Below are 72,089 nucleotides of genomic sequence, written 5' to 3' on the forward strand. Positions count from 1 at the left end.
TGTAGTTAAACTTCGTGTCATAAGATGTCACTACCAGTGAAGCGTTAGATTTGGAAATATTCCGGAATCGTCCCTAATGAGCGGCTCCGCGAGAAATGGAATGAGGATACAATGGGAGCCCGAGAAAGGAAGTAGGAGCTTAACGGGCTCCCAGCCCTGGAATGGTAAATGTTGAGTTTAAGCGAGGTTACAAATACGATAAATATACTAGATAGAATAAACATGGTCATTGTATTGGGTTCTAAATTTTTTTTCCATACCTTCCCTTGGCTAACTACGTATCGGTGAGTCTATCTGCCGCGGTAATCAAAGATAACACGGTATTATACGTATATTATTATTTGGAAGACCGAGAAACCTTTCTGCGTTACATGGTAGAAGTATACATTTAATACCAGCCACCTATCTTTGAAATAATGCTTCGATTTAGCAAGAGCGCGCATGGCCTACGACTCAAGTATGGAGGTCGAATTCGACGTCGTGAACAGTTTCATTCTGCGCGACTCCACGGCGGCTTGGAGCCCGCGACACGCTTTCTTCTTTATTTTTTTTCGCACCGCCGAGTGTCCAGCGCACTGGTTAACAGATGATCAGAGATGTGTTCCCGAAAAAAAAATGGACCCGGTAAATGTGTGACTAAACGAGAAACCAAAAGATCGTCTTTCAAAATGGAGCAATGCGTTTCGTTGTTATCTTAGTCACAAAAGTGACGGAATAAGCTAATGAATGCATAACATGCCGAGCAATGTAGGAATGTGTTGTCCTTTTGGTTACTGAAATATAAATAGTTTCCGAAGAATAACATTTTTTTAAATGGCGGTTTTTATTCAAAAGACAAGCCTTGCTTGCATCGCAGCGTGCGATTCAGCGAAGCACCTGACGGGTGGGCAGCTAAAGTGAAGCTAACTGCAGTGGTTACGAGCAGAACGCTGTATGCCAGTGCTTGGAAAATCGACGCACAATGTTGTCTAAAGTTAGCGTCACGTTTGACTTTCAAGCAAAACAGGCCTAATACTAAACCGATAAAAAGCCACGTAAACATGAAGAAGCGAGACATTGATTAGGAAATCATCAATTATTACCGATAATTTTTTCTTCATTGTGGGTTTGAAGAATCGGAAGGAGCGACAGAGATTTTGTTCTACTCTTAGTTTTTCTTTATAAAGAAACTCGGGAGGTGCTTTGAAAAAGGAGACCACATGGATGGATTTCACCACAAATTGGCATGTTTTCCAGGGAGTTTCATTGCAGGGATTACAGGTATTTTTTCAGTAAGCTCCTATATTCTTGACTTCTAAACCATGTAGATGTGTTTGTGGACGCAGTATGAAGAGCAATGCAATGACATCTTCAAGCAAAATAAGCACTTCATAGAAAAGTAAATGACTGGTATAGTAAATTACTCATTTTGTACATCGAGCACTTCATGAAATAGGAAAGTCTACTCCATCTTGTACACGTGTCAATGAAATAAAGTTTCTAATGTCTAGGTCCTGCTCTGACCAAGCAGGTGCTCTACCATCAGAGTGCTCGCGCAATGCTTATTTAGGGCTAATGGCATAGCTTTCTCCGCAGACTGGCAGATAGATGTTTGGCAAATCTGAATTTGTAAAGTACTTCTGTAGAAAAAAAAACGATATTACCGATATTACATGTAACGACGGCTTCGAACAAATCGCAGATCACGATGCTTGTCCTAGAGGGAAAAATTGCATTGCGGCGTCATTAAGACTTCGAAATTATGTGTTTAGTTAGTTTGTGTTTGCGGGGGAGGGGAGGTGAAATGCTAAACAATTACGAGGACGGCGTTTTTTTCCATTGAACTGTGGAAGTGGAATGGATCAGCGAGACCATTCCAGGAGTGACAATGGTGAAACCCTAAAGCAGTCCGAGGAGTTTAAAGGAGTGGAATTACGGGGATAATCTCACTCCACGACAGAGTGGTAATATAACGCGGATACCCACTCCGCAACTTTGCTTCTATGCGCAGCCACGACCACGCCTACTCCTCTCATGTGCTCGGTGTCTGAGACGGCCACACTGGCCATACAGTACCCGGACGACAACCTGTGCGACATCCTCATGTACACCCACGTTCACGCCGTAGACAACCTGGTTGGGGCGGTCGACGACATGGTGAGCTTCGACATGTTCACCTCGGTGTGCGGCTCACGATATTCGAAGACCACCTGTGGCCTTTCGTTCGACTCACGGTGAGTCCTCCAGTTCGGCAAAGCCACAAGCCGCGTGGCGCCGCTAATACCGTGGAGGAAGCGTACACCGTCCAGAAGTGCACCGGGATTTAAAGTTGATGGAAGCACCGACCGGTCGGCAGTTGAGATAAGCGAGACGCGATTACAGAATTGGTGGAAAGAATCAGGAGAGAAATTGGTGGGACCGGTTCCGTTACCTGCCTAGGTAACTGTACAAGGTAGCTATAGAGGTTTTAAATATGGTAGAAAAGGTTAGGGAGACACAGACAAAATGCTAGGCTGGTAAATATCTATGGGTTACTTCATTAACTGCAGCAGGCTAGGTGAGTATATTTCACCCTCTCAGCCCCCTTTCGATGGGGATGTTAATAAATTATCGTCAAAAAAGAAATAAAATGGGGTGGGGGGGGGGCATTACGCCACTCAGCCCGAGCCAACTCTGCGCGAAGCCAATTAATTGCCTTTGCCTTTACTTCCTCAAAAAGTCTGTCCAACAAGTGACCGTGTGCTCGACGGAATAGGCTCACGTGTGCTTGGTTCTTCTCTGTAGGCTTTAATCGGCGCTCACTTGCGTGTGCCAGCCAGACTATCATAGGCGTATCTACAGGGGGGGGGGGGGAAGCAAGGGCGGCACTTGCACCCTCTCCACTGTGAGAACGAGGGGGGGGGCAAGTATTTCATATGCGCCCCCCCGCTTTTGAAAGCGCGCACTGGCACTTTCGCCCGCACGCTGGAAAGTCCATTAAAACTCCAGCTAAATCTACATTTTCTTTTTTGGTAGAGTGACCACATAAGTAATGGTTTTTTTTACTACCCATATCCCTGCTTGGACCACAACGATTGCACGATACAAATAAACCGAACACGATTAGGCCTCTTGTCCTGCCATATGAGGAATGTTGTCGGGATTATGACATTCCTTATGAATTCCCCCAGGTTGCCAAAAAAAACCCACAACCTCGTGCCTCCGTGGTACGATTTCACACAGGTATGTGACGGGACATTAACACATCTAAAGAAAAGAGACACTCCACACGAACAGAGTATACAAGAATTCCGCTCTCTTCAGGACAAATATCAATATTACACGAAATTTTAGACTGATGGCTCTAAAAGAAAACAACACGAGGGTTTGGGGGCCGTAGCGGGAAATTGGGAAACAAGTATTCGATTACAAAAACATGCCTCTGATTTCACTGCAGAAGCTTATGCTATATGGGTTGTAGTTAAAAAGATTATCACTGACAGTCACAGAAATACTGTCATATACACTGATTCCTTAAGTACACTAGTCTCTACATCTAAAATCCGAGTGTGAACCATTGAAAAGGAGGCACTTAAAACATGGTGGCTCTTAAAAAAATTGAGTTCAGTTTGTTTTTGCTGGGTCGCAAGCCATGCTGGGATACCTGGAAATGAAGCAGCTGACAGATGTGCATCGATGGCAGCGTACAGAGGCCTAACAAACACAACACTTCCATATAATGATAGTATCCGTGCCGTTAGGAAGGCCTTAACGTCAAAATGGCAACACGAATGGGACCATTGTTCAGACAAGCTACATATTACTAAACCAGTACTTGGTGACTGGAAGTCATGTAACCACCAGGAGCGGTTTTTCGAAGTACTTTTATGCCAACTACGCCATTGAGCACACACACCTCACAGACAATTATTTACTTACGAAAGAAGACGCAGCAACATGCGAGAAATGCCAAGAATCACCAAACGTTATGCATATATTACTGACACGTATACATATTGAAGTACACAGACGAAACCTTTTGCTCAATTTATACAAACTACACATGCCCTTACACCCTGCGTTTACTTTAGGAGTTGATCCGATAGTCCCATTACCTGACGGCGCAGATTTCTCGATGACACTGGCATTTTACATAAAGTATCGATAAACGCAGCCTTTTTCTTCTTGAATTAGATTTTAACACACCTCGTGTTTGAGCAGCATAGCCTTAGCCGCGTTAGCGCTATTAAACCACATTTAACTAACTAACAACGGCGATTGTCATTTGGGCCTTCTCCGGACGCCCTGTAGCGAACGACGCGTGGGATTCGCCGTACAAGCTCGCGTTGCGGATAACGCCTGGAGCTGGCCATTTCCCGCCCTAACAAACTTGTCAGCTTGCGCAACTTGCATCTTGGCCAGTTTTTCAGTACCGCTATATCCATATTCTAAAACACAATCAGCTTGTTACATTTGATGTGTGGCTGAGGGGGAGGTGCGGACAAAGTGTTATAATCAGCCATGCCCAGAGAATAATCAGAAGAATAAGAATGGGCTGGGGTGCGTTTGGAAGGTATTCTGAGATCATGAACAGCAGGTTGCCATTATCCCGCAAGAGAAAAGTGTATAACAGCTGTGTCTTACCAGCACTCACGTACGGGGCCGAAACCTGGAGGCTTACGAAAAGGGTTCTACTTAAGATGAGGACGACGCAACGAGGTATGGAAAGAAGAATGATAGGTGCAACGTTAAGGGATTAGAAAGGAGCAGATTGGGTGAGGTAACAAACGCTAGGTAATGACATCTTAGCAGAAATCAAGAAAACAAAATGGGCATGGGCAGGACATGTAATGAGGAGGGAAGATAACCGATGATCATTAAGGGTTACTGACTGGATTCCAAGGGACAGGAAGCGTAGCAGGGGGAGGCAGAAGGTTAGGTGGGCGGATGAGATTAAGAAGTTTGAATGGACGACATCGCCACAATTAGTACATGATCGGTGTAGTTGGAGAAGTATGGGAGAGGCCTTTTCCCTGCAGTGGGCGTAATAAGGCTGATGATGATGATGAATTATCCTCGCAGCCTGTGGGGGCAATCTTGCCCCCAGAAATCCTTGCCGCTCACCGTTACGCCGAGAGAGAGAGAGAGAGAGAGAGAGAGAAGGGAAGAAAGAAAGGAAGGCAGGTTAACCAGACTGAGTCCACAGAGAGAGAGAGAGAGAGAGAAGGGAAGAAAGAAAGGAAGGCAGGTTAACCAGACTGAGTCCACTTTGCTACCCTACACGTGGGGAGGGGAAAGCAGAGTGAGAGAGAGAGAAAGAAAACATGAGTGTATACCGCACTTTCACATGTACTAAGTTAGGTGTAGGATGTCTGTAGTCGGGCACTGAAGTCTGTTGCCTTCAGGTAGTGAAGAAGCGCTCGAACTGCTTTCTGGGCTAATGAACTGTGCGGCCAGGCTCCCAAGATCATTGCTTCTGCAAATGGCCTGTCATCCAGTCTTTTCAAGGCACAGTGGAGAGTCTTACGTTGGTTATCAAAGCGAGAACAATGGCACAGAGGATGACTTATGGTCTCTTCACATTTACATTTAGCGCACATTGGTGAGTCCGCCTTTCCAATAGGATAGCTGTAGGAGTTAGTGAATGCTACTCCTACCCATAGGCGACACAGCAGTGTTGCGTCACGTCGTGAAAGGTTTGCTGGTAATTTAAGTTTCAGTGATGGGTCGCAACGACTGGTGTGCCTTACGGCCGGAAATGGTTGGATTGTCAAACGCTGGAACAATCGGATCGGTCCCTTGCAGCGTTGAAGTCTCAGTACCTTACCACCTTCAGAAATATAATCAAACCTCTTACAAGTGTAACTGTCGAATTGCATTGTGTAATCACGACTTATCGTAGATATGCTCGTGTTAATGGCCTTGGTCGGACTCGCAGAGCCATTTCAATATCTATAGAACACTGACGAGTTATTTCTAAAGAGGTGTCACTTCTGGTTGACGATTTCATTTTCAGGCTGCTTATAAATAAGAGCTGCGCTATTAGTTGCTTCCCGGCAGGAGCAAACAGAGCAGATATTTCGTGTTTTGATAAAATTAGGGTCACTTTTGGGTGATATGCACCGAAAATTTCCAATGTGTAGGTTGCTTATATACTCTGAAAACAGTAACTGACTGGTCACTTTATCCGTTATTTATGCGTTATACACAGTGTTCGGCTGCTTTCTCCCGGTATCATCGGTAATATATACGGGGCACGGCGTTTGTGTTTATTCGACGCACAAAATTTTGCGAGTGACGAGCGATCTATGATTATTCTGTGTAGGTTCATTGCAGCCTTTGTAGAACTTTACTAATTTAAGCGTTTTAGGGCGTGATACCGCCGGTAATCTAAGTGTTTTCTAGATTCCTAAAACAACACACGAGATACCGATGTGACATTCTGGGACAATGAAATAGTTTTAAGCGCAATGTGTTGCGAAACTTTCACTTTCCTGCTTTATGTGCAAGTGTCGCAGATAATTACTAAACCCGCGTTTTTTTCGTGGGTTTTTGGTGAAAAACCTTCAGTCTCGAATTACGATCGACTGTCTGTAAGTGCGTGAAACTTAAATAATTTACACCAAGGTGCTCGAGACTCCATATAGAAAGCAAGTCAAGGTGAAATAATGACTGCAATCTATAGTGACCCATCATAATTACATAGTAATTAAATATTCATTTATCGTACAGTCAGTCATGCTACGTTTGTTCATTAAATGTATTCAATCGCCCGCTCAAATAACATGCACAGGTTAATTATTGGGCGCAAGCTTTGCAACAAGGGAACAAATCATCTTTCGCGATTACTACCGAAACGCCCCACTTCAAACGTCTCGTCAAAGACGGTAATGCCTTCATGAAATCGGTCGTGTGAAGCGAAACGTTTCGCTGAGAAGTGAGATGAGCGAACTTTAAGAATGGAGAATGTTCAATTTACTAAAATCTTAATGTTCATTGTCTGTTCCTTGCAACCACTGCACAGTAGCGGCAAAAATAGGTCGCGTTCACAAATGTCTACGCCGTGACTGAAAAGACATTACAAGATTCGTAGTTTGCTTCGCCGGTGTCCTTGGTGAGCTAAACAAGGTACCTTGTTTATATCTAGTCAAAATCAGGGGCTTCCTAGGAATAAAGTGTAGGCAGCGTTTCAAATGGCTGGGTTAAATGCGCATTTTTCAGCATAGAATACGTATGGAAGTCGTCCATGGCGTCATTAGTCTTTATGAGCGGTGTAAGAGTTAGACGGCTAGGCTGGCATAACTACAACTGAGGTCGAATTTTGTGAACATAAGGGCAACGATACGCCAAGTTTATGTGCGATATGGCAAATACGTGTTCATCAAATACAGCGTAAAAATATTGTAAGCGAGTGTTCGAACGTGTCATGCTGCTGCTATTAGCTTGGTTTCCCAGTGTCCCAAGAGAACTCTAGTTTGAGATATGTTATACTTTGAAGAAATAGGCAGCATATTATGTGCAATGTGTCGCGTAGTTTTAACCTTTCTGGTTTATTGAGAAGTGTTACGAATAGTTACTGAACCCTCCTCCTTTTTCTTCATACTTTTTCATGCGTGATATATTAGTTTCGCCTGGTGTCCTCGCTAAACTTCGTTATGTTTGGTGACTGTTAGGAGAAGTTAATGGGGGATGTGTAGGTTAACTTCAATACAGATGGGTAATTTGGGCTTTCGCAATAAATTACGTATGCTAGCACCGCAGAGTGTTTAAGTGTGTCTAAGAAGCAGGGAAGAATTGAGCCCGAAGCCCTGGCAGAACTATAAAAGCCGCCAAGACCAAATGTAGCGAAAATTGGTAGTACACTATGCAAACTTTTGGGGGGAGGTTAAATGCGGTCGGCTCAAACACACTCGCTGTAAAAAAATTTCTTGTTCAAGCGTTAGAGCGTGCGATATGGCCGCTATCAGCTTTGCTTCCCAGGGTCCCAACATAGCCATATGTGGGTACAACAGGTTTATATATTGTGGAAAGGGGAGAGGGGACATGTTAAAGGCAATGTGCGACAATATTTTTACGTTTCTGGTCTTGTTAGAAGTGTTGCAAATAATTAATGAGGCGTCGTTTTTCTTTCCCTATTTTCAGGCGTCATAATAGGCTCGCTCTTAGTTTCAGGGATGTCCTCGGTGAACTAAACAAGACATTTTTCTTATAGTAGGTGAAAATAAAGGGCGCGTTATGGGAAATATGTAGATAGACTTCGAAGATAGAGGACTAATTATGACATATGTAGCAAATTACGCATGTAAGCCATCCCGAGCTTTATGAATGTGTTTTGCGAACAAAGAATTTATCCTGTTGCCCTGGAAGAACTGTGAACTCGACCCATTTCAAATAAAGCGGAAATCGAGTTGGGGGGGGGGGGTCACAAAGCAATAAAGCATTGTGTAACCCCTTCATCAAGTGTAGTTGTGATTTTGATCAGATTCACTGGACATGCACTGTAGAAGCGCCAGGATGGCGATTCGATTTTTTTTGTGGGAATTTTGCAAGTTTTTTACGTTGATTATACGTCGTTGCGCATAGCCTCGACAATACTATTACCTAAACGAGTGATACATTTATGCTACAGACTTACAAGTAGAAAGCTTTGTTGAATTACTAAAATTCTTTGTAGCAAATGCGCATTTGATATGCACTGTACTGCTGCGACTGGGCATGATCCAGGAGCACTCTGAGGCACTCATTTCCTTGTGTGGCTGTATCATTTCGAGACTTTATATAGTTGCAAGAGATAAATGCAAATTCATATAATTGTTGTTGCCCCGTGGTTCACAGAGTGTGATAGACACATAGGTCCCTGTCTGTTAAATTTAACTCACAGAAGCATTTCCAGGCTATTTCACTTACTGAAATAGTAATATGCAATATATATATATATATATATATATATATATATATATATATATATATATATATATATATATATATATATATATATATATATATATATATATATATATATATATATATATATATATATATATTGTGGCCTGTAGATTTTGCATGTTCAGCAAGGGCACTTGAGGCCACGTGTCATTTACGATTACTAAAACATGTCTTAGTTTGCGAGTTTCACTATTTCTAGAGTGAAGGAGGGGGTGGACGATCTGACCCTGCCTCCCTCTCTCTCTTTTCTCTCTCTCAATATATATATATATATATATATATATATATATATATATATATATATATATATATATATATATATATATATATATATATATATATATATATACATATATAAAGCGGTTAAGCAATCAAAGCGGTTCGTTTAGCCGTGGCTGAGCTTCTTATGGCGGCCGACTGCGATGAGAATTCTTGTCGCGGTCAAGGAAACGTTCCCGACTGCGGCTTTCTCCTGCACCGTAGAGAGAAATCTCGTAGCTCTTTTTCACTTCCTCCAACCGTAATGATGTGACTGACTGACGGTTGCGACAACCCAATAGCTTCTGCATTCCAGACGCACTGCCGAAAAGAATCCTTGACAAGGAAAAAAAAATTGTGGAGACATTCTAACCATTCGAACAGCACGCACCCGGGCCACACATACGCCCTCGATACTGTGACAGCACTACGACGGCGGTGGCACCGCCGACGTCGTGAACGCTTCGGGAGTGGCCATGTGATTGGTGTAGTAATTGCGAATGACATATCATATCATATGACTCTTCACAAAATAGCTATAGACCGACTATGGATGCAAAGTACGTGCAGAAAGTTGAATTTTATATAATTGTACTATTGGAACGAATGGCCGACTGCCTAGGTTGCGTTTCTACAGATTCCAGGCCACATGGCCAGGTTGAATGTGTGTGCAGGTACGTAATGAAAGGGCTATCACGGCTGAAATGGCATAGCCTATGTTACCGCATTCAATACATCTCTCCATACAATCGTATCAGGCTCGCTGTTGAGCCGAAATATTCCTTTTTTCCTGAGGTGGCTTACTGCGTAACTCAACTACTATGGGAAATGCCGCTACTGCTTAGAATACATTATTACAGCTTCTAGGTCAGATACAAAAGAAAGTGCACGAGAGCATGCAGAGAGATCCCAATCGAAATTCACACTTCTCCTCATGCGGTGACTTGGAGATATGTGGTGACTTGAGCGCTTTCTCTACTTGCAGCTTCATCACGCCGGCGAAGTTGACGACCCAGCTATGGAGGGACGTTGTCGCCTTACGGAAGTCGAACGTCATGCATTTGGGCATCCTCAATTTGTACGACAAGCCCTACACGGTCCTCGGCTATGCTGCCAACGCGGAAGAAGTTCTCAAGGTATGAAATATCTTTTATTGATGCGTGAACTGTTTGGGTGCCGAAGCGGAGATAAGTGCGTTAAGTGTGGGAAGCCGTTAGCTTTTTAGAGGTCAATATAGCATGAAGGAGCTCAGAACAGCGTGTGTGTGTGTATGTATGTATGTATGTATGTATGTATGTATGTATGTATGTATGTATGTATGTATGTATGTATGTATGTATGTATGTATGTATGTATGTATGTATGTATGTATGTATGTATGTATGTATGTATGTATGTATGTATGTGTGTATGTATGTGTGTGTGCGTGTGTGTGTGTGTGCGTGCTTGTTACAAGGCGATCAATCTTAAGTTGTATGGAGTGTTTAAGGGTAGCACGTTGCAGGTAACGTAATTCTATTCCTTGATCTGGATTATTCAGAGGCGGTTATTTCTTGCACGAGAAATGGAAACACATATTCAACAATTTTGTTTTGCTGCTGAGCACGAGGTCGCGGGATCGACTCCCGGCCACGGCGGCCGCATTTCGGTGGGGACGAAATGCGAAAACACCCGTGTACTTAGATTTAGGTGCACGTTAAGGAAACCCAGGTGGTCGAAATTTCCGGAGTCCTCAACTACGGCGTGCCTCGTAATCAGAAAGGGGTTTTGGCACGTTAAACCCCATAATCTAATTATTTTATTCAACAAATTAACAAAAGGCCACCAATTATTTTTTGTACTCATTACTTTGCGACACATATTGCAACTGACGAATTGTGACGCTGAGAATTCAACGCATATCCACTCGAAATAAATTTCTAGAATTTAAAGGATGACGCCAGTTTGGAGATACGCGCCATCAAACTTGCCCTAAAAACGCTTATTTGTTCCATTTACATTTTTTCTGTAAAGAAAAGTGCCGTTTATGCATTGAAGCACGAAAGTAACTGCAACGCTCATGTATTTCGTTCTACACTATCGGAAATATCTCGAAAGTGTTGTCGTCCTGATAATTCATTTCAAGTGTACACGCCTTACGAGGTAATCGGATAGAATTCATACATTGTAATACGCCGTAATGTTATTACGGAAGACATCAAGTAGTGAATTTTTTGTAATTATTTCAATATGTGTTTCGATTTCGCGTGCTAGTAATGTCGCCCGCTTAATAATGTAGCTCAAGGATAAGAATTATGGCGTATGCCGCAGGTTATGTATAAAAATTACGTAAAGTAATATGATCACTTCGTGTATATATATATATATATGTATACAGTCTAGCCCGGTTATAACAAAACCACTTATAGCGAAATAGCGGTTTTAACGAAGGGATTTCAATTTCCCATTCCCATCTTTGCGTTTTCAATACATTTTGGGTCCGGTTTTAACGAAGTAAATAAGAGCGCGTCAGCGGATATAACGAAGAGATTTAATACAAACCGAAAAATAATCTGTCAATCACCACAGTTTTGCGTCGTTGAGGTGATTTTTTCTGCGAGAATAAGAGCGAAATTCGGCTGACGGCGGCTTTTCATGGCGTCGTCTGCTCTCCCGCGGAGCGAAAGGTTGCTTCACTGCATCGCATGGCAGCATCGATGCAGCATGCAGCATTGGGGATACCGCTAGCGACTTGAACCTTGTGCCTGCGGGTCTAAGCCACATGAACTTCGTTTTCGCCGACGTAGACCTAGTTGCCACCGAGGACTTCACGACTGAAGAAGTTGCCGGGAGTGTCATGGAAGAGACCTTGGCGGACAGCGCCTCCGACAGCGAATGCGACGATGCTAGTTGTGCCCCTGCGCCGGTCACCTCCGCAGCGGCCATCGCAGCTGTTGACACGCTACGGATGTACCTCGGGAGTCCGGAGTTCGACCAGATCTTTGGTTCGAAGTTGGATGGTATGGAAGCCGCAATTCTGAAGTCCGCACTCGCGAAACGTGTTCAGGGGACGCTGGACCATTTCTTTCAGCCGCAATAAATCGGTATGTCCATGTTAGCATTTTTTTTTCATAGTCCGCATATAACGAAATAGCGGATATAGCGAAGTGATTTCCGATTCCCGCCGACTTCGTTATAACCGGGCTAGACTATATATACACTCACATTGGGTGTCCCGAGTAGCTTGAGCCAAACATTAAAAATATGCGTTCTCGGGCCCTGTTGTTGGAATTCTCCATTCTAGCAGAGGATGTCATTCTGCTTTGTTGTTGGAAGTCTTGATCCTAGTAAATGCTGTAGCGGGTGGCAGAGTGACGGAGACGGCCCAAGAGCGACGCACAAGAACCTTTCAGTGACAGCAACTATATATATAGGCTGGTTGCCTATGACGTAACATAAAAGAACGAATCATGTTTGACACGTGTTAACACAGCACTTCATATCCTTCCTTCTCCCTTTCTTTTAAAACTGCAGTCTTTGCCCGGGTCTTCGTTGGCGGGTAGACCTCCGTAAGACCGGCGGACTTGTGGGACAGAGAGCCTGTTCGGCTGAAAGGGGCGTTGGAGGTGTTGTCGAAGGAACAGGCGCGGCGCCAGCTGGTTCTGGAGTGGCCAGGCTGCACCGGCCTTCTGGCGTTGACGTCGGCCGATTCTTGTTGTCCGGGCTGGGTTGAAGCGAGTCGGGAGCCTCCGATTTTGGGGTCACGGGTGACAGAGGCACGCGACGGAAAATTTGCTTGAAGTGACGCCTGGCTAGGCCATCTGGAGTGTGGACCGTTACCAGCCGTGAACCCTCTGTGCTCTTGACGGTGCCTGGACGCCAACGCCTCCCTTGGCCAAAGTTGCGCACGCACACCTGGTCGCTGGATTGGAATCTGGGAGGCTGCGAGTAACTTCGAGGTAGAGAAGGGGCGCAAGTGTCCAAGCGCGAACGAATTTGGTAGTTCAGCAGCATCTGTGAAGGAGACTTGCCACACGGTAGTGGGGTACGTCAATAGCCTAGCAGCACTCGCGCTAGTTTTGTTTCGAGATCGTTCACCATCGAGTGCTTAAGAAGGCCATCCTTTATTGTGCGGACCGCGCGCTCTGCCAGACCATTAGATTGTGGGTGGTACGGCGCACTACGTCGATGAGTTATGCTGTTGACAGTCATGAACTGGGAAAACTGCTGACTTGCAAATTGAGGCCCGTTATCTGATACAACTGCTTGCGGCAAGCCAAAACGAGCAAACAACTCGCGAAGCCGCGCGATTGTGACTTCTGCGGTCGCCGACCTGACGGGAAGTGCCTCAATCCATTTAGTATGCGAGTCAACGACTATCAACAGCATGCGTCCCTGTATTGGTCCGGCATAATCAATGTGAAGCCTTGACCAATTGGTCCCCGTTTCTGGCCAACAGATAGGAACCTGTCGATGAGGCATTGGCTGAGCTTGTACACATGAGATGCTCGAACGTGCAAAGCTTTCGATCTCACCATCCAATCCAGGCCACCAGCGTCCGAGCCAGTCTTTTCATCGCAGATGTACTCTGGTGTGACCGATGTAGCTCAGCGAGCATGGAGACTCGCGCTTTGTGGGGTACGACGATGCGATGAAGCCATTAGAGCAGGCCTTCTACGCTTGACAGCTCCAGTCTTCTGCAAAAATAAGGTTGAAGGTGATTGTGACACGGTGACAAGCGTTTAGGCCATCCATTCAGTACAAAGTGCTGCACAACGCTGAGGTTTTCATCTCCGTTCGTCAGTGCCCGTATCGCATCCGCTAGCACGAACGAGCTGTCAAGGGTCTCTGAAGACAATACGTATTCTGGTAAGGTGCCCGATCGACAAGCATCTGTTATCGGCACGGGTAAGTGGCTGAGTGCGTCCGCGTTGGCGTTTTCCTTGCCGGCCTTGTACTCTATGCGGTAGCTATATTGGCTTAGAAACAGAGCCCATCTCTGAATACGTGCCGACGCCATTGGGGGCACAGGTCGATCTTCTCGTAGAAGTCCCACCAGTGGTTAGTGGTCCGTGAACAATACAAACTCGCGGCCCAGCAGGTAGTCTCGAAACTTTGTTACTCCGAACGCCAGTGCGAGCGCTTCCTTCTCGAGCTGAGAATAATTCTTTTCGGCGTTTGTTGACGTGCGTGAACGGAAGGCAATGGGCTTATCCAATTTCCCAATTCGGTGCAAGATTACGGCACCTAAACCCGAAGGTGACACATCGCATTCCAAGCGCACTGGTTGGTTGGGATCGAAATACGTCAGAACAGACGAACTCAGAAGTGTTTGTTTAGCCTTGAGCTATGAATTTTCCTGCGCCGTTCCCCAGTGCCATTATGCTCTTTTTCAAGCAGAAGATACAACGGGGCCAACATCGTTGACATGTGTGGCAAGAACCGGTGATAACAAGTCAACAGACCCAAAAACGAGCGCAGTTCACTCACGTTCGTAGGCCGTGGCGAGTCGCGTATTGCTGCTAGGTTCTTCTCAAGCGGATGCAAGCCGTCTTTGTCAATGCGATGGCCCAGGTAGACGATTGAGTTTTTGAGAAAATGGCATTTTTCGGCCTTCAGCTTGATACCACTTTCTTGAAGCCTGCCGGAAAACGTCCCGGAGCACTGAGCCATTACCGTCTTGACGTTCCGCTGTCAATACATCGTCCAAGTACACCTGCACGGCTGGAAGATCGGCCAGGACCGTTTCCATGCGCCGCTGAAAAATCGCGAGAGCCGAGGCAACTCCAAATGGAAGACGGTTATAGCAGAACAACCCCTTGTGAGTGTTTATCGCGGCCAACTTCCTCGCCTCCTCATCCAAAGGGAGTTGGTTATATGCATCCTTAAGGTCAAGTGTTGTGAAAAATGATCCCCCACGTAGCGACGCGAAAATGTCTTCAATGTTTGGTAAAGGGTACTGCTCAGTTATGCACGCAGCATTGATTGTGGTTTTGAAATCGCCGCAGATGCGAAGGGGCCCGTCTTTCTTCAGTACTAGTACGATTGGCGCCGCCCACTCAGAATGTGCTATGGGCGATAACATGCCTTGCTCTACTAAACGGTCCAGCTCAGTTTCCACTTTTCACGAAGAGCATAAGGAATTGACCGCGCCTTGTGGAACTTCGGTTGGGCGCCTTCTCGAATGTCAAATTTCACAGGTGGCCCCTGAATGTTTCCAAGTCCTGGCTCAAAAAATGCAGAAAACTCGGTCCTGAGGCTGTCGGAATCTGCTGACGCCGTTTGAACCGTAGCGAGAAAACCGGACGGCAAAAGCGAGAACGCTTGGATTAAGTCCCTTCCGCAAAGGCAGGGACCCGAACAGCCTATAGCTCTCAGTGTGGCAGGTACAGTCTTCCCCGCAAAATGGGCTTCAAGGTGCAGTTCAGCGGCAATGGGTAGCTTGCCCAAGTAACAGCTGAGCGTGTGTTTGCATTTCGATAAGCGTGGCCAACTCAGACGGTGCTTTAGATATACCTCCTGCGGAATGACAGAAAACGGTGATCGCGTGTCAATAATCATGTTCAAGGGCACGCCACCCCAGCGGATGACTCTGCGGAACGCCTGGAGCAAAGATTTCTTTTCCCGTGATTCCTGCAATGTGAACACTTATGAAATATCGCCTTCCTTCGTTTCGGATACAGCGCTCTCATAACGAACTGGGTTAGCAACGCCATCGCGCCTACGACCAGCCCGAAGCCCCGACTGGAAGCGGCATTTTCTTGCGAAATGACCAGTCTTCCGACAGCGAAAACACTGCTCCCTTTTGTGCGGACAGTCGCTTGCTTCGTGATCGTAGTTTCCGCAGCGTACGCACTCAGCATGGCTTTGCTTATCTTTGGTGAAGATCCGATATCGGCGCGATTTACTCGCTACAGTGCACACCGCTGCCTGATTATCAGGTCTAGTCATGGCGCTTACTTCCAGTGCGACTGTCTCTGCCACTGTGGCAATAGTTTCAGCTTGGGCAAGTGTGAGCTCAGTTTTTTCAAGCAGCGTCTGCTGCACCGCACGATTTCGAATGCCACAAACAAGGCGGTCCAAAGTGGTGCCGAAGGGATACTTATCCGCGAACTTGCGTAGCTCAACAACACAGTCCCGGACAGATTCGCTTGTAGCCTGGTCCCTTGTAAAGAACTTGTAACTTGCGGCAACCTCATTAGTCTTCGGCGCATAGTGGTTATTTAGGAAGGTAAGTGCTTCCTTGTAACTCAAGCTATTTACTTTCTGGGCGGCGCAGTGTCCAGCAAGAACGCCTACCGTCTTCGTTGACAGTGTCGAAACCAAGAGCGCCCTTTTCTTATCATCTGTCTTAATACCGTTTGCTTCAAAAAATGCCTCCAGTCGAGTAGGGTAAATATCCCACATATCTTTATTTTCGTCGAAACTTGGGGTACTGAGGTTCGTAGCCAGGGCCATGACCACCGATGCCCCATAGACTCGATTACTTTCAGTACCCAGCAGAAATCCTAGCGCTACCGAGACGCCACTGTTCGTGGCGGGGGCTCCGCGGGGTAGTCACCCTCGTCGCCACTGTTGTAGCGGGTGGCAGAGTGACGGAGACGACCCAAGAGCGACGCACAACCTTTATTTCAGTGACAGCAACTATATATATAGGCTGCTTGCCTATGACGTAACATAAAAGAACGAATCATGTTTGACACGTGTTAACACAGCACTTCATATCAGTAAAGGATGTCGTTGTGTCCTGTTGGAATTCTCCATCCTAGCAGAGGATGTCATTCTGCTTTGTTGTTGGAAGCCCTGGTCCTAGTAAAGGATCTCTTTCTGCCCTGTTGCTGGAATTCTACATCCTAGCAGAGGATGTCATTCTGCTTTGTTGCTGGAAGCCTTCATCCTAGTAAAGGATGTTGTGCTGTCCTGTTGTTGGAATTCTCCATGCTAGCAGTAGTTGTCGTCCTGCTCTGTCGCAGGACTCTCGGTGTCGCTAGCTACGGTGTATTGCAAAGGAGCCTTCAATCGAGAGAATGATTTCATTGGTGCCATAGACGCATCGTTTCTGCTTATATTATGTGCCGTCCTATACCAGACACAGGCTTCGATCCATCACCATCTGTGGCTTAGAATATTTTCGAAGAACGATACTTACCGATGCTAATAACCAGTTACTGCATTTTTGTTTGTTCCAGAAACTACACAAGCTTGCGGCGGGAACAAAGGCAAGGATTATTTTGGGAGTAGGCTTCTTTGACTACCACGTGGACAAGTCCTGGTCGACATTAGAGGATGTGGTGTACACGGCGAATCCGTAAGTTTCACAGCTCAAAGCGTCGGCACTGGTAACAGCTAGTTGTAGAGCCAAGGTCCGGCTTGCTAGGTTCCATTTTGACAGTAAGGGAACCACTCTCATTGGGAGGATACGTTAGCTGAGCTGCATGTAGCGCTTAAAACATTATATATTATAAAGATTACAGGAAACAGCGTTGTGTAAAGATAACCGGTCATGTATGTTGTTGTGCGGGAAATGGTAGGTTACATTACTTGTGCACAATTAGGTATTGAAAAGTACGTTTTGCGTTAGCAGACGGAAAACCGTACATAGTAGATAGAGAAAGATATTTAGTGGAACTAGAGAGACGGAATCGTTTCATTCAGCCACTCCAAAGTCGGAATGGTTCTATTCTCAGCATTCTCAGGAGTTGACAAGAGTTGAATTTCGATGATCTCAACTCCAGTGCTCACTAACTGCAAGGTAGCTCTTACGAGCAAGCCAGTCGCCTTCCGGAGGCTGAGTGCCCACGGATCATTATAGCTCCTATTGCAGGAATTCTCAGGAAGCTCATCAAATTTGTAATCTTTGACTGTGCTGCAGAGTATAACGGTAAAAAAAAAGGACATATGTGTGTTATTCCTTAAATCTACGCAGTTCATTAAGAATACCGTGAGTAGAAGTGCCGGCGTCAGGGTCATTTTTCCTACGTGTAAATACTTGCGAATCTGTGGAGGATAACAAATACGGAAAAGGGGCAAATCCTTAGTCCGTGATGCAGCACTTCGACAGCTTTGTTGGATGTAATGAAAAGGCGGTGCTCTATTTCATCGCAGAAGTTTGGGTTAGTTGGTTATAGCGGAATTGTACACCCATAAGAAACACTAAGGAACGCGAACACAAAGAAGACACATGCGTATATACTGGACGGGCGCTTGACGTCAAATGAAGGTTTAATGACAGAAAAAAAGAAAACAAAACAACAGAAACATACATACTTAAGCAGAAACCTACAAAAAGAAGCAGAAGGCACAGTTCACACTGTGCAAAATTCCAGAGCCGCTTGAGGTACGCCATGTTATTTTGCATACAAGGCCAGCGAAGGTTTACTCACGCATTTATCAGTTTCGTTGCTTACGCACGATGCCTCCAATATTTCTCTAGCTTTCAGGGGACTCGTGTCCTGTGCAGCTTTGCGACGCGGTAAGATAGATAAATATTGGAGGCCTTGTGCGTTAGCAACGAAACTGACCAATGTGTGAGCACACGTTCGCGGGTCTTGCATGCAAAATAAAAGGGCGTATCTCAAGCGGCTCTGGAATTTCGCGGAGTGACAACTTTGCCTTCTGCTTCTTTTTGAAGGTTCCTAAGCAAGTATGTATGTCGCTCTTTTTTTTTCGTCATTAAGCCTTCAGTTCGTGTTTAGCGCCCGTCCAGTCTATATGTGTTTTGCTTGTGTCCGCGTTCGTTAGCGCTTCTGAAGTTCAAATTCCGCTATTTCATTGTCTGCCGGAGCGGCATGTGTTCAAGCAGTGCTGCAACGACTGATTAAAAGAACACGCTCACAATACAGCAACAAAATATCTCTACATCTAGGCACATACTGCAGAAACTTTGGTTGAGCATCTGTGTCGAACAAAAAAAACAAAACAAAACACTAGCATTTTGTGCAAATACGTTCATCGGCTGAAAAGATAAAGTTTGGAAACAGTATAGAATGAAGCGTTGAAGCATACGTGGGTCAGCGTGTGTTCGATTATGTTAACAGCGACGGATATCTTCCGTGTATCAATGCCTCACCTGAACATAATTTAGTTTTGACTTTTTCCTTTATTTGGGATTTTGTGATGGTGATTGCCGTCAATTTATTTCCTGTGAGCCTGCATTTATTCTCCCTGCTCGATAAGTGGGCTTTCTGTTGTTAATAGTTCTTCGTGAGCATCACATTGTCTCCCTGGTTGTCTTTAATGATTCATGGTGCCGTTTGCAATTCCTATCTCTATCGCACGAGCCTCCCCTGCACTGTTGCATGCGTAGTGCGATGCTGGGAATTTTTTTCTTGTTTTGTTCGCGGCAGTTTGAATTGTGCTTGTTGCCTTTTCGCAACTCCGCTCTGCATTCAGGAGGGACATCCTGGTCATCATTACCTGTGTCTTGACCGTGCCCAGCACGCAGGACTGCATCGCAATGCCACCCACGGCCATGAGGAGCACCAGCAAATATCCGCCCACATTCGTGAGTGCACGGTTAGGCGATTTCGCACTAACCATAAATGTTGTCCCAATACGCAATGGAACGCTACAGGTCGTAGTTATAATATGGTGTTAACCAGAATGTTAACCCGTCCAGTTCATTAGAATGTATCTAGATGCGTGAGAGTAGGATCACGTCGCTTAACGGTGAACATGGCCAAATGCAGGTACTTACAATAATTATTGGAGCAGCAATATTACACTACACGTTTTAATTTTGCAAAGATCCACCTATCAAAATGTAGGCCAGCCTTTGTGAGGCGCCTTATCTTTGTTTATGTAACTTTTATAACACGTTGTAATTAGAGTAATGCACCGTTTTTTGATGGTGTTATGCCGTCGGTTAGTTCCAGTTGATGACGCGGTGAGAGTCATGCGATGTCGTTAAAGTGAAAGCATACCTACAGAAAGGATGAGGGGGATACATACACTAATACTCTAGATTAAATGGCAACGTACACAACGTGATTAGGAAGATGCAATTGGAAAGACGTACTCAATCAGGGGACGGGGGCAGGTCAAGTGGATGTTGGCACACGTCTTTTTATGTGACGTGTTCCTGGTACACAGACGGTTTTATCTATGGGGGGAGGGGCCATGCACATGGTGGGCCAGCCCCTCACCGCCTGCCGCTGTATACACACGATCGGAAGTTTGCCACTGGCTGTGGGAAGCAAACCGGTGACAGCTGGTGTTGATCAACACTCTAGCACACAGATCAAACGGAGGAATTCCTTTAAGTTAAGCTGTAATGGAAGGGTACACCCCTGCACCGCCAAATCGACCACACTTGCCTTAAGACGAGGCTCCGTTCTCGAGCAAGGCACATTGGCCAAAGACGGGTACAGAGAGAAGCCTCCCTGAACATTCCCGTGTCACTAAGATGTCACTTCAAAATATTTGACATCGTCTACTAGGGTCTACATAGGTAATCATTCACCTGTAACCACACACAAAAAAGCATTACACCGCTCTCAGAAAGAAAGACACTGGTCATGTCAAGTTAGCAAAACATTACTTACCCCAAACGACCGAAATGGGAGAAGATACACTGAAACTGCGCCTCATCCAGACGTGTCAGCACCCATTCTATGACACGAAATAATAGAAAGAGAGGTTCGACATAATGCTTTCTTTTGTTCTGGGATTAATAAACCTTGTATTCTGCCAAGTGAAATAAAAAAAAATGGCAGACACTTAAGACTGCTTACGTGGGGGGAGTGCGAAAGCATCGCACCATTTGTGGACCTCATGACGTCATCAACGTCATTTCAACGTCATCAACGTCATCAACGCACTCATTTTGTACAGTCGTGACGCGGTTCCCCCTCCTTCGCACCGTCATGCGCGTCGCCCAATGACGCAAGCACTAGCCAGCCGGAGTTCATGGCTCGTCGATGCGAAAAAACACCGTGTCTACAGAACGGAACGCTCGTCGTCCCCCGCGACGACACTTAGAAGTCGTAAAGACTCTTTCATCAGGACCATTCGGGATGTCAGCGTGCTTGTTAAGATGGGCACCGTACCGTTTGTCTCGTAACAATAACACAACTAAAAATGGCTACCTTTGAAAAGCACATGGTTGTGGTGACATTAAACATCAGAGGGCTGGCGTCAAGGAGGAGGCAAAATCAGCGTTACAGGTTAATTACCGAAAAAAGACTCGGACGTTGTAGCAATTCAAGAAACTAATATAGAGGGTCATGAACAGACGGAAAGTATGGTGCGACTCTTTACGAATAGGCGATGTATGTGTCTGTCACGCAGTGGGCAAGTCGGCAGGGTGTGCAAAGATGATACGTAGGACATTGGGTGCAGCTCTAGAAAAAGTCACATGTAATCTCGCCCATTTCATAGTTTGTGAAGTTAAAATATTTAAATGCTATTGGCGCATAATATGTGTTTATGCATATTCAAATGCAGAACAGAGGAAACACATGTTTGAAACTGTCAGTAACTGCTGTGTTAAGGGTATATTTGTAATTCTGATTGGTGTCTTCAACTGCGTATGCATGGCAAACGACAAAACCGGCCCGACTCCTTATAGGGATGTCAGTGTTCTTTCCTTAAATAATCTCATCAGTCAGCATTGTTTGGAAGACGTCGGGGAATGTTGTGGGTTTGGGATTGATATTAGCTTTACCCATTTTCGAGGTCATAGTCACGCACGGTTGGATCGTGCCTATTTATCTGCAGATTTAGTACCGTTGATCGGAGAGTATCGGGTTCAACCAGTGTCATTTAGCGATCACTGTGTCGTAACATTCCGTGTCGAGAAAAGAAAAGGTAAAAAGTGTAGATTTGTTTGGGAAAAAGTTGAAACTAAATGATGACTTTTCAAAGGACGATGTTTTTACAAGCGATGTCATGGACGCAATCGTAAAATTTGACAAAAGGTATCATAAAATGGTAGGGGAACACTGGGAGGTGTTTAAGCAAGTGAAATTCAAAGCCATTGAAAGGTCAGGTGCCATAACGCACAAGAAATTGTAGAAAATGTTCTCTGCGCTAAGAGTGCAGTCAGCCTCGAACTTTTAAACAAGACATACGTTCCATAAAGCAGAAATTAGAAATTATAAATGAGGAGCAATACGAAGGCGCAGTAATCAGAGCTCGGTGCGACCGCTTGATGGGCGGAGAGAATCCTAGCAAGCGCGCACGAGGACTGGAAAAAAGTCGCGCACACCTGAACGAAACCGCAGAAGTAGAGGGGGAAAAACGCTGTGCTCACAGAAAAGGAAGGCATCCAAAGAGCGTTTTATGAATACCACAGTTCCTTATATTCGTGTACTGAAGTCAAAGTAAACGCCTTGAAAATCATTTTATCTTTCTCATGCCACGAGTATGCGATGAGCCCACTGGGCCCTGATTCATTCTATAAGCTTCATTCTATAAGGGTCTAAAGGATAAGGTAGCTGTAGTCTTAGCTTCACTCTTTAACGACGCTTTTGGAATGTTGGTCCTCCCACCATCACTGCTTACGTCACACACTGTTCTTATACCTAAGGCTAAAGATAAGAATATACTCACCTAAGTTACCTTGTGTGGGCCGATATCACTCACAAACATAGACTACAATGTATTCATGAAAATTCTTGCTAAGAGGCGGCAAACTGTAATTCAAGCATTAGTCGGTGAACACCAAACTTATGGCATAAAAGGTCGATCAATAGTTACATATCTACATAAAGCTCGCTCTGTTCTGGATCGTTGTGCTGCTAATTCTGACAGCATGGCAACGCCACAGCTAGATTTCGAAAAGGCGTTTGATAGAGTACCTCACGACATATTGTTGGCTATGCTAGAACACGTGAACTTAGGATGCGTTGTAAGAGAGGGCGTAACCATGGCATACAGAGGCTGCAAGACACGTTCGATAGGAAATAAGGTGGTAGGCGCGCGTATCAAAGTGGAATGATCGGTGCGTTAGGGTTGCCCTCTGTCGCCATCGCTTTTTTTTCCCGGGTGCATTGAATCTTTTTCTTTGAGCATAATCAATAGCACCAGCACACGAGGATTTCGTCTCCATGCAGCGGAAGTACGTCTGCTTGCATAGGCAGACGACATAGCACTTCATTTGTGCTTATCATGAAAGCATCTTCAACGCTGTAAAAATTGTCAAAGATTTTTGTGAGGTTAGTGGCAGTGGAATCAACTGGGGAAAGTATTTGGGATATCGGCGTGGACAGCCCCAAATTCAGCGTCCAGTCAGTGGACAGTCAGCGTCCCCAAACATTTTCTGCAATATAAGGTGGGATACGACTCCGCCAACGTATTCGGGAGCGCCGATGGAAAATTATAAAGATGGCGAGTCTTTCTGGCGGCGCCAAGTCGCTCAAGTGCGTGAGAAAGCAGACAACCTCGAGTGTTTTTATTTCTGACTTCTTTTTGCGAGAGCAACGATGTGTAATTTGTTTTTAATATGAAAATTCTGGTATATAATGCAAGTAATTCATAGTTCACGTGCGAATGTGCAAAAGGTGCATAGAGTTTTCGCAGTTTTCATTTGGGGATCTGCGTGGGAACGCAAATGGCGAACCAACATACTTCGTCTTGTGCGCTACGGGGGATTGCGTTTGTCGCACCTCTACATACGACAGCTAGTGAGCAGATTTATGACTGTTTGTCAAATTAGACTGGGAAGACCATTGCCTAGTTTAGTAGTCACGTGCGAACGTATGCCGGGGGGCCTCGGCGGGTACCTAAAGGAGGTCTACCTTTCGTGTACTTTCCTGCAGGCTCGTTTTTGAATGGCCTACCATTGAACTGTGTCGCGGAAGAAACTGTATAACGATCTGTATGATGTGGTGTTACCTGTTCCTCTGTATAGATCCCACTTTTATGCCGGACCATGGGCAAATGATCTTAAACGAGTTAAAAGTATTATGTACCAGGAGGGGTTAAAACACTTATATGGATGACCTATATGGAGTTATATGGATGAAAAGGGAATTTTCGTACATTCGAGGACCCACTGTTTCTTTTATCGGAAGCCAGAAATGATCGAGCATGTATTTCTGGATTGTTGGGAAGCATTTTTCTTCTGCGATATCTGACAACCTGCCATCAACAAAGACCTACCGGCTGACGCTTTTGGATAACATTTTTGAACATTTGAAAATGAGGATGACGTTCCGTTCGACCTCATTATGCCCTTTAAAGCCTCCACAGCATTTGGCAGTTCTCTTGGACGGCAGTTCGGATCGCTGACATAGACGCGAATCCGATGCGGCTATATTTTAAGGAAAGCATCAGCAGAATTACAGCTGTGTACGACTTTCGAACCGCAGAGCCTGAATTGTAGCATTGTTAAGCATGTGCGAATATTAACGCGTCCGCACAATAACGCCAGTTCTTAGAGACTGGCTCGCCGAATCTTTTGAATTGGTGCTTGTGCTGTTCATTGTGGCAACAATAAAAAATGAAAAGCAGCCATGGCTTCGGCAAAGAGTGTCTGGCCTCGCACCATAGAGGCCCGGGTTCGATTCCCACCCATCTCACAATGCACGATTTTTTTTTTCTTTTGAAAGCCACTAATTTACTTTGTTTACAGGAATCTCCCTGAGGAACGTGACGTCCATCCGAGCAATTGTTTTTTACTTGCTTTTACTCTTTGCGGCGTCGGCCATTTTTGGTCACGGCACAGTTCCGCGGACAAGGGCACCGCCAACATAGACGCCTAGGGCTTTCGCCTTAGTAAGAGTGTTGCCCTTTCGCTTCCCTCCTTTCACTTCTTCATCTGCAACCTATGCAGGAAAAAGCTTTGCCGCTGGCCACCAACAAATTCCCGATTTCGAGCAACGTTGTTGTGGCGTTCTCGTTCCAAATGGCCATCCTCATCTACAACATGACGAATAAACACGGCAATGCAACCGATGCCCTCTACCAGAAGTGCAACAGCTTTATCCTCGGGGACCAATCGCAAGTGAGCCCCCTATAAGAAATACTACATCCCATTTTAAAGCAACGGAGACTTCCGCCTTAACAAGAAACAATGCTGCTTTCTCAAAAATAAATTAAGTAGTGCGGTGAGCGAATTGAGTTACCTTGAACTTACCTTGTCTGGATCACGCCCTTCTGCCGAACGTTCACGGTTCCATAAAGTAAGGAAGGGGCTCTAATGACTTAGGTCTCACAAAGAATGAAGAGGTGGAGGCGTTATTAGCGAGTGTATCTCATGTTTAGATAAATAACGTGCGAAATGCACTTTTTGCGGAATCGCGCTGTGAGCATGCTTAAAGAACCCCGTCCCCTTCCCGTTTCTTCAAACTAAGCCGCCGCTCGCTATATTCGATTTCTAAAGACATCTTGCAAAAAAGAAAGATGCGAAGACATTCACCCCGACTCCATGCGTGCACGTTGCTGTCACCACCAACTGTTTTTTCGAACTTATTGTAAAACGGAGCCGTCCGCATCTAAAACCACTACGTGTTTGCCGATAAAGTAAGTGCATATAAGGAAGAATCGTCTGAATCACTTGCAAATCGGTCGAAATGTTTCAGCGGTTAGCATTCAGCAGGCCCATTCTACTCTGCTTTGAACGTTGTTTATTAGCGACATCATGGGAAAGTGAAAAAAGTAACCACTTGTTGAAGCCGAACGAGTATACACACGACATCAACAAAAGGCAAGAAAAAGAAAAAAGCGTTTTTTACAATTATGAGAGAGCAAGCGCGATGCACGAGGCCATCGCAGTGGGTTCGGTGTTCAATTATGCAGACTTCATGGCGTGATTTGCAGTAGGTGCGAGGAAACTGTCACTGCTGGAGGCTGTTATAACCGTTAATATTACCGCGTGGGCGGAAGCCCAGACGGATAGCGGCAAAACGAGGTACCATGGAAGCCCAGCCAAAGTGGTTGCTGAAATATAGCAGCTTTTAATTGGGTACTCCAAGCCAAAGCTACCCGCAATGTCCCGTCAACGTTAAAAAATTGGCGTCCAAGTTGGCATGAAAGAGGTTCATTTAGGACAGCACAGACTGAGTGGCGCATACGCTGTACTGAAAGTCGACGTAAAAGAGTTTCTTCAAATAGCGGTATATGTACCCAGTCTCGCTTCTACAGTAACCAATGTCGGCGTGACAGATGTTCCTTGAAGAGCGGCCTGAATGTACACATTGACACGTGATCAGCGATTCATGTTGGTCCGATAGTAAGATTCGAACCCTGCTACCGCAGCACAGCTACTCGATACATTATCCATTCGACCACTGACTACGTAGTGACACAGGTAGGCGGCAAAATGGTTAGATAGAAAGATGCAAGCATACATACATAGGTAAAAATATACAAACGTATATAGAACATCAGCCCCCAGAAAGTGCTTGAAGTACAATATTAATGCTAACGCATCAAGATCTGTTGCTATTTGCTTCTGCACCAATCTTCACCCACGAGACTTCTTTGAACAGGGAGAATCCCTGTGCCTCAATTCCTAAGACGGTTCCTTTGTCTCGGGATCACAACAGTATATTCATGTCTCGTCACCAGTTACATTTTCATTCAGGATATCCATTTTCTTGTTTTGCAAATTGTTGCAAAACAGCCAACGATATCTGCACACATTTCCTTTTTTGTTAGTAGATATAGGGTGCTCGTCCATGCTCATGTCACGGATGGGTTTCACATTTGTAGGCAAAAAGACGGAAACAGGCCTTCCATTGAGTTTCCCACTTTCAACACCGGAATGACCGTTTTTAATAGAGACAATAGAACGTTTATGGTGGTGCGATAGAGAATGATGGGCCGTTGGCCCCTCAGATGGTAACATTTCATCGTAAATCTCTTGCGCTTCTTTACTTCGGTGAAACAAGAACTTTACTATATAGTACTCTCCCACACTGAAATTTTTGGAGATGCTGCCATGTTCGCTTTGGACATGCAAAACAGAAAAATTAAATTTAAATATCTTATTTTTACCATTGTGTATAGTAAAACTGGCTAATATGCCTGACCCTTTACCGCTACCTAGCTGCAGTTCGTCCTAGGTAAGGTTGAATACTTGTCAGCACCCCTTCGCATAATATGAAGCAGGGAAGCGATAACATGCGTAATCTCATACACAGTAAGCCGTGTGGTGCTGGATGGTGAAAATGTGCACATATGGCGCTAGCATTTTTCCTTCAAGAAGAAAAAAATATTTTTCATTGACGACTCTGGTTCAAGTGGTATTATCTTTTTTGTGGTGGCGACATAACCTAGCGGTGAAGTGGAGAGAGGTAGATTTTCAGTACTTCTAGCTCGTGTACTATTCTTTCGTACCCACCCTTTTCCTTCTTACCCATACGCTCGTTAAACTTCTTTACCTCGGTGCTGGTTTATAGGTAATCTGAAGAACATGACTTGCGTAAATCATAGCAGTTTAGCCAATCGGAGCAGCTGGCGGTGCCACCACGTGTCCCAGCTGCTACATCCCGATCTGGTGCAGCGCCGGCACATTGACTGAAATAAGAAATCCTTCACTTAGTCGTCTGCGAGCCTGGACTTAAAAATATTGCGGGTTACGGCGGATCTATTGATTTATATTTTAGTAAACTTCTCCCAAAGCACTTTTGTGCTGTCCCTGGAGGTTATGAAATCGACTAAGAATTAAGGCATACCATAGCAGCTATTCTTGTAAAGCATGTCACCGTAACCGAACATGGGGCCTTAACTAATCCTTTGAGTGTTAGCCAGCTGCGAGGACTGATCGGCGGTTACTTACTTTACGTAATTAAGTTACATCATATAGCTCGCCATTTACTTGCTTTAAGCATTCTCTCACGCCTGCGGTTCAAAGGATGCTTGAAATTCGCCGCTATATATGACTGTGAGTGCCGATGGATAAGAATGAATGGGCTCGATCTAGAACACTTAAAAGGCGTGCTAGAATAGCGGAATTTTCGAATCGAATCCAATAAGAATAATCGTCAAAGACAACCTTCCAATATGGAATCGAATATCGAATATTTGCAATTCTGAACGAAAACCAAAGATAAAGTCTGTCTAAAGAAAAATCTTGATTGCGTTATGTGATACAACTAAAGCTGTTAACAACTGGAGGCACGGTCGGCTTAGGAGCTTCTAAATTTGAAACAAAGGAAGGTGATGGTGTCTGGTGCACTGTGACAATGACAGGAATGAAATAAAGGAACAGAACGTAATTAGATGCACGTCGGACATTGTAGGGCTCGCTGAAAGAACTCAATGCGACTTTAGGGTAAGGCATATTCACAGGTACGGTCAGCATAACGTTTACACGAGGGCTACAAAAAAGAAAGGAGCAAGAACACCACGGGCCGCCAACTGAAGTCTATTCAAGGGAAGCAGGAACTTATTTAGCGAAGCATCTAAATGCTTCCCAGTAAAAAAAAAAAAATTAAACGCCCGGTTGCATTCATTCAGGTGGACCAATTCTCTCGCTCGCTTTCTCTTTTCTTCCTAGACGTGTGAAAGTGCCGAAACCACGCCGAAGAACGAACTCACACCGATCGGAATCACCAGTACTCAACGAAGAACGCTGTTTTACTCATACGACATTGAGGACACGATGGAGAAGAAGGTAACATGCGCTGCTTTATTTTTTGCTGTGCTGATATTACACAGCAGGTGTGCACAAACGTTTCTGCCTGATTTATTTATTCGTTTATTTGCGCATTTATTTATTCGTCTTAAAGGTAAATATAAAACTGCAAGGAGACAAAATACACGCTGATGGTCACGTGGTCTATAGCTTCGGCAAGATCGCTCCCAGCGTAGGTCTCAGTCGTTTAAAGGCCAAGCGCGGGGAAATTTCGCGACGTGTACGGAATACTTGCATTGTTATGCTGCAGTCACAACGGAAGGCTCAGAGTCAAATTTTACGAGCAAGTGCTCAAGGTTGTGTTAGAATGTACACCCTGATGTACACGCTTTCCTTACTGAAACTGTAAAAAGCTCCACGAAGCTTCACGGAGCTTCATCACAGGGGCCATGACACCAAAAGCTTTGAGTGTATCCTGGTGGGTAGAAAATTCATGGGGAATTCTTTTTTTTTAGTTTCGCAGTTGAACCATACAGCAGTCTGTAAAGGCCGACAGGTAATGATATCTATAGAAACATACGGGTAACAGCGCCAACAGACGACCACAAGAAAGGAGACACGGACACACAAGCGCTTGTGTGAACGTGTCCCTCTCCTTGTGGTCGATGAACTTGGAGATGAACCAACGCACCCAAACAGAAGCATTGATCAATATCGATAGCCTTTCTTGCGTTGTTTGTAATTGGCGTGCGTGGCCGCATACGCGTGGCCTTGGTTTGACGGACCCGTCTCGGCGGTTAGTCGGAGACGCGCTCGGTGCGCGCGTGGTTACGTAATCGTTCGGAGCAAGTGACACAGCATTGGCCCCGCACTTGTCTACGTCACACACGCTATCCGGTGGCCGGTGGGAGAGGCGGCTTAGAACCGGAAAGCTAACCTTTTCGGCCCTGAAGTTTTGTGCTTTACGAGGAGACTATTTTGCTTGACATATCTTTTTTTTTTCTGTAAAAGCTGTCAGAAGCATGATACAAAAAAATAAGAATTTGACAACCTTTATCAAGATTACGGATATGGGTGTGAAATGACGCCACCAAAGCTCAGACGTTGTGAATAAACTCGTGATGCACTTTTGAAGAACTAATAAAGGGAAAATGAGAGTTCCGGCCAATCGTAGCGATTGCTACGAGGGAGCCTGCATAAGAATGCACAGCTTCCTTAGACTTTAGATCGCAGTGGCTGGAAAGGATGGATTTTATTTTCATCAAATGTTACGTTGCTTCTTGTAATGTTCAAACAAAAAGAAACTTAATTGTACTAAATAAAACGAAAGTTATTACAGCTCCTGCGACATACTGTTCGAAATCGTAGTAGGCGCTCAGTTCCAGATATTCGCAGGTGAAACCTCAGGGAGCGATTTCCAGTTTATTTTTTCACCTAGTGAACAGGTTGGGAGTATGAGTTCAATGAGTCTTCTTTGTTCTTATTGGTGAGTAATTTACATACCAGAATGTCCTATGTGGTATAATCACATTGTTTGCTATATAACAGTCCCGAAGAATAAACACGCCGCAAGAACAACAAAAATGTCCGCTATGCTTCTAGAAAACGCGTCGGAAATGAGAAGAAAGTGGGTTAACTGAGTCATTTTTATTAGTCATATTATAAGCAGCCAACGAACACTGACACCAAGAACAAAATAGGGGACATAAATTGTGCTTAATAAATGTGAAAACGTTTATCGTTTCTTCATTTCATTTATTAAGCACAAATAATTTCCCCTATGTTGTACTTGGTGTCAGTGTTCATTGGCTTCTTATAATAGAAAACGCGTCGGGAAACATATAAAAGAAAACGAATGAGCTACTCCCAATCTCAATTTAACAACCACTGAGCCCTGGTGGCATCAATTTCGCACACCACAAATCGAGATATTCTGTCACAAAAATAACTTTGCTCATAATTTTTTTTGAGCAGCTATTCAACACATTGTTATTGTCCAATAAAAATATGAAGCCAGATGCCAAGGTTGTTTGGCGCCGATGAAGTCCTAAATTGAAATGAGTGCTCCTACTACTATAATTTTTTTTAGTTTGATTATTTTTCCACAAAACAATGGTTGCTTGCACCATTCGATATAAACTTCTGGCAATGGCCTCAAGACTGCTGGCTTCACGACAACGCTCATTTTTTTTTTCTAATTACTTTGTATTACGAATTGCACGCCATTCTCTCTGTAATGTCGTCCACTGACGCCGCCTGGGCCGAAAGGCGTAAAATTAGGCTTCCCAATAAAATATACCCCAATAGCCTAGTTTTTGCACATGCAACAATATTGACTCCTCCACTCTGAGTTATAATAAACAGCTGAGAATATTTCACAATCATAGCCATGCCCCTTGAACAACTCGTGCCTTATCACTGCCTGATACGCTCAGCATGTGCTGCGTCGCTATATTTCCACTGTTATTTGTGATATTTGAAATAAGAGGCACTGGGACAGCCAGGTACACGCGATGGTGGACAGCCCCATAAGACAAGTACTCGCAGAATAGCCAAGAATCGTCGCAAATCATTATGCAAGTGGCGTCACATCTTTTTTGTCCTCTAGCTGCATGGCCCTGTGTTTCGCCTGGCTGTCGTCTGCCATGGACAATCTTCAACACTATAATAGAAATTTCGTCTGTTAGTTGGCCTCACGACTGTGGTTGACGCATGTATTTGAAATGTACTGTCCCTCCTTGACAAACTTAGTAAAAGTTGGATTTCATTGCGGTCGGCCTTCAAGTGTTTGTTTCTCATCTGCAGCGCTGACGGTTTTTTTGGGAACCCTCGTTTGCGAACTTGTTTGCTTGTTTCTTTTCTATACTTATTTAACCTACAAGTGACTTCTGGCGAGAATCGCGACGAGACAGCTGGTGAGTTTACAGCCTCTTGTTAGCACGTTCGCCTACGAGGTATATTGTAGATGATTGATAAATTCTCGTTACCCATCCAATTTGCCCAAATAGAATATGCTGTCGACTTAGTGCCGCATATTGACCAAAGCCCATATGCGAAAATGCGGAGGTCTACTGTCATGCAAAGCTGTTTTTCAAGCAAAACCTTTTGTACACAGTCTGCACTCCTGCAAGGAAGTGCGCCTCCCCCCCCCCCCTGCCCCGCCCCTTGCCGCCATGTAGGAAGCGCGAGTACAGATTCTTTATTAATTTCACGGCTGGGAACAATACTTCCTTTTATTAGCCTGTAATCAAGATCATTTTTTTGTGAAAAAGATCTTTTTTTGTTGGGGGGGGGGGGCATGCACCACGCCATTTTTTGAAAAGATTGAAACCGCATATTCAGAGACCATTCGACCTCGTGTACATAGAGTATTACACTGCGCTTTAGACTGTATAACGTTTCTCTTCTTATTCTAATCACTGTTGTTCAATATAGTTCAAGACCTGGCGTCTTCTTTTAAATCGTGGATATCCAGTATGGCGCTCCTGAATCTCTGAACATCCGCTGAATGCTTTTTTATCACCGTTCATACGCACAGGTTAATAGCTTGCAAAATTTTTTGCACCACTGAGCAGCCCGTTTTCTTTTCATATACAGGATTATGAATACTCCTATCTGGACATCTATTTTTCTTGCTGTATGACTATGTCGTTTTCCGCAGCAAATTTTAGTTTCAACGTTGGGCACTTCGAAGAATTTCCAACCCATGACACTTGGTAGCGTTCATTAGGAATTTTTTCATGCGCACCCAATGCTAATTTTTCAGGAACCCATTTCATCATGTCCAGTCTGGACTGCTCTTTCAAATTTTGGGTACAGGACAGAGCAGCATAACGCGACATGGATCGCTTTTCATATACCTCGTTTCGCGTTACATTTACAATTTTTTATATTTGTTCATATTTTTCTTTGTATATGTTTGTATCATAGATCAATTAATCTATGCAATTATACTGACCTGCGTTTGCCATATAATTTGCTTTACTGTGACTGGCTGTGGCTTAGATGAAATTAAACACTTTTATTTCAACACTTGTATATTTATTGATGGAGGTCCGACAATGCAATTCTGTTCGCTTCTCTATGCTTCTATCGGTTGTGCTTTGTAATATTGTATTCGGCAAATCATTGCAGCTATAGACAAAGTCACACTTAATCGCTGCTTTACTAGGACACATCATCTCAGCTGAATATGGGAGCTGAGCGTGCAAAAAGATTTATGGGGCTTAACATGCCAAAACCACGATAGGATTATGAGGCACGGCGTCGTTGGCGACTTCGCATTAGTTTAGACTTCCTGGGACTGTTCAACGTGCAGCAAAATAGAAAATATTGGCCCTTTTTGTATTTTGCGCTCATCAAAATGCGACCGCCGCGGTCAAGATCCAAACCGCGACCTTGAATTCACTAACAACGCCGTGACGAATCGATTACCTCAGCGGGTCGAAAACACGTAGTTTAGCTGAATCAGGGATGCTTAAACTTTTTTGAACACTGATGTGAGTGCACTGGTGAAATTTGTCACTTCAGTTTCTCTGTAGGTAAAACAATGCCATTGCAAATGCACTTACAGGTCATGGTTATTATGAAGTATGCCGGTGATGTGTCCCATAAGCGGTGTTGCGAAAATGTGTCTTGGCGCTTCCAATATCAATGTGCAGCTTAAATCCTGAATGCCGGAGCGGCCGTTCTCGTGCTGATTATCGTAACTTTGCGGGACCTCTTCTTTCTCCCTCCACCCTTGACAAGGTCGAGTACGTCATGGCGGTGAAAGACAGGCGGGCCAAGTTCACGTGGTTCCTGTTCAACGTGCACCTGACGGACATCTCGAAGAAGTGCTACACAGACGGACCATTCGTGCGTCTCAAGGCATTCAGAAAGTTATACGATACTCTCAGCAAGCGACCTCCACCATGAGACCCAGCGCTCCCCGTCGTCGACCTCTGAGCGATCACAAGAGCGCCATATCGCTGTGGGGTGCTCCACCCGGTGTGCTTTGTGGGGTGTGCCCAGTTTTGGGCAGTATTTTACGAGCAGAATTTAGCAATGTTGCATGATTTTTTTTCTTTCGCGGAATACGAAAGAGTCCATATAAAGTGTCCTCCACCATGAGACCCAGCGCTCCCCGTCGTCGACCTCTGAGCGATCACAAGAGCGCCGTATCGCTGTGGGGTGCTCCACCCGGTGTGCTTTGTGGGGTGTGCCCAGTTTTGGGCAGTATTTTACGAGCAGAATTTAGCAATGTTGCATGATTTTTTTTCTTTCGCGGAATACGAAAGAGTCCATATAAAGTGTGGACCAATTTTACTACGTCAAGCCTGTCCTCAGGCTGGTTAAACGGGAAGTCATGCTTGTAGCATCAACAATTATAGATAAAAGAACTAACCAAATTTGTCCCAATCTGAGTAAGATGCAACAAAGACAGCGAAGCTGCGTAGGTCAGCTTTCACATCCTTTGGCGGAAGTGCTAGGGGTCTGTTTCCTCCCTGTTGTTCGTGATGATTCATTGGTGACGCCCTGGTTATGCGGCCGAACCGGAGTTCTGAGGCCAGCTGCGTCGCTGAACCGCGAGATCGGACCATTCACCGCCACAGCCCTAGAAACTCCTAGCTGAGCTTCAACGTGCCGCTAGTAAAATGCGACACGCGAAGTAAAAATAACGGATTCCACGATAAAAAATGTACCCGCAAGGAAGTCGTCTGTTCATGTGAGGTATATGTCACCTAGCATTTACGTTTAAGGCGTTATAAATAAACAATTATCGGCACCGACGCGGGTTGCTTTCCTGTGCTGTTTTTTATTTGATACCGAGCATGCCGTCTTCGCCAGAACGCTGTTGAAAATCCGAAGCTAAACGGCTTCGTTGTATTAAAGAAAGTAATAGACATGCCGTCACAGGTGTGGAGATGTGGCACTCTACCGAGCCTAAATATCGGCAAACTTACGGTGTTTGTACGATGCATAAAGCTTTCGAAGGTGCCGGCACTTCTTCTCAATGCTTATTCTTATCGAAAAAAAATACGTAACGAACTTGGCAAATCTAAGCAAATCCGACAAAATCGTACACGAAAGGCAGCGAAGCTGCATATAAGTGAGTCCTGGCAGCTTTCGGAAGCCCTAGATGCGTGACTACACGAAATTTACTTAGATCTTTGCGGACGCTGCGCTTTATTTGGATTTTTGCGGACGCTACACCATATCTGATGCAAGTGCTTGGCTATAACAGAAGCATTTTCATGATTTATTATATCCGTACTGAGTTGCTTTGAGCTCTAATAACCAACGCCTGCGGCCGTACACGTGGCAAACCTGCTTCGCTCTATTGAATGCCACACTATAGTCGGTGCAACTGCAGCCCTTACGAAAAAGTTGTTGAAAGGTTATTGAAATGTCATTGTTCAACGTCAGCAAATGACCTTGAGAGATCATTGGAGAATTGTTGAAACAATGTTGAGGATGTTGACAAGTGTTGATAATTGGCCCGCCACATTTTGTCAAAGCATCATCGGGGCTTTTCAATTTGAAAGATCTTTGGCGTATTGTTGAAAATATGATGCGTTTTAATGTTGAAAGCCCATTGAAGCACAGTTGCAGATGTGTTGAGTCTCAAAATTGAAAGCCCATTGAGATATTGTTGAAATGTTTTTGTCAAATTGAAAGCCCATTGAAGCATTGTTGCAGATTTGTTGAGTCTCAACACTGAAAGCCCTTTGAAGTATGGTTGTAGCTGTGTTGAATGTCAATACTCCAATTATGTTGAAAGCCCTTTATGCCCCAGTGCGCATTTAGTATTAAGACGGCAAGCTGGGCAAGTTGGTGATTGAATATGTTCCTATGGGTGGGCAGCACAACCCGGACGAAGGACGAGAGGAAGAACACAACACGAGCGCAGACTAACAACTGGTTTATTATTTCAAGCAACGGACTATAATATACAGAAAATGTAAACACGTGTAAAGTGATGTTTACAAGGGTGTTGGCCTATGTCACAATTCAAAAATTCGGCTTCTTTATCCTGCAGAGTGATAGAAGGCTGGCTGACGCATGCACCGGAGTTCACATGCATGAAGTAGGCCTCTACAATCTCGCGGTTAATTTGATGCATATTTTTATACAGTATTTCTGTTTGTTTAAACATGAGTTTGCATGAGCAAACTCTACAATGCGCGGCCAGATTCGAACTTGTTTCATTCCTGATCGCACCTTGGTGCTGCCTGAGGTGGGTGTGAAGGCAGCGTCCCGTCTGCCCAAAGTACATTTTGCCGCACAAAAGTGGAATGACGTAGACCACTCCCGCCGAGCATGCCACAAGCTGCCCCGAGTGTTTCACGCGGCATGTAGCTTTGGACGCCTGTTTAGGTCTATTGACAAGATTGCAAATCTTGTTTAAGGAGTTCTTTGCTGGAAAGATTACTTGAACACCATATTTCATGGCTGTCTTTTTTAACCCATGCCCCATCTGATGTACATAAGGGATGACTGCGTACTTTTTAACTTTTTTGATCTGTCTTTGGGGTGCTTCCCCTTTCCTTATTTTCTTCACTAGCCCTTCAGATATTGACACAATAATGGATTTAGGAAAACCGGCCTTCTCTAGACGATTGAGTTTTTGCGAAAAGCTCAGATTGGCGAGGTGGTGGCATGACTTTCTAAGTGCGGAACCCAAACGCGTCATAGCAATTCCTCTTTTCACAAGTTTTGAGTGTGCCGAGGCATAGTTTAGAATAGGTTTCCTAGTCCTGAGGTTATAATGCCAACAAATATGTCGCGCTGGTAATCTTAACTGCAAATCCAAAAATTGAATTTCATTATTACTGGGCAGTTCATGAGTAAATCTGAGACCCATTCTTTCTTTATCAAAAGCGACGAGAATATCTCCAATCATTTTGGAACTGTTTTGGGAGCGGATAACTAGAGGTAGTCGTCAACAAACCTAAAGCACTTGATCAAAGCGCACGTGTTGTGTTCTTCCTCTCGTCCTTCGTCCGGGTTGCGCTGCCCACCCATAGCAGCATGATTTTAGTAGCGTTTCAAACTGCCCTTTTAATAATAATAATTCTGGGGTTTTGTGTGCCAAAACCACTTTCTGATTATGAGGCACGCCGTAGTGGAGGACTCCGGAAATTTCGACCACCTGGGGTGCACTTTTCTTGAAATACTGCTCAGCTGTTGTGTTGCATATAATTATCTTTGATGGCACGTTGATATGTTTGTTGTGAGAGGATAGCGGTAAAATTGAAATACAGGCACTGTTATCTTAGTTCGGTTATCTGCTATAATAACGTTACTGCGCAAGTCATTCCACATCAAGCGACTTATTCATATTGACTGCTTCAATTTTTATATGAAGGAAACAGCTATTAGTGACGTGCTGGAATACTACAAGATTATTCCTTGTTTGAGTTCATTTCAATTTTGTTCACTGCCACCAAAAAAACAACCAAAGAATTAGAAAAAGAATCTGGTTTCACGGAAACATGAAAGGCGCATCATTGCCATTACCGGAGAGATTTTGTTGCACTTTAAATTTAAGCCAACATATACCTATTAATTCTTACTCATGTATTTTAGATAGCAAAATGAACCATTTTTATGAAGTTATGTAATATGCAGGTTTTAATGAACAACTCTGACATTGGCACAGATGCATTTGCAGGTGTGTCATTCCATACCGAATCGAACAGCATTTTTCGACACCACAGATAAAGCTGAAAACATCGCCACATGTTTACGGGACTTCAAAACTCGTTCCCCAATTTCATTTATTTTTGTCAAAAATTTTGTAGCACTTTTGTGACAGTATAGCTTTCCTGCTCAGCTGAGCTAGAGGAACTCAAACGCACATTGCATTGGTCGAGGCATTCAAATGCTGTGCATGGAAATACGGTGAAGTGATGCGACTGCCAAAATAGCAAATTTTTAAAACATTTGAATACTTCTAGTGCTTTTGGCACCGGCAAAAGTGAGTAAAATTGCAATGCGGTAATTTCTTTTGTAACGAAAATTTCAAAAGACAAATACTGAATGGTAGCCTAGGTTACATAGTATAGCAGAAAATATTTGAAGCTCTGAAGGTTTAGCTGATCGCCTGTAATGAAATCGTAAAATTCTAATCTTTTGCAAGAAGCTTCATGTTCAAGGTAAAAAGAGCTTTGGTAGTTGGCCAAAAAATATGTGATACATTATTGGATAGCTCTACATGTCTGCTATGCATGTGTGAAGTTAAAAAAAAGATGGCATTATCTTTAAGTGCGTAAAATTATTTTTTGAATTTTTGTCAGCACTGACTTTTCTCGCATGTGCGCGCGAGCTTTCCAGCCGGGAATGCAGACGACAAAGCTGGCTTCGTCTGCAATCCAGACGACAGAGAAGCGGTGTTGGGGTCTGCATATTATAGCCAAGAGACGCATGCTCTAACGCAACGAGGCTTGTGCTTGGTGTGGGCCGGGTAAACCATACAGTCATTGCACAAAAATATTGATGCGTGTTAAACTGGTGAGGGAGTCCTGCAGTGCTAAAAGATATGCTTCATGCAATTTACAAAAGAAATATCTGCTAATACGTACACAGTAAATTCAGAAAGAGCGCTGCTATTGTTCATGCAAAGCATTTTAAAGAATATGTCGCACTGAAATTCAACATACAGGAAGCAGGACACTTTGTGCCCTTCTCCCTGGAACCCAATGACGATGCAAGTAGAAAGCAGCTTCATAATTAATCTGAAAACCTACACGAGTATGAACAAATTCTTGTGGTGTTGCATGTTACCACTGTGTGTGAGCCGGAACATGCTCATCTATGAAAGTCATATGTGCCGTGTTCAGTCATATGAGGTCAGATGTCGTTGGCGACCACTTTTCGCGTTCATGTTAAAAAAATACGAGTCGAGACTGCGGAACTTGACGTCACCTGCCTATGTAATGATGAAAGAAGGCAGTCACAGTTGGTTGACTAGTTTTTATGGCTAATCATATTAACAATCTTTCCTTGCTAGATGACAAGGCGTCATAAATTTATGCTGTATGTGTGATCCACAAATGAACATTATAAAAATAATTTATCGCACTGAAAGAATAGTACCTTTTCATAACTTGTCACATGCATAGCAGACATGTAGGACTATGTAATGATGGGTGACATGTACTTCTGCGCCGGCCACCATAGCTAATTTGTTCACCTTCAACATGAAGCTTTTTGCTAAGCATTTGAACTTTAGCTTTTTTATGTGATCAACTGAACCTCCAAGGATTCAAATATTTTGCATCTATCTCAAGTCAACCAGACTGCAATTCTATATTTATTTTGTGCCTTCTGTATTTTCCTGCGTTCAAAGAAAAATTCAAACTTTGCAATTTTCGCAGTCACACCACTTCAGTCTCTTGACATGAACACCATCTTAGTATCTGGATCATGCAATTTCCCTTTGAAAAGAAACATGGATCAGTGCCTTCTAGCTCAGCTTGGGAAGAATAATCAATTATTGCCAAAATTTTAGAAAACTTTTAGGAAGGAAAATAAATGGGAAGAAAGAGTTCTGAGCTTCAGCGAATGCATCGAAATTTCTTTAACTGTATTGGTGATGGCCGAAAAAAAAAACGCTGGTTGGTTGCCCTGGAATCACTCAGGTGTATATATGAAAGCAAATTTTTTCAAAAACTTTTTCATTGTACCTACTCTTTGAACATCCAGCAAACTTGAAATGGTTTGCCATAATGAAACAGTTCTTGACACAACTGGATGGTTTGGCATGAAATGACTGAATATACTTAGAAAATATAGTAATAAGGAAACACTATGCTTGATGGAAATATATCAAAAACTAACATAAAATGTAGTGAAATATAACAAAGCACAACACTTGTGTTCTGGATTAAGCAATCCAATATGGTCTTCTCAGGAGACTAGCATAACGAACAAGTAAAATTAACATAATGTCAAGGCATAGAAAGGCACAACATTTGTACGCTCGTATGAGAAATCTGAATTGGGCACTTCCTGAGAAAAACAAACAAACGAACATGAAGATGCAGAGAGCTACAAAAGCACAACATAGTGTTTTTGTTTGAGGTGTCCAACTCGGGCTCTTCCGATGGTTTTGGTCCCATGCGAGAAGCGAGGCCAGAGTTCTTTACACAGGGCATGTTGGTACCAGGAAATTTGCAACATGTGAAGCCTGCAAAAACAACGAAAAGGCAGAACAAGTTTTAAAAAGCAACTTCCACATGCAAGAGCGTGGCATACAGTATGCCTTAGCGATAATGAAATCGATTTATGTAGTTGTGTTGCTTGATTTCAACTTTCCGCGTGTAAAGTTTCACAGCATGACCATTTAAATTTATTCAATGTGGCACAGGACTCCACTAAGTGTCAAATGCAGAAAACGGCAAAGAGGAGCAACACACTGTAGCAAAATAACTTATGAATATCCTCAATTTCGAAGGTGTGAACTTTACTTGCTTAGATACAACATGGTAAAAAAACTCTCCTGTGCCTAAAGAAACCTAAACTACTGACAATTAAAATTATTTCGTGTAACTATCATAATTAAGAAGTGCAGCACTCTACTGTGCATTTCCATGCTCCAAATACAATACTGTCGGTTCACTACAATTGAGTGTTGCTTCATTTGAAGCTAGGTTTCACGAGTTCACATGCAATTGGACTCCACTTGTCGCCTTACAATGGCTTAGGACTCTCTACTTTAAAGAAAATACCGCTTATAGATAAGTGTTTTCTGCCTCAATGACTGAACAACAGTTATAATGAGGATTCCCTGTAGTTGTACACCTAGCAGGTTGCCATGACACATGCAGAATGTGGCAGATGCGAAGAAATGCTCAGTCTTCTAAGAGCCATACGGCAGAGGACTGACTTCTCTAACCCTCTGAGGTTCACTGCCGTACATGTGTGGCTGCGATGGAACATCTTGAAAAAAATTTGCCTTTTCAGAACAGTGTTGCGTAGCATCACCCTGGAGGTGCTGCAACCTTCTGGGACTTCTAGAAAATTTTCTTGTGCTGTCGCCCCTTGGGGTTTTCCCAAAACTGATTTTTCACTTAGCTCCTTGGTGTCTGTCATTGCAGTAGTTTGGGAATATTGCCCCTTAACCTAGTTTACCATAAAAGAAGTTTTTGTAAGTTTCATTACACAAGAAAGTTATGCTGCTTTATGCTGCATATAAAAATAAAACATGTAAAACTGCAAAAACTCAAAGGGTTTTGCCGCTATATTGTCACTTAAAACAATTGTTTACCAGTTTTTTTCCGAAAAGTCACTCTGAAGAACAAAAATCTGCAATAAAATTATAGATGCGCGATAACAATATTTCAGACCAAACCTAATAATTCCAGAAGCAAATCGAATAATGGGTAGCTTCTGAATAATGAACAGCTGATATAACAATTATTATAAAATAAAGTAAGGAAGTAGCTGTCATTGCATACTACGTTACGAAGAGCTGTTTATTAAAAGCACAAATGGAGCAGCAAAAATTTTCTTCACATGAAGAGGACTCATCACTAAACATAAACGATTGATGTGCAGTCTCTAAAGTACAGCTACTTAAGTCACGTAGGCTGGTCCGCCATTCGTACAAGTTCGCACGTTTCATGTCTATATGTTATTGGAGGTGAAAATTTACCATACTTTGGGTCAAATTTTACGTTTTATTGGTGTTTTCAAATATTCGAATAATATTCGCATTTACAAAATATCAACATTCAAAGACCAAATCGAATAGGACACGGTTCAATTCGAAAGTTTCTAGTATTTGCACACCACTAAAAATATATATAACTCCTAAATTGGAAAGGCATATTTATCCCCAAAATGTGATCCTCAACGGGCCAAACAAGAGCGGCGGGAAAGCCCATTAATCTTTTTCATAAATTTAAGCCCATAATCTACTTGGAAATGGCGCATAATAACCATGTAAACAGGCAAGTGAAGTAAGGAAGCAGGAAACAATTCCAACAATTTCAAAATTGGAGCAACAGACATGTCCGATGGTCTGTAAGAAGCTTAATACATTAGGCCCTAAGGGCCTATTCTCAATTTAGTGAAGTAAATGGGGAAAAGCCACACATTTTTTTTCATATCTTAGAATACAAAGTGATCAAGTGCATGTTAATAAATACGAGTCGTAGGTAAGGTGCTTAGAATGAGTCGGCATCCACTAAACATAGTACTGTTGACAGTGATGCTGCCAACTTTGTCCCTATTGTTTCTTTGATTGAAACAACCAAAAGAAAATTGCCACACATCTCAGGTTCCTTCGGCGGAAACGCTGCTGTCTCGCATCAAATGGACCTCCTTCAAGATAGGAGCAACTTTAATTCAATGTGGTCTGTTAAAATTGGTGAAACTACTGTTTCATATCTCCGCACCTGGAGAGCTGTTTAGATTGCTGAAATTTGGTGAACGTGCTGCTCCTCGAGCTGAGCAGTAACCACACTTGAGCATAGCTTATCGGCAATTGGTGTGTTAGAATAACACCTTCAGGCTACTTAAACATGTCCTCCATGCCACTAGATTTGGAGCGTGCTTCACAGACAACTATTCATTGCAATGACAGCCAAGGAGCACTGCTAATGCGCTAATGCAGCTCAACTGGTGTAGCTGCCAAAAACTTGTGGCAATGAAGGCAACTTTTAAATTTTAGAAGCATTTGAGTGTGGTGGCATTAGGCACTTAAGATCACATGAACAGTCGTTCCAAATGGTAGGCCATTGTAGCGCACAACTGCACACATGGGCTACTTGAAAGTTGTTTGTTATGCCAATGGCAAGTTGCTAACTTTAGAAAAATTGTGAATGTAAAAATGCCACGGGAAAGGATATATAGTACTTGCCTATAAAAGACCTAACCCCGGTGGGATCAAGAGCCTCTTTTGCCCCTTGGTGTTATTTCCAAAGCGCAAATGGGCCATGACCTCCTCCTCTGTGAACATAGGGTGAAACAACGCCCTTGGAAACTTTCGTGGTCCACCAGCAGGCCATGGTAAGCTGTGCCAGGATGACCTTCTCAATGTGCACTCCTCCAACCTATGTGAACCTGCATGTTTGAGTAAATGCTAGCCAAGCAGTTTTAAGCCTTTCAAACACATTTACACAACAGCCCTACTGCAAATAAATTACAAAAGTACCTGTTTCAAATCCAGAATGCTAAACTTGACTTGTTACTAGCTTCTTATGCTGTCTGGATGCCACGTGTTTCAGAAAAAGAATCCAGCACAAACAAGAAAAATAGGTAAACCAAAGTATCCCAAACATCTAGTATAATTTTATGCGATTGCCATTTTTAAGATATTTCATATTTCTGGGTCTTTGTCTCTATTTTCCCACCCATTTGTGTCAATGGATCGCCCATGGTCTAATGGGAAGGGATTGGGCTACTATGTTGAGGGAAGTGGGTTCATAATCAACCGTCAGAACAGCTTGGGTGATTGGGTATGTGACCCTGGGCATATGCCACTTTTCAATGAAAGTCTGTCACACTATCTTAGGCAACTGCTGCTGCTAGTGTTGGCAAGCAGCATTAGGAGGTCGAAGAGAGACATGCCTGTCGATCATTACTAAGATTACCACTACACATCAGGTTCGCTTGCTGTGCTCCAGAAGTAATATGCGAGATTCCACTCCAGTGTATGAAATGTATATCAGCCGCAAAGACAGCATGTGCCGACCACCACGTCATCAATTAAATTAATCGACTCGCAAAGCATGGGCTGCACAAGATCACGGAGTGAACTCAGAAGTTTGTGGACAGTCAATTGATGTCCATGTCAGGGACCTCTAGGGGGACTTGGTCATTTCCTCGATGTCCGTCATCGTGCCCTCACAAACTGTATTACAATTCTGTCTGCCTTGTTGTGCCACCGTTCTAATAGTCATCCCGTACCACCAAAAATAAAATATAAATAAACACTTATATCTACTCTTTATTTATTCTTTATGGAGAATATATTGAGTATGAGTCCTTGCAGAGATAATGAATGCTACAGCTTAAAGGAGCTGTAAAGTAAAATTAATTAAATATGCCAAAAAGGTGAGGCATGCAGACAGGACACAAGAGAAGACAAGTGGACAACAGGAACGCCGGCTATCAACTGAAGAGGCTGCTGAGGCGAAAAAAAGAAAGAAGACAAAACTCATCTGCGCATGCTCTGGAATGGTATGCATATGCTCTGGAATGGTGGATCGCCTGCTAATCTTTCCCTACATTGCCAAGATTGTAACTGCATGCCTGAGTTAGGTGAAAGCACGATATTGTGCAGACACAAGAATGAAGATACACGTCGTATGGTAGAGGCATGGCATATCTATAATGGTGGAAGTGCGTGCGAGAGTCAACCTTCAATTACTTAACATAAGGAAGAGATTAAGTGCCCCAACAGCTATCTCTCACGTAGACCGGCACATGTACCCGACTGTCACGTGGTGATGTCATTCGTGGGCAAGCCCAGATGAGTTTTGTGTCTTGTTTCTTTTTGCACTTCAGTGCTCTCTTCAGTTGACAGTCGATGTTTGTCTTGTCCCCTTCTCTTGCGTCCTGTCAGCACGCCTCACGTTTTTTGCATAATGAATCCTTACCAACTAGCTGAGCTTTCTGTCGTTTTAAATTAAATAAATTCTGCCATTTTAAGTGCCAAAGGGACAATCTGATCTTGAGGCACGCCATAGTGGGGAACTCCGGATTAATTTTTACAAAATCATGCTGCACGGTACATGGGTAGTTTTGCATTTCCCCTCCATCAATATGCGGTTGTTTGATCCTGTGACCTCTTACTCAGCGGCGCTGTACGAATGCCCCTAAGGAACTACGGCACGAAAGCACTGAAGAGAAAAATTATTTTAGATGTATCTGTAAACGACCTTCCTACAATTCAAGAGATTCACTCGTACCGTGACAAGAGGCTGAGTAAACTCTAAAAGCAGCAAGAGGAAAGATTGGCGGCGGTGCTGCCTTGAAGTCACCACTCCAGCTTGCAGTGACGTCATGGATATTGATGATGTCTGTTCAGGTGTAGCAATTTTTTTTACATATAAAGATGTTCTTCATTCTATTCCAAAACGCCAAAAGCCCAAAATAACAAGCGTCAGGAAATTTACAACACCAATACAGCAGAAGTTTGAAAAAAATACTTCGAATCCACGATGTGACCATGAGGTGCCAGTACGAAGATTTTGGGGCGATATTCAGAAAATTGAACTTTGAGCTTTATTTTCTCTAATAATGAACCAACTACCAAGAAGTTAAAAGAATTAGATATTTAAAACGATGCTTTCTTATTTTGAATTGATTTAGGGTGTCATTAGTTTACCCTTAACACAAAACAAGGAATGCACTTGGCTGCGTAATAGGAAAACATGCATCACTGGTTCTCATTAAAGTAGGATTGTCAGCATAGCAAAGGGCATGCACTGGCTGCTCCAGAGTGGAGCCCTGCCACCTCCCCTACACCTCCTAATTTCCTATTGCTTTATGAGCAGTGATGCAATTTTTGTATCTTAAAGATTTCCTATTGCTTTATGAGCAGTGATGCAATTTTTGTATCTTAAAGAGGCATAATGCCAAGGAGATTCATGCCATACTGACTACAGTATGTGGTGACCGGCACTGCACACGGTCCAGCTCGGCATCAATCTTTTTGGAATTTGGACCTTGAAATGCAGAAAGCCCCGATCACTGCTCGTTCTTCAGCCAACTTTCTCAATGGGTGCTGCAGATTTGGTTTGATACCCCTAGCAGTGCCCTGTTGCATGACATAGGTCATAATACCTTCATTCTGGTAAACTAGAAAGATGTGCACTCATGTCCCCACCAAGTTTCTGAATGCCCCTCTTATATCAGGCATATAGACTAAAAAGGCACATTCTGCATTTATATGTTCGCAAGTGACACCGAAATTCACTCACAGTCCCGGTGCAGTTGCAAAGCCTTTCAGCTGAGTGCTTAAGGCACCTAGTCTGCCACTGAAGGCACTCTGCACCAATTGATCACATGAGCAAATGCCTTGCAGTTGCATCAGCCATGTTGTTTTTTGTGCTTCCGGCAATGTATTTTCATGGCATCACTGTATTTGATCATGGTGACGGTACAAAATGCATGGCCAAAGAATTCACCTTTAGCGTCCCAGCGGGGGCGTCTCCCAGCTCATTTGATTCTCAAAAAAGATGTCAGTAATAAAACGTGAAGCCACGATGCAGCAAAAGCACCAATCAAAAGCGCTACAAGAACCATTATGGCCGACATAAATGGACGGATACAAATGACTATTCATTGAAAACACTAGTGTGGCCGCTCTTGCCAATGGCAGTGTGAGCTTGTCAAATAATTTATTTCACATTCCTCTACTTATTTGAAAAATAATTTCCACTCATCTACTTAACTGTTATGCCCACATCTTAAAGGCAACTCCTTCATATAAAACCACAGCGTTACATTATTTTACTCCCCGCCTACCTGATGCTACTGAAGTTTTGCTTACTCTCAAAGAAGGTATCTCACAGAACTGCTCCATCGAAAAAGCATTATTCCAAACTTGTGGCAAAGCGCCGTCATTAAGTTCCCAACGATGCGCTCCCCTTTCAATCTGTCCTCTCTATAGTGCTCGGATTCAAAGCAAAAATAGCTTTTCGAGATAATTAGCTACTGCTATGGTCACAAGAAACTTTGCTAATTATTGATGTGTATGGTGCCCATAACGTATACATGGCGCCTCGAAACACAGTGGGACGACAAGGCAGATATGTGAGGCATCTCGTTCCTTTACTGATTTTAAAACTCTGGTAAACCAATCAGTTACTGAAGTGCGAAAAGCTGGAATTTCACGCTATTACATTAAATTGAATGTTCTATCCTAATAAAGTAGGACCTGGAGTGCCATGAAATCTGCCTTTCCGTGAATGCAAGGAGCGCCTACGTGAAGCCGTTTGCGTGAAGAACTCCATGGCGTCGAACGGAGAAGATGAAAAAAAAAGTTGAATTCGTGTGAAGTCGTGCAAAACAAAACACAAGCGGTTGACAAGGCGTATAACTCGATGATTTCGCAGCACCCGGTGGCACCACCCCTACTGTATCTCACGTATCGCATAGAATCGCATGTACACCCTTGAGATTCTTTATTTTTATTGCGAGATAGCCTCTTCTGTGTTTTCTGATCGCGCGAACGTCGGCCGCAGGGCGTGTCACCGGCCTTGAAGCAACGCGTGGTCACTCAATCCTGAAGCGGACAGCGCAATAGAACACATTCTCACCGATCCCACCGCCCTCGTTGCTACAAGTCCGCTCACACGCCATGTACTAGACAGCGTGACACAAACGAATTATATTCGATTACAGTACAGACCGGATGGTTTCACGGCGCATTGTTTTGCGCTCATTAATAAAGCTAACTCAATCGGTGCTCGAACACTGTATCAGAAATCATGGCGTACAACATGCCCTGTTTTAGCTGGCACCACATTGCTGCCTTACGTCACCACAAGCGGAGTGTAAACTTAAACCAAGACAAAGCTCCATGTTATATACCACAAATATAGTGCTGTACAACCAGTTCTCGCAACGGAAGGATAGTACTAGGAATGAAAACTAGGAAACAGGCGCGCGGAACACACGCACAGGCGCTGAACTCATTTCCGCGCTTCCGTTCACCGCGTCGCAATGGACGAACAAAGGGAATTCGAAACACTCACTCACCTTTGATGTCGCTGAGTCGGAGGCGATCATGGTGATTTTCGACGCAACAAGGCAACAATAACCGAGCAACACGCAGGAATATTCCAAGGAAGTCGCAGTAAAGCACACAAAGAACGCAGAAAACGCAGGAAGCTCTCGGGCAAACGGCGGGCACGAGCTCCCGGAATGCGCCAAGCATCAACAGTAGAAATGGGTCGCCATAGAATGAAGAACCAACTTAGGGAAGGGAAACTGTACCTTCCGCCGTGGTTCGAAAACAAGCAGCAGCAGCGCATGGAACTTACTTAGGCGGACGCCAGATGACGTTGCTCAATCCGGAAGCAGAAGTGCAATTTTTTTTTTAGAGCAAAATTCAATATGGCCGTTTTTTGCCGTTCGCGTACGCTGGTACGCGCCGTGCTTGCTCTGCAGGCTATGCGACATGCCTCAATGCCTTCACTGCCGCGTAGCTGGTGTGTTCTAATTGCCAAGAGCCTCTACTGACGCCCATACAAGCAAGCCACAAGTGAGTGAACAGAACGTGCGACTTTATTGACAGAAGACAAGCAGCGTACATTCTCGTGCAATAGCAGAAATAAAATTTGCTTGTCGAGATACGCTGGAATCATTGACGCGAGCTCGTAAACGGCTCACCGTCGTCGTCACACGTGGTGGTCAGGTTAACGAGCAACAACCAGCAGCGGAAACATATTGGACAGAGTGTGCCACTTGTTTGCAGCGACAGTCGCCGTTAAACATGCCCAAATTGCATTGCGAAGCAATCGGGAGACACAGGCATCTGCTGCCGCAGCCTACACAGCGACATGGGCCACCCCAGATTTTAGCCGTTCAGTCCTTTCCAACCTGCACGTTTCTTTTCTTTCGGGGGGCCGCTAATGTGTGGCTCACACTTGGTGTCTCACATTGTCTCACTATGGACAAGTCGCTTTCGTGGGCATCGCCTCCATCAGCTACTTTTGCGGGCCTTTCCAAGCGTCTGGCTATCAACTTCATACGCATCGGACTATGTAAGCACGTATGCTGGTCTCCGTTCATGCCTAATCGCGGCCGAGAAAGGCCAGATGCACAATTTGCCCATTGCTGCAGCAGAAAAAGGCGAACGGGGAGCACGAATCACGGTGCATGAAAATTGGGAGTCTATGTCGCTGTGCAGGCTGCAGGAGTGAATGCTTACTTCGAGAGACTGCTTCCCAGTGCAACCGACCAGGCCGCAATATTCCAAAAGTATAACACTGCGACCGTAGCCAAGTGACATAACAGCAATCAATCACCACATAAGGTTCAGACAATACATTATACATTGGCTACAAACCATATGGCAACAGTGAGCATTCACATACACGGGTCTCTTACGGTACATTCAGCCGCCTACCTACAGGCGTAATGCTTGCCTTCGTCGCACGTGGTGGTCTAGTAACGAGCAACAACCAGCAGCAGAAACAGATTGGACAGAGTGTCCCACCTGTTTGCACCGACAGTCGCTGTTAGAGATGAGCAACTTGCAGTGCGAAGCAATCGGGTGACGCAGGCATCTGCTGCCGCAGCCTATACAGCGACATGGAATACCCATAATTTTAGCATTCACTCCTTTCCAACCTGCACGTTTCTTTTCTTTCGGAGGCTGCTAATGCGTGGCTCACACTTGGTGTCCCACATTTTCTCAATATGGACAAGTCGCTTTCGTGGGCATCACCTTCATCAGCCACTTTTGCGGGCCTTTCCACCCAACTTCATACACGTCGGACCATGTAAGCACTTATGCTGGTCTCCATTCATGCCTAATCGCGGCCGAGAAAGGCCAGAGGCACAATTTGCCCATGGCTGCAGCAGGAAAGGGTGACCGGGGAGCACGAATCACGGTGTGCGTAAATTGGGAGTCTATGTCGCTGTGCAGACTGTAGGATCAAATGCTTACTACGAGAGGCTGCTTCCCAGTGCAACCGACCAGGCCGCAATATTCGAAAAACATAAAACTGCGACCGTAACCAAGTGACATAACAGCAAAATTAAACAGCAATCAGTCACCGCATGAGGTTCAGACAATACATTATACATTGGCTACGAACCATCTTACAGGCAAAATGCTTGCCTTTGTCGCATGTGGTGGTCTGGTAACGAGCGACAACCTGCGGTACAAACAGATTGGACAGAGCCTCGCACCTGTTTGAACCAACAGTTGCCGTTGAAGATGAGCAACTTCCATTGCGAAGCAATCAGGTGACGCAGGCATCTGCTGCCGCAACCAACACAGCGACATGGACTACCCGGCATTTTAGCGTTAACTCCTTTCCAACCTGCACATTTATGTTCTTTCGGGGGCCGCTATGTGTGGCTCACACTTTGTGTCCCACTTTGTCGCAATGTGGACAAGTCGCTTTTGTGGGCATCACCTTCGGCAGCCATTCTTGCGGGCCTTTCCACCCATACGGCTATCAACGTCATACACTTCGAACCATGTAAGCACATATGCTGGTCTCCGTTTTGAGCAAATCATGGCCGAGGTAGGCCACAAGCACAATTTGCCCATGGCTGCAGCAGGCCAGAACGAACGGGGTGCACCAGTTACGGTGTGTGTATACTGGGAGTCTATGCCGCTTTGCGGACTGCAGGAGCAAATGCTTACCTCGAGGGACTGCTTACCAATGCAACTGACCAGGCCCCCACATCTGAGAAACGTAAGACAGTTACCACAACCAAGTGTGGCAGCAAAACCAGATTCTGCGATCAATCACTTCAGTGTAGCTTGCACAAAGACCCAGGCTATCAAGGAAGAGGAGCAATCATCAACGAGACTAGGAATATGGAGAATGAGAAAGCTTGCATTCAAGAGAGAAGCCACTCTGCTCTGCAAGCATTGAAGGCTAAAAACATCAAGAAAAGTAAAATGGTGCATAGCACATGTGCATAGGTTAATGCAAGACGCATGCCGATGCTGCATCAGCTATTTCAGGAGAGGAATTGCGCATGACAACATACACTAGAAGATACTGCTACAGATATGTTAGGCTGCTAGACAGTGACTGGTATTAAGTATCAGCGAAGAATCGGTTGACCTTTATATTTGGATGAGCATGAATGATCTCTAACAAAAATGGGCAATGAGAAAGCTTGCATTTATAGAAGAAACATTACACTTGGCACAAACGGAATTAACATGGCTAGGAAGCTGATTAAGGGCAAACTGATGGAACTCGATCTTTTGGCCAGCGTCGTCCGTGCTTGGTCAGATGTTGCAGGTGCATCTGAAGACGAAGAATTTCTAGAAAGTCCTTTTTGAGTTACCTGGATGACTCAGCCAAATGTCCGTGCTGGTGGAATGGTGGCTGAAGCTCTTTTCAGTCTTGACACAGTCCTCTGCAGACTTGATATCTCATTCATATTCTTCTGCATGTGCTTCTTTGTTCTTGGTCTAAAAGCCTTGCAAATTCGGCTCCAGCCCCTTCCTGTTGGCGCAGATAGGAGCTCCTGTGATGACCAAAATGTGTTTGGCATAGACTCTGTTGGGGCAAAACGGTGACACATGAGATACAGCAAAGATTAGCCAAACTTATTTGTGTTTTATATGTTCGAATCAATTATACTGAACCATAAATATGAACAAACATTCATATCTGCTGCAAACAGCAAGCCAATACAGCATATATCAAACATACTTATTTCTGAACCATGTGTTGTTTACCTTGTAGTAGTAGCCAATGTCCACACAATGACCTTGTTGTAGCAGGCAGCAGCTTCTGTTTAGTGCGTGGAGTGCGTTGCTTTATACTGGTCCCGTCCTCATTACTGCATGTCTGGAACAGAATTTTTTACTGAATCAGAAATTGAAAAAGCAAAGTTTTGCAATATGAAATGCAAAAAGGTGTGACATGTATGTTGTAATGATTTGCGACTACAGAACACATGCGAATGTACACTGTCTGTTCTAGGGTGCTTAAGCAGCATGTTAAATAAATATTGCTATTGTCCATAAAATTGATGTCTGCCTAACTACAATGCATGTCAACAGCGCAAGTACTATTAAGATCACAAATGAGAACATTTGTGGGTTCATTTATACACTAGAAGTGATCACACTGCTAGTTCCACAGGCAAATGCATGAAAGTCATGAAGCTATTAGAATTGATGCATTATTTTTCTGCACGAAAGTGATGCACCGCTTCATTACTGCAAAAATAAATGCCCCACGGTAAACCAATCTGAACAGCAAGAACATTTGGAACCAACAAGTACGAAATATGGGTGAATTATCATGCTTGCAACTGTTTAATACATTAAATTCTGTACTTTCACTTCATTTTACCAAAGGATTATTCGGTTTTGTGCACGAAAGACGTTGCTGGCGTACTCGAAAAAAAAGTTTAATATGTATATTGATAAGGCTACTCAGTCACCTACAACCACGGCTACAATAACATGAAAAATGAGACGCGCGTTCAGATATCGCTCTTTCTTTCCTGGTTGTGTGTGTAAACCAAACGACAGCCTCGCAAGTAAAGGTTTATATAGGAAACAGCAACTGAGATCCTCACTGCCCATATGTAATGCAGGATCTAGTTCGTTAACTTGTGCCCGCCTGGAAGGTAATGAGACGGATATTATATAACGATTCAAGCAGCGGTGTTAAACGACTCACCGTTATTGCCGTTGTCAGCCGCAGCAAAATCCAGCTCCCGTTTCGATGCAGACCTGTTCCGAATGGCTCACGACCAAAACACAACTGCCGGGCTTACATGTCCGCTTGCAAACACGTAACTTCACCCCAAGTTAAATAACGCGAGACATCGAAGCGCAAGAAACTAGTTTTAGAAACAAACAAGCAACCAGTCTTGAGTGTACGAACGAATGAATCCGTGCCGCCGTGCACTCGGAAATACCAGTAAAAATTTTAAATCCAGGCCAGAGGTCACGTGAAAGATCGATGATGCTGAACGCTATTTGCGTTTATAATGGCGAAGAAACAATAAACTTACTAACAAAGAGTACAATATCTAATTAGCAATGATAATTTTGCCCTGTTCTGGTGCAAAAGAAAATGCTTCGGTCATTGTAACAGAAAGTTTGTAAGATAAAATTGCGCTTACTACGACGCCTCTACCGGGAAATGTTGGAACTAACGAAAGCACCCCGAAGTGATTCTACTACGCTGGTTTTGTTAGCAGCGGCACGTGGTCGATTTTTTCGCCCACTGTGGCCATTTGTTGAACTTGAGAGTGTGCTACCCCTGGGGTCGCTCTGGAGCGAGCCGGATCTTTTGAGCCGCTCTTCTAAAAGAGCGAGTGAGCCGTGGCTCAGTAAAAGTGAGCGACGGTTCTTTTGGAGAGCCGGTTCTTTTGGAGAGCCGGTTGAGTGAGCCGTAATGAGCCGTGCCGTACCGTTCCGTCAGAGCCGGGTGTGCTGCCGGGTGCGATTTGCGCGCCATCTATTAGCAGTCCGAGAAAGCTGGATGAGAGCCGGTTCTCTCTCGTTCAGTGAGCCGTGCCGAACCGTTCTGTCAGAGCCGGGTGAGATTTGCGCGCCATCTATTAGCAGTGCGAGAAACCTGGTTGAGTGAAGCGGTCGGCACGGCTCACTGAACGCGAGAGAAGCGGCTCTCCAAAAGAGCCTCTCACGATTCCCACCGATCGTGCATCGTGAGGTGGTGCAACATTTCGAAGGTATTAGTAAAGATACCTATAACACGGTTATTCTACTAATGCACATATCGTTTTTTAAAGCCAAATAACTAGACTCTATAGCAGAGGTTACAGTGTAACCTGTATTATGCAGTCTAGTTCTTTAAGGAAGTGGCTCAAAAGACCCGGCTCGCTCCTGAGCGACCCAATCACCGTTGCAGATTTAAGTGAGCCGGTGAGCCGTTCAAATGAGCCGGCTCATTTGAGTGAGCGGAGCCGTTCCGAGCCGCGCACTGAAGTGAGCCGTTTTGCCCATCTCTAATCAACAGCGCAATCGCGCAATCATACAAGTACACTCATACAAATACACGCTTATATTATAAATAGTAACATTGATAACAAAATTTGTAATATCATGTTATTGCTGAACAATGGCTTCGATTTGCAAGTATATGAAAGTTTTTTTGCTTCGCTTCTTTGACGAACTACGTCCTTTAGCGCAGTAACGCACTACACCGGCCCGAGCTAATGAAGTGCGTGGGAAAAGGCGCCAAATTCAAACGTCGCAAACGCCGTGCCAATGCGTGCGCGCACAGTTCTCGTCATTTGGATTAAAAAAATAAAAGTAATGCGTGCCGCAACCCTGCGAACTGAACTATTGACCAGAAAAGTACCAACAAAGTAACAAAAAAAAAGTAACAACAATTTTATTCAGACTCATTCTTGGTATGCAGGTCACTCCATATTTCGAAGTACTTGCCAAATTCGGTACCATTAACGTGCAATAACCGGGCAACATGTACCATTAAACGACGTGTCCCCAAACAACATTATCATGGTCATGGACATGTGCAACAGCGGTGACTATGGGCGACAACCACGACCGAAATAAGTGCAATACAACATTGCGCTCTTGTTTAGAAGGTGCCTTCTTAGCTTCGAATTCTATTGCGGAGCGTCTGTGCCTGTACGTCTCGTGACTGGATCGGGCGCTCGTATAAGGCTCCCCTTCGCTCGCCCCACCCCCCGCCCACATCTCCGTGTTTAAAGTACTCACAATTTTTCAGCGCAATGCATTGCTGTTCCTAACAACTATATAGATAGGTGTTGTGACGAAATAAGAAAATTAGCAGGCCTGCACAAGGCAGGATGTGGAAGGAGGTCACTGGGAGTGGCAGTCTTGCAGTGGAGGTAAACTAGACTGATTATGACGACAACGATGATGATGATGCATGCTCCCTCAAGCGTTTCCGCACGGCGGAAAATGCTGTATAGAAAACTGTGAACTGAAACAGCAATGCGTTCTACGACACAGGTTCCGCATTTCCCAAAACTGGTTCTACGTGCGAAATTTCGAGGAAAACGTTATGCTCTGGGTGCTGGCTGACTTTAATTCTGCCTCAAGCACATGCTCCTCGAGAAGATGTTTAGATGTCAACTAGTGGATATTGTTCGTTGTTTATCATGTTATTCCCACGTTTTAAAACATAAGCTCATTGATGGAGCAACAAAGACAAGAGACTGTTTACCATGTATTTACAGCAGCAGCTCCGCCAGAGACCAAGTGGCAACCAAAAAGAGTCGCACTTCGACTTCCTCTGCACCGGTCTTTTGCTCGGGCTTTCTCTTAAGCGTCTGTTGCCTCGCCGCAATATACGCCTCTAAGAAATACTGATGATCGCTTTTCATTGCGGTGGACCCCATTTCTCGTTATATTGAAATACCAGTTTCACGCAGGATGCTATTTTCTCAAGAATATCGGGGGGGCCTGGCGCTTGCTCATGCGTTAGTTGGAAAGGAGAGCTTCCCGTCAGAATGATGATCAGTAAAGTGTCGAGTGCGAAGTTCTAATAAAAGTCTTAATTAAAGTTTCTTTTCTTTTCTCCAACCCCTTCAAGGTCGTTGCGGATGGAAGGCGGCTTCGTGTGGGCCTGCAAGAACTACGACGGCGACATCCAGTCCGGGTTCGTGGCCCAGGGGTCCGGCTCGCTCGGCCTCATGACGAGCGTGCTCATCTGCCCGGACGGCAAGACGCTGATTGCGGACGTCGCCCACGGCACCGTGACGAAGCACTTCCGCTGCTACAAGGCCGGCTTCGAGACGTCTACCAACTTGATGGCCACCATCTTCACCTGTAACTTATATGGTTGTAAGTCGGCTAGGCTCTCAAGCACGGCCGCACGAAGCAGATTGTCAAAAGCCTTATGGACGTCCAACCACTGTCTGGATGCAAGAGGTCGTGTTGTAATTGAAGCAGGACGACCTGGCTAGACAAGTGTGCTCGAAAACCGATCATCGTAGGGTGCAGGAGGTCGCGTTCCTCTGCAAAGATCTGTAAGCGGCAGATTATTACATGCTTCATGAGCTTGCCTAGACAGGAGGTAAGTGAAACGGGGTGAAGGTTCCCTAGGTTCAGTTTCTCGCCCGGTTTTGGTACGAACACCACCCCTACGTGTTTCCACTCGGGAGGTAAACGGCTGGAGCACCGGCACTCGTCCATGTATTCGGTCATCGCTCCCACCGACTTCGTGTCTAAGTTACGCAGCGCCTTGTTCGTAACTCCATCGGGGCCCGGAGCTGACGTCGTGCGCAGCTCGTGCAGCGCAGCGCAGGCATCTGCCTCCGAAATATCGGCATCCAGCTGTTCATCGGGAGCCCCGACGTAGCATGGCGTGTGCTTGTCGCTCTGTGTCGAAGTGTCAATGCACCGGCTGGCGATTTCCGCAAGCAGCTCGGCGTCGGTGCCTGGTTATCGGTCTATTAGTTGCATCGGCTGCTTGCATGCCAACGACGTGGTATTGCCGGGATCCAGTAGGTATGGCAGCAGGTGCCATGTCTTCTTGCAGCGCAGCTGGCCGTTGACGCTGTTGCAGATCTGGCCCCACTGCTGACGTTCCAACGTATAGTTGTGAGCCTCTATCCCGTTCGAGCTTCGTTATGCGCCGTCGCAGCTTGCTGTTGTGACGTCGGCGTTGTCACCTACGTGCGAGGCCTTCGCGCACTTCCTACATGGGCAGGAGGCGGGATTCCGTCGATGGCTACTCTTGAGGGGCCAAAATATCGTATGTCGTGGAAGCCACGTCGCGGCTCAGCGAACTGACCCATTCGTTGAGATAACATATGGAGTCGGGTGCTGTTTCTTCGCGTAGCTGACGGAATGTATCCCACTTCGAGTGAAACGAGCTGTGAAACCTTCACAATGGTTGGTACTACTAAACACGTGTGCTGCTACGGCGTTTAGTATAGAGTACTGAGCGAGTTGGTATGTAGCCCTCGAAGTGCTCAGAATTGGACGAAAGACGAAGTAGCTACACATTAAACATGTGATGCCCAGTGCCATTTGCTTATTATATTAATGAATCAGTGAAGTGCTAAAACTCTACCAAGTTCATTTGCCCACGATGACGAAGCAGTTGCAGTCACTGACCAAGGCAAGTTGGAAAAAAGAAAAAAAGTAAAAGAAAGACGTTTCGGAGGTCGTACGGCCTATAGGGTCTACATTGGCTCGTGCTGAAAATAGGACACTGATGAAAACCGTTAGCTTTTCAAGGGATTCCACCGCATAATAAATTTATTCTAACATGAGGGTGCGGAGTGAGTGCTCTCTATACAAAATATATTTGCATGTGCATTAAGGTACTTGCAGCAAGAACTCCATTGCCGATTGCTCTAATCTTCCAAAAATCCCAGAAAGACTGAAAGTTCCTGTCGTCGAGTAACTACAGCATGGTAGTATTGATGTCACTATCTTTACTACCAGGATCGAAGTGCACAACCGGTGCACTTAGATCCGTTACGTCATGCTACCTTGCCCGAATGCCATAGAAATAGAGATGGTCCAGAGTACGCCACAGTGAATTTGACGTCACCGCTTTTGTCATGCCTGGTTTGGAAATGGAAATGCTGGTTCAAGTAGCATAATGTCATAAAGCAGTGTCTACAAGCGTGATATCTAGGAGGCGCTGGTAATGCCAGGTGGGTAAGACAGTCGACTTCTGAGAGTATTGGGTCTTATGTTCGAAACTCAATACCGCGAACGTTTCCTTTCGAATTTATTCTGTTTTTTATACACTTAATTGGCTTATAGCGATTACCGAGGTGAAGTTATAAAGCAGGTGAGAGCTTGCGCATGAAAGGAACTTGCGGAAAGTACAGGCTTCCGAGAGCGAGAGCGCGAGTGTGACGCGGCTTAGCTGCGATGGCCTCACGCAACACCTAGCGAGGCAGCAAAGGTTACCTTTCGGCTGCTCTGCTCCGTCGAGGCACGCACGTGACGTGGCATCGCATCCAATGGGAATTTAGGTGCCGTTTCGTTGCTACAGACGCCGGCTTTTTCGGTGGTGGTGGTGGTGTTTCAGCAGGCGGGGTTAGCCTGGCATACATAGCCGGCAATTGTTCCGTCTGAGCATCCTATGCGTGTCACAGTGTCACCAGGTTTTGAAGAGCCTCGTGTCTCGAACGAAGGCAATCAGCAGTCGTTGCGCCCTCTTCCTGATTGCCGCAGGCCCTTTGGGACGAGCTTTCACTCAATCGGTCATTTGAGGCCATCCCATCAAAACCACATTTTGTTCTAAAAGCGCTGCTCTAAGCAAATCTAAATGTAGGGGAATTTTCCCGGCGCTTCAGGATGTAGTCCAGCAGTTTCATACCGGACCTCGCGTATCAAGCCTTGCGATGTCGTGGCGAGCATGAGCCAGTCTGGCCGAGACGCGAGTCGAAGTCTATAAATAAGAGAAGGAAGGGAGTGTGCTAGTACACTCACAGAATGTTAAGTTGGCCTCGGCAGCTTTTAGTTGAGGAACACTCAGACTTGATTGTTCAAATATTATCTAGTACAGGTGGATGCGAGACGCAAGTGTCTTTGCACTCTCCATGGAAACCTAGCCTGGTCTTAACTATAGTGTTGGGTGCGAAAATGCCACCTTCAAGCGGCTGGTGCGCAATCAGCTCAGGGTGTGCCGCAGTGGTTTTGTCGAAATTGTCTGAGATCCAGAAATACTGGGTGGCCGGAATAACTCTTCTCAGTTCAACTGCATTGAGGCTTGATTGCCCGCCACCCTGCTTCCCCTATGATGCATAGAAGGTGGCTTGGTGGCCGCAATATGTTGTAGCAGACTAATACATCAAGTTGAGAAGGAAAGGAAGGAAAACGCGAAATGATGAGGATGAAACGGAAACTTCCTCCTTTGTGCTTTTATTATAAAGACATCATCATCCCCATCATCTTACACAAAATCACGTTGTTAGTTCGTTGCTAAAATTGCCTACTCTGAAAAATAATGTTAAAAATCCTGAGCGCTGTTCTGAGGATAACCTTCAACTATGCATAGACCTCAGTGCTTGCTAATTTCTGGCCAAACTGCTACTTCTGCGCAACAGCTTCTTGGTAAGTGTTTGGCTCACGTGAGCACGGCTTTTAAAAGGGCGACAAAGAAGAAGACGCCAGCGGGGATTTGTTACGGTGCGCTTCGTGTTTTCTGTTAGGCCCCAAATCAAAGCCTCGTGTTTCTGGTATTGAGAATCGTGGCTACAAGACAGCAACTGCCGTGTCTGCTTCTACTGCTGCTCTTGAGCTTCCTGTGGCCTTAGTGGTCCTTAGTGGTCCTTGGACCCTTAGTGGTCAACCCTTCCTCCTCTGCGTTTCGGTCTCGTCAAGAAGCCAACGTCATGGGTGAGTGTCAGTGACATTCATTACGACACACATGTCTAGCAAGCGCAAGGTATTGTCAACCCTTATACCTTTCGCTTATTGTTCGGCCTGTAGGAGTTTCAATGTTGGCTGACTTATGCTGATACGTGCTTGGCGTATCATCACCTAGATAACACGGGGCATTTCACGCGCTTGCAGCTCCAACGTCGCACAATTGGACCGGCTTTTCGTGAATATTTTATAATTCAAAATTGTTTATCTCGAGACAACACTAAGCGTGGGACTGTATTATTCTGGCTGTTATTCAGCGCTAAAACGTTTAATACTATTTTGCCTTCATCTCTCAGCGCACCTCAGGAGAAATTTAGTCTCCTTGCCCGCCTAACGGAAAAGTCGCCTATTCTGGCGATTCAAGGCCATATTTAACCGCTTAAGCCATCCTGTGCCACCTCTATCACTTCTCCCAGCAGAATAATCAGCATATTTACACGGCTAGACATGAATTGTCTGTGTTGTTCGGGACGTATTATCAGGTCAAGCGAAGTAGTGCGCAGGGCTCTGTAGGATTTTCCCCCTGCCTCCCCATAAGTTCTCTTAAAGGGAAGCTGAAACGGTTTTCAATTTCTATGAATTGCTGGGATTGGGAAGAACAGACCTAATAATTTACGGTTCCGAAATTTTTTTTTTTTGCGTTTTGTTAATATAACGGGCGAAAATCGCTTTCTAAATCACCCGCGCGGACACGCCCCCATCGCTTCCCGGAGCGCCGGGTGAGGACGTTGGCAGAGGAGAGAACCGGCGAGAGTGACGTCATGGGCGGAGACCGAGCCAACCGAGCTGCGGACCGGCGTGCTGACATGTGCTGGCATGCCTCTTTCCGTCCTGCGCTTTACTGAACGACGCTACGAGAGATCTGCCGCCGCCGCCGCCGCTCACGTTTGTTTTGCGATTTTCGTAAACTGTTCTTTCCTTCTGTGCTGCGTGAGTGCCTACAGCCAAGGGCGCCCAACATGCCCTCGTTCTGTGCAGCATTCGGCTGCGCGAACACAGGCGGGCGAGACGATGTGGTGTTTCACAAATTCCCGAAGGAAAAGAAGCTTGCAGCGCAGTGGGTACGTGCGGTGAGGAGAGATAAGTTCGTGCCGACGAAATCAACTGCGCTGTGCTCGGACCATTTCCGCGACAGTGACTATCATCGGAGCTTGACAACGATGCGGGCAATCGGTATTCCAATTAAATCGGCGCGACTGAAGCCCGAACAACTTCAAGTACACAGCTTGGCAGAATTCGACGGTTCTTCTTTCCCAACTTTTTCCATACTAGCCAGACAAACTGGCGGTATGCTGCATACCTCAACTGCCTGTAAAAAAAATTGCTTTTGCATCATTCTTTTTCCATTGGCCATATCATTTTCACACCTGTGTGTAAACTTCTTGCCTTGTCCAGCCGGTTCGACTCCTTTCTGGGCAAGTGCCACTTCCAGTACTGCCCTGCTGAGGCACACAGTCCTGAATTGTCTTGAACTTGTTACGCACTGCGTGCGCTTCTGTTTTTTCCTAATCTCTTGCACCTCCTGGCAGCACAAGCAGTTCTCTTCATCTTCCATCAATACGCAGCACATGCAGGTGCACCTAGTTTAATGAAAGCGTGATTAGGCCCACATTGATGCACTGGAGAAATACGAACATTTGCAGCCATTAACGTCTGGTAACACAGTTTTAGCGTAGCCGGATAGCCTTACGACAAATGCGAAAACGCGTTGTTGCTAGCGTTGCTATACTCCGTTTCATACATCAGGTGCAATGCTGTGGAGGCTAGAGATACTTCTTGCAGTGGCTGCGTTCGCACTTAGAAAACGTTCGGTGTTTCCTGACCCGATTTTTCAGAAAGCTTTCCATATATAAGCTCAGTTCGGAATGAAAAAAAAAGAATTTACCCATAGAAACCATCCGTGTACTTATACGACTGCTAACACGTTCTTTTAAAAAAAATTTATTTTCGGTATTTTTTAATTGCAGCCCGTCGCGGCAGCTTTACGTGCATGCTCGCGCGAGCAAACGCCGCTGGCACGCTGCGAAGCATAGACTGAAACGCGGGCAGTAATAAATTTTGGTGACCGGACTTCGAGCGTAGCTTCCACAGCGATGCACCTGAGGTATCAAATGGAGTGTAGGCTTGCCTAGTGACATTCGACGTTTGGTTCAGTTATCGTGTTTACCACACGGCGGTGCTAAAATTGCCTAATATCTTTATGTCAACACTAGCATGTAGCACCTATACCGATTCTTGATCGAGCCACACTCGCAAAGTCGTCGAACCATAGTATGAATATTGCACATATAATACCTCTGGTCATCTCTGGATGTGTATGATAAGCAACTTCCATGACTGTACCTCACAGCACTGCATGTGCGCGCTTTGAAACGCGGCACTTATGTTCGCGATCGTGTATCAACGCTGAAAAAACCACGGGACTTTAGACAAGCAGCGGCAAGGTGCTTGACATGGCGGAATTGCACCCGTGTAAATCTAATGAGAAGTTAGTGCTTCGGCATTCTTCCAGCAGCATGTTCCCAGTGATACATTAGCGCATTTTTTCTCCCGTCATTGCAACGTGCAGCTACATGAAAAAAAAAAAAAAAATACGTGCCAGCTAAGATTTTCAGCGCGCGAGAAGGTGCACACATCGCTCTCGCTGTTGGCACACTCAATATCGTCGTTGACTCTGTTGCCGCCATCGTTTTCCGTATCGGCTGTGGGTTCAAACATGTACGGGGACAATACAAGCTGTCGGAGACAGCGAGAACGTTCCATCTTGCAACTCAGCTATGAAGCCAGAACAGCAGAACCGCGTGCTACCAGAGAGAAAGGAATGGTGCTACGCTCTGAAACGGAGACATGCAGCGGCGCCGACCGGCGACTACCGCCAACGACGTCACAGCGGCCCCGACCAATCACGGGCAACAGCGGCGTTCGCGCGATGCCCTGAGGCGCTGGTGCGCGTTTTCTTGGAAAAACAGCCGCTTGCGTTTGTTTCCGCCCTTTTTGAACCAGATATTCGTGTTCAGGGGACTCAAAACTGTAGAATGCCGCAGAGAACTCATTTTTTTCGAAAAGTGTTTCAGCTTCCCTTTAAGGTGTCTAGAAACAAGTTCACAATGTCACACAACTCCTGGTGAGCTGATCCCACATGCTGTGTCATCAAATGCGTCGGCGGAGTGACAGCGACACTAGAGCGCAATATCCTCACTTAAATAGGTTCTCCCGTGAAGGAGACACGAAAAACAATGGAACCATCGCGGCGTTTCTGACGCACTTTGAGTGCCGAGGTGACCGCTTTGCGTAATAAACAAGTGTGGTAGGCGCATATACGGTTTACGCATCATACAGAAACAGAATCATTGAATCTAAATCTAACGAACAGTCAACGTAAGGAGCCTCACAGTAACATACCACCGAAATAGTTCATGAAGGGCCATGCGAGTAGGATAATGTCCGTGTGAATCTTGATACGTAAATCAGTGCATGATACGAAGCCATAACGCTATGGGATCACAGTCACTCAGGTGTTGCATGAGCATCTGTGCGTTTTAATGTGATTAACATTCCCTGTCTATTTCAGGTGTTTTCAGTCTATCTATCTATCTATCTATCTATCTATCTATCTATCTATCTATCTATCTATCTATCTATCTATCTATCTATCTATCTATCTATCTATCTATCTATCTATCTATCTATCTATCTATCTATCTATCTATCTATCTATCTATCTATCTATCTATCTATCTATCTATCTATCTATCTATCTCTCTATCTATCTATCTATCTATCTATCTATCTATCTATCTATCTATCTATCTATCTATCTATCTATCTATCTATCTATCTATCTATCTATCTATCTATCTATCTATCTATCTATCTATCTATCTATCTATCTATCTATCTATCTATCTAGCCTAGCCTAGCCTAGCCTAGCCTAGCCTAGTCTCTTACACCGACAAAGTGGAATGGGTTGTCGAACAGCCTGGATGACTACGTATGAGGTATTTCTCCTGATGTCATCGTGGTCGTTCCATTGTCGTCATTCCAGCTTGGCCATGCGAATCTCGTCGTGCTGTCGTCCACACACGATCATTGTCATACAGTCGTCGTCACGCGTTCGCTGTCATACCATCGGCATGTCGCGGCCGTTCCATCTTCGCCATTTCGATTTTGTCGTCCGACTTTTCACGCAGTCGGCCGCACCTCGTCGTCGCCACACTGCCGTCGACATAGCACAGCTTTCGTCTTCACGCTGTCGTTACAGTATCGTCATCACTTCATAAAAGCGTTCGTCATGCCGTCGTTGTCATATCGCTTTCATCGATCCATCGACGTCATTTCTTCATTATACATAAATCATGCTGTCGGCATTTAATTGTTATTACGCCGTCTTTGGCATGCCATCGTAATCGGACATTCGCCATCATACATACATTGTAATACAGATGTTCTCGTGCCATCCTGGTCATATTATCATCGTCGTGCTGGGTGCGTCATACCATCGTCATCCTGCCATCATCGTCATGGACCTGCTGTCGTGCCGTTGACGTGATGGTGCCGTCTCGCTGTCTTGGTCATACAATCATCATCATTTTAGAATCGTCACCTCATCGCCATCCCGCCGTTGTCATATCACCTTTGTATTCCTATCAAAGTCAATCGTACTTCGTCTTTCCGTCGTTCACCTTGCGCCGTCGTGACAGTGCCATGCTCGTGAGCGATCGTACCGAGTGAGTGCCATAGCAAAGTGGAACGATGCTGGAGGCGGTGTACGTCGCATATAACCTAAGCAACACTACTCTCAGGACGATCACTACCGATTTTAAATGAACGTGACTTGGGTTATACGATTTGTCACTAAATTGTGTATATAATACTGCTCACACAATTTGTTACTGTAAGCTTTACCACCTACTGTTTGTCAGCATTTCGCAAACGTTGATATTTAATTCTAGGTGTTTTCTCCTTACTCATTAGAACATTTGACTGAATGGTGCCGCAGCTAGTCTTTCTCGCGATAACTGAACAATTAATTGGGAGGGTTGAGCGACCTGGAAACTGCAAAATCGGTTATGAGGGATGGCTTAGTGCAAGGCAGCGGACGGCGTTTCTACCTTCTTCTCTTCTTACAGAAACGTGGGAGTCAGGTATGTTCCAATCTGGCGAAATGTCAGGTCTGGAGTCCGACGCGTCATGTAAGTGAATTCATGATTTCTGCATTGCGTACCCGCTGTTTCATTTCGCTGCCAATTTGCCTCTTTGAAACCTTCCCAATTTCTCTCTCTTTCCTTCTCTGCAGTTGTAACAACCGAGCAGGGCCAAGGTAAGTGGGCTGGTACAAATTGCAGGCCAGTGGTCGTCCACAGCAGTTGAAAGTGTAGCACGCTATGCGTGTGTGCTTTGCGAGGAAGTGGGCGCTATGCGTGTATCGCTCTTCTGTCTTATGCTTGTTGAATGTATTCTACGCTTCTTACTTTCATCTGCAGCGATTAGAGTTACAAGAGTTCCTATAATGCTAGCTTTACAAAAATATGGCGCCAGCGACCATGCTAGTTTTGGATCCGATTGTCCGAATAAGTGTTGCAAGAGAAACAGTCCGTTAAGCCAACAAATTATGTGGGCTAAGTTTCCCTATCTCAGTTTGAAATTTGCTGAATCAATTGCATGCTGCGAATGGCAGTGTTTATTTCTTTTACCGAATATGTATTCCGTGGCTTTTAGAAATGCATATATTAGAACAAAGCCGGCGTTCTGCTTCTACCTTTTTAACGTCACAGGCTGGCCTACTCCTTGGTTTGTATCCTCGTCTAAGTTAGCGCTGCTACATTTTGAATCATTCGTATTCTCCCTTGCTTCCCGTGTTTTTGATCCAATTCGTGTGTACTGAATGCATGAGACGGACAAATAGATTACAATGCGCGGACAATGCCCACAAGGTCTATGAAACAACAAGGCGAACATATATTTTGCTAGGCTTCGAAATAGTGCTCATGGTTCATATGCAACGAAAATTATGAAAAATATAGTGAAGTTTCGGAATATTTTCCAACAAAAATAGTTTTCATATCCGGAATACGAATGTTGATTCCGAATGCTAGGTATCATACTGCTCCTAAATTTAGGTAGGGAAACAACGCGAGATTAGTGCGTAAGAAGTATCGTCTACTTCGTCGTTACCCGCCATCAAATGTAGAGAACATTTACACTGAGCAGCTTGTCAATCAGCCAAAATTAGCTTGGCACTTTCCTGGTTACTATTCACTGCTCACAGTAGAGCAGCAGCTCCTAATATTAAACTGTAATCGAATATCTCAGAAAAGGTCCAATAGTCATTTCTAGAATACGATGCTCCGATTCAAAATGACAGTGTCTATTTCGTGCTGAAAGAATTCGAATGGGGATACGTCCCGACAAATAACTCCGTGAATGTGTCGAGTACGAGAGTCATAGCTATTAGTCCTTCCCACTTATCGAGTTTTTAGAAATAATCACGCAGGCGCCTTGCGCGCGTTACTGTAACGTCGACGCCACTGGACGTACTCGTAAGTGAAGTTTGACGCTGCATTTTTGTTGGCAAAGCCAATAGCATAAACTAACCTTAATGCGCTGCTTGTAAAACTCCCGAACTCCCTTCAACAGCTTTATCGAAAATTTGCTCTTCATTTTTTTTCGCAGAAGAGAGAGGGTAAGCAAGCAGTGTTTTTGTATTCTGCTTCCGTGGATTCCACTGCAAATGCTGTCCGTGTAGGCACTTTCAAAGTCCCCTTAGGCGCGCAATAGAGGCACAAAGGTGAAAGCGTTATACTAACCTACACAAACTTATGTAGTGAGGCAATGAACTTCAAGGTTGGACCATATGTACGACGTGCTACTGAATTTCCAGGATGAGAAAATTTCAAGACAATATTTCACAAATTGTGAACAGAAATGCATGGGCGCTTAAGTTGATTTCGTGCTTCAATACATAAAACAGGGTTTCATGCATAAAACGTTGCATTTTTACGACAAGCTTGATGGCGCGTAGCTTCAAACTGGCGTCTTTCTGGAAAATCATTCCAAGCCGATACGTTTTCCAAACTCACCGGCTACAATTCGTAAATTGCGGTACGAGCCATAGTATAATATATATATATATATATATATATATTATACTAGCCATAGTATACTAGCCATAGTATATATATATATATATATATATATATATATATATATATATTTATATATATATATATTTAACGCAAAGAAATGTTACGACCGTGCACACTTACGAAATTTGTGTCTTTAAAGTTGTTAAGGTTTCGGCCGTGGCATCGCCTTCGTCAGAATAAACACACATAGAAGCGCGCAGCCGCTTTTATGCGCACGCGCACGTGGGCATAATAAGCAGTACATGCTCGTGCACACTTGATAATATTAAAAGAAAAAAAGTACAGCAGGAAATATATCTTAAGCACGATAAATGATATGCATGAAATATCACTAAGGTGTCAAGACGATTGCACATGAAATGCAGAATAATATCAATTGCGACATGGCAAAACTGATTTGGCATACTTTGTCAGTTCTGTACAAGAACATGCACATCAATATATGGCAGAAATGCGCGACATTTTTCCTACGCTCTCGTTGGTACCGGACGACACATTCTTCGGATAATAGTGAATTCAGTCGCAACTGCAACCGGCTTCGCAACGCACTAACCGTATGGAAATACCCTTCACAAATAATTTACGACGCCCTTAAACGGGCCGAATGTCTCGACCGCAAAGAACTCATCTGCACGGAGAAGTGATCGGCGCCCATTTCACGAACTAACCTCATCCTAACAGTCTCTACAACTTTTCCTAACGTGTCTCACATTCTCAGGAAGCATTATAACTCACTGGCACAAAGCGACCGTCTTAAACAGATTTTCACGGAATCGCCAAGAGCTCTAGGAATCTGCGTGACCTAGTAACCGCTTCCAAGACTAAAGCGATTGCTCCTGCTAGTTGTCATCCCTGCAATAAGACCCGTTGTAAAGCTTGTACACAAATGACCACATCAAAGACTGCTAGAAGCAAAGCATCCAATTTTTCTGTTAAAACTAACGGCGACTTCACTTGAGACAGTACAAACATTATCTGTCTGCTTGAATGTTCAGTGTGTTATATGCAGTATATCGGTCAGACCGAAACATCTTTTCGTATCAGATTCAACAACCACAAAGCACACGTTAACAGCTTGCCACATCTTCCATTATCTAAACATGTTCTACTGCCAGGCCATACGTTCGACAATATCAGTGTAACCATAATCCAATCAGGTTTCAAACCGCACCATGATTGAGAAGTACGAGAGTCCTTTCTCGTCCATAAATTTAACACTGTGTCATCCAGGATCAACGAGAGCGTAGGAAAAATGACGTGCCTATCTGCCATATATTGATGTGTATGTTGTTGTACAGAACTGACAAAGCATGCAAAATCAGTTTTGCCATGTCGCAATTGATATTATTCTGTATTCCATGTGCAATCGTCGTGACACCCAATGATATTTCATGCATATCATATTTCGTGCTTAAGATATATTTGCGGCTGTACGTTTCTTCTTTTAATATTTTCAAGTGTGCACGTGCATGTACTGCTGATTATGCCCACGAAGTCCATGGCACGGCCGAAATCTTAAAAACATTGAAGTTGCAATTTTCGTAAGTGTGCACCTCCGTTTCATCATATATATATATATATATATATATATATATATATATATATATATATATATATATATATATATATATATATATATATATATGTAGTACTCACTGTAGCCTCAATGAAGTTATTGCAGGAGTGCTTTGAACAACAAACATACGACTATCTATAAATAAGCTTGCGTGAATTGTTTCAGTGGTTGTGAACGGATGTAGCCCGGTAATGAATTCCAGACTTAAATTGTTGATGGGAAAAACTATATGTAAAAGAATCAGTGCCGGCAAAAAAGCTTGTGTGGCGTTATAGTGGATCATCCCCTCCACCTCTTTCTAGTGGGTCATCTTCAGCGCTTTCACTCGTGGGTGCCGTTTGTTCTGAGAGTCCATGCGCAGCTTTAACGGTCTTTCCCAAATGCCCGTGACTAATAAATGTCTTTACAATATATGTTTGCATACGTAATGTCTATCGTGGCCCACATTGTGCTTTCAGCTTTGTCGTTTAGAAAACTGAATGATTTTTTTCTGTTTGTTTTTGGTTTTGCTTTATGCAACTGCTTTCATTACGTACTCACTGTCTTTGTCAATCGCAAAATTGAATGTTTTTTTTGTATATGCCGCCTATCCGTTGTGCAATGCAGGGGTGGCCGGGCCTACGCCTGGCAGAGGGTTTCTGCGTTTAGCCTTGTCATGCAAGACTATCTTTGTGTTTAAAACACTTTCAAACCTAAAAAATATACAATCCCACCCAGCAATACACCGAAATTATCTCTAGAAACCCCTGTTGGTCATTGATGCAGGTAGCAAATGAGTGCTCCTTAACCACCAAGGAATATCTGAGTGCACTGTTCTTTCCACTAATTGCGCTTTTCGCGTAGGGTAGCCGCGTGACGTACCAGCAATACACTTTTAGCCCACGAAAATACTACGATAGTGACAACATACTGCCTTTGACTAAGGTACTATCGCCATTGTTTTGCAAGGAAAGGTGAGCACATGGCAGTCAGCCTCCTGTGCGTTATGTCGGCGACATGATTGATTAGAATCGAAATTGCATTCACTGGCCTCTATCGCAGCCTTGGAAGGAATAATTCTAAATTGTTAAGTATCATGATGGCCCTCTGAGATTCTGCTGTTCTTGTCCGCTCGAGGGAAGTATCAACGAGAAAGAATGAAACGTGCAAGACGGGAGGGTACCGCTAGTTGGAAGGAGCGGCACCCGACTAGCCTTCCGTTTTAGAATGTCGCTGCGGCGCAGGACAACATAGCACTGACGGGGCTCTATGTCAAACTGAGAATAGTTCATCTATAGGATCGTCAGCCGGGCTATCTAACGCACTGTACTTTCGTTGCTCTATTTTTCTTCATGCTGCGTTGTCATTTCCAACTTCTATGTTTCAAAAGCAGCCGCAGCAGCTGCAAATTCACACTTCGACCTCGCGCTTCCTCGCTTTGTCTACAGTGGTGGAGAGCTAGACGCATTGGATTAAAGTCTGTTTTTGTCATCCATATGCACAATACAAAATATACCTTAGGTTAGAGTGGCTCAGAAAAACCGAAGTGGTGCGGCATGCACCCTGCGAGGACCCGTTCAAGTGTCAACGAATATCTGGAGAATTAAAGCTTTCAACCCGAAGCTTTAGTGGTAGGTGCAATGTTAGGGCAACTCTGCTACAACGGTTCGTTCCAGCTATTACTTTACGAGTGGCGCGAAATCGTCACCACTGAACCTCTTCGCACGTGCATTCATAGCTCGACGACTCCCTCTCAAGTGTGTGTACAACTTTGTTATGGCTCGAATTCCATGGCCTGCTTTGAGCCGCATATACATACGCACCGAAGCTTTATGACTAAGCGGTAAAACGTAGGGGTGGCATGCCACGCTACCGCTTAGTTTACTGTTATTATTTATACCAACTGTTAGGTTCGACGCTGCTAGGCGTGGAGACACGGTACAGAGCCCGGAAAGTGATTTTATTTCCTCATGGTAGATGGCGCAACAGTATTAGCTTTGGTGATTAATTGATGATGCGGAACGCTCTGGAAGGGAAGGGCCCCGTGTCGTAGAAAATGAGGTGTCGGCGTCTGCGATGTTGGCCGCGAGCGAAAATTTCCCTACATGTTTCAGTATATGTATATGGCACACCTTGCTATATGAGATGCGGTATATACGGCTTATATTGTAGCACCATTCTGTCATTAGAGTTGTTCATACCTTGTGTTACATTCTTGACAAAGTTATTCCTGGGAGTTTTGAGAATGACAGCCCACAAGCAAATGTCACGAGACGAAACATCGACAGCGCATGCTTTTTGTGTTAAATCTACTAAGACTTAAATATTAAATGTTCGAAACAAGTGCAGAAGCCTGAAAATGATGTAGTTTTTTGGCACTCTTGTGGCACAACCTTCGGGATCGGCCCATACAGTAGGCTGCATTACTACCAGAAAGCTCGCCCTAGTGCACGGCGTTCACGGCCAGCGTTTCCCGGTAACCATTACGATTGCATAAGCTGCAGTTGACGGCAACCGCGAGGAGCAGTCAGGGGTCTTTGAATGTTACCGCCTTCCACTCTCAAAGGCGAAGCTTCAGCGTCCTCCAAATTTTGTTTACGGCATCATCCATCCAATTTTACACTCAGCACGTTAAGCGATAATGGAATGCCTAGACGCTGATCCCTCGTCTTCTCTGCTGTGCTGCCAAGGAATGGAGGTGCATGCGCATTGTGCATAACATAAAACGCACCACAGAAACGAAACAGGTGCCACGCTAGCCCTAAACCATTTGATAACGCCCCCTCCGTAAGTCTGCACCGTGTTTCTAAAACGATTGAACGCAGCTACCGTTGGCGGCACCGTAGTCTTCACTGGTACAAACTGAATCGTCAACTGACGAGCTACCTTGTGGTGTCAACGCAGGCATCTTCAGACTAGGTGACACCGTTAGGAAAGTGTGTTCGACAGACAAATAAAAAAAATTGTTTCGCATGCGCGTCGTGCTTTCTGTAGCTTCCTCTCACGTATTCGAACGTCTGTGCACATAGTCAAAATGTTCGTGAATATTGATACACTAGGTTGAATTCTAACCCTTGAGATCCAGGGGAGAACTGCACGTTTTGAACATTGCATCGCAACGCAGCTGCGTTGGAAGTTTTCGATTACATGTTTACACCCGTAAAACATGTGTACCGATGTCCCTGGACCCGGCTTTATTTTTCTATTTTACTGTTTCATTTCAGGAAACGTTCGCTGTATAGTATTATGCTTCATACCTAGCCAATAATGCGGCATACGTATACCACTACTGGCATTACTGGCATGCCTCATAATTTGTTTTTGCACGTTCAGACTTCTCTACGTTTTCTTCAGCTCTATCAACGATTACGTGTTGCGTGAGTTCTGAATAAACACTGCTTTCTTCTTTTTCTCCTCTCCCCCTTAGGGAGAACACGTTGCTGGTCGCCATTTGCGTGTGCCTTGTAGCCGGAGTACTCATCCTTCTGGCCGTTTATTTCATCAGTTTCGGCGTTGATGGTGAGTGTGCGTTTTTAAAGTAATGTATTCTTTTAACACACTCTCGGAGCTTCAAAAAACAAAAACGAATTTATAACAAATTCCGGGGCTCTGCGTGCCAAAACCCCGATTTGATTGTAAAGCACGCAAGAAGATCTGAAAGCTCGGAGAGTTGGTACTTTGTTTACGTTCATCATTTTGGTTGCGCACAAAACACACTTGTGGTCTAGTCATCACCTCCGCCCACGTGTTTGGTGCGCAACCCTAAGTATATGGATACGAATGAAAGACGCCATTTATAGTGGGCACCGGCTGATTATCCCTGCCCACCTGGGATTCGTTAACGTGCGCCCAATTTACGGTAAAAGGGTGTTTTCGCATTTCGCCCCCATCAAAATGCGGCCGCCGTGGCTGGGATTTGATCCCGGGGTCTTGTGCTCAGTGGGTCAGTGCCATAGCCACGAAGCCACCACTGCAGGCGTCTCTCTCGAACTTTGATAGCGTCGGCTGCGTCCCTGACGAATACCACGCAGATGACGAATCGGCAGGTGTGTGTGCGTGCGTGCGTGTGTGTAGATAGATAGATGGATAGATACCACCTCAACATGACTAGAGTGAAGATGAAGCAATCGAAGTGGTGCTGATCTTTGTCGATCGCCACATTCATTACGATTGCACTAACACTATCAATATAAGTTAAACATACCTTTTCCACGGCCACCTGAAAAAAAAAAAAAGGTGGGGCCTGCCGCAGCCCCCACAATGCCCCTTTGACCCTTCCTGACGGATCTTTATCTACACTAGCCACTTCGCCTGCGGCTACTACCTTCGTCACAGTTTCACATCCTCGGGATGCTGCAATGTTCTGCGTGGACGGTCTCGATGGTGATAATTTGATGAACATACATGAACGAGTCAGCACCAATAGCAGGTGGGATCTGGCGTTTATGCACGCCAATATTGTTTTTTTACCTCGGCCGCACTCGTGGATGTGTTTTTAGACCTATGAGAAAGAGATCACTAGCTAGATCACTAGCCAGATCACTAGCTAGAGCTCCGTGATCTTTTCAGTAACCCGTTTGATCGCCGTGTAGCTTCGAGGAAGGCCCTTGCTACCCGGGTACAGATGTCAACCGAGACCTACGTCCCTTACATTCTCGACGTATTGGCTCTTTGTCGCAAGGCCGATCAGAACATGTCCGAGCAGGATTAGGT

The 72,089-nt window shown here is 44.7% G+C and overlaps 2 protein-coding genes across 2 annotated transcripts in view; both read left to right on the forward strand.

Annotated features, from left to right (window-relative positions):
- Window positions 1-10,304, forward strand: part of LOC129385832 (uncharacterized) — a 16,734-nt gene extending 6,430 nt beyond the window's left edge. Inside the window, exons 3-4 of the mRNA XM_055072990.1 lie at window positions 1,991-2,213; window positions 10,148-10,304. Coding sequence (XP_054928965.1) covers window positions 1,991-2,213; window positions 10,148-10,304 — 380 coding nt within the window. The remainder of the gene's footprint in view (window positions 1-1,990; window positions 2,214-10,147) is intronic.
- A 4,234-nt stretch (window positions 10,305-14,538) lies between these two features.
- On the forward strand, window positions 14,539-34,544 carry LOC129385469 (uncharacterized). The gene is made up of 6 exons (XM_055072101.2): window positions 14,539-14,962; window positions 17,331-17,449; window positions 19,534-19,645; window positions 24,917-25,087; window positions 28,586-28,702; window positions 33,413-34,544. The coding sequence occupies exons 3-6, from the start codon at window positions 19,598-19,600 to the stop codon at window positions 33,578-33,580; spliced, it is 504 nt and encodes a 167-aa protein (XP_054928076.1). The 5' UTR covers window positions 14,539-14,962; window positions 17,331-17,449; window positions 19,534-19,597; the 3' UTR covers window positions 33,581-34,544.
- The last annotated feature ends 37,545 nt before the right edge of the window (window positions 34,545-72,089 follow it).

The sequence above is a fragment of the Dermacentor andersoni genome, chromosome 7, assembly GCF_023375885.2.
Source record: "Dermacentor andersoni chromosome 7, qqDerAnde1_hic_scaffold, whole genome shotgun sequence".
NCBI classification, from domain to species: Eukaryota; Metazoa; Arthropoda; class Arachnida; order Ixodida; family Ixodidae; genus Dermacentor; species Dermacentor andersoni.

Bases quoted from the DNA above. Each gene is read 5' to 3' on its own strand.
- LOC129385469 (XM_055072101.2), top strand. From the start codon at position 19,598: ATGCCACCCACGGCCATGAGGAGCACCAGCAAATATCCGCCCACATTC. The intron at 25,088-28,585 runs GTGAGCCCCCTA...TTTTCTTCCTAG, and splicing joins TCCTCGGGGACCAATCGCAA to ACGTGTGAAAGTGCCGAAAC. The intron at 28,703-33,412 runs GTAACATGCGCT...ACCCTTGACAAG, and splicing joins AGGACACGATGGAGAAGAAG to GTCGAGTACGTCATGGCGGT.